This window comes from Phyllostomus discolor, chromosome 2 (assembly GCF_004126475.2).
Source record: "Phyllostomus discolor isolate MPI-MPIP mPhyDis1 chromosome 2, mPhyDis1.pri.v3, whole genome shotgun sequence".
NCBI classification, from domain to species: Eukaryota; Metazoa; Chordata; class Mammalia; order Chiroptera; family Phyllostomidae; genus Phyllostomus; species Phyllostomus discolor.
Window position 1 is genome coordinate 90,439,516 of NC_040904.2, and position 72,089 is coordinate 90,511,604.

Sequence of the window (72,089 nt, forward strand, 5' to 3'; positions counted from 1 at the left end):
TTTCAGAAATTCCTTCAGTGTCTGGGCACAAAATGAAGATATTTGCTATTCAGAAAATACTTTCTATCTAAAATTATGCTAAATGTTTTACCTTCAATATTTTATTAAGTCATGATAGATCACTTCTTTGAGGAAGAAATTACAAGCCCAATTTTATAGATGAGGGGACAAAAGCCTAAAGAGATTATATAACTGGACAAAGTCATATGGTCATAAAATAATGAAGGCAGAGTTCAAACCATGGAAATCTTGAGTCTAAAATCAGTACTCACATTCCCTATGTCATTCAACTTAATTTCACTGATTTAGTAAATGTACTCAGCTAGTTATCCAGTTATTGTAAAGTGTTCTATCCAGGTCTGTACAATATCCCCAAAAGGCAATAGTCATAACTGTGGCTGCAACCATCATTGTTCATCTTTCCAGCCTTGACCAAAACTGAAGTAATAGTGAAACACACATCCCTGCCTAAAAATGCCTACATTCCTTTACCACTAGATGTGTCATCATCATGATATCATATATCACCCCATTCTATACCAGGTGTTTATTTACTATGATCACCATTTAGTTATCTCTATGTCCCACAAAATGTAAGTTTAACAGGGCAAAGATATTTTTTCTACTTTGTTTATTGAATTCCTAGTATCAGAATAATAGTTAGTATATGACATGTTCAATACACATTTATTGAATGAAAGAATAATCAGGGATAGATGTTTATATCAGAGTTTATATGCATACATGAGTGAGTTATATGATTGAATTATAATTACAATATGTAGATAGTTCTCTTTCCAATCATTTTTCAATAAATGAATCTTCAATAAATCATTTACAAGTCATGTTGGATTGTAAAGCTATAGAAATAAGATCTGATACCTTGGCTGTTGAAGTTGATTATAGCTATCATGTCTCTCTGGCTAGATCTAAGTACACCTCTTACATCAGAGTATTTAGCAAGGCAGAAAGATTATCTTTTCTGTTGTGTATTCTACATGTGACACCTGGACCTCCCAGCAGTCTAAGATAAAGTAGCCTCACTCACTTGGAAATATCCCATTCAGATAATTTACTCTAATCAAGTAATAAGCATTCAATGTGTTTTTGTTGATTGATTCTAAATTGGAGCCAGCTTATTTTAAATTGTCTCTCTGCCTGGAAAGCTTCAGGTGAGATTCAATATACAACAGGTCTTTCAGTTTCCCAGTTTAGTCACAGCATTGCCTATGATTCCTACTATCTCTTTAAGTACACTTGAGCCAAAAACAAATGGACTCTGCTTTGAAGGCATGACCATGTTGCTTGCTGAGGCTCATAGAATAAAACCTTTTAAAACTGCTTCCATTTCAGTTTGAAAACTAACAACAACCAGTGAAAAATGACCCATTAAGTATGTCACCATCTTTGTAACTACCCTGTACCTTCCTAGAGATTAAAGTCTATAATTTTGGTGTAAATTTTACTTTCCCACCTTAAGTTAGATTATTTCTCAGCCCAGAGCTTTTTCTTCACCAAAAGCTTGATATACAACTGTAATAACCCCATTAATATTTAATGAAATTGTATAGATTGAGTTGAATTTTCTGTATCAAACATGATGCAGATGAACCTGTAGAGAAGAAGCAGGAAATGGTTACACACTTAGAGATCTCACAGGCATGTGTAAAGTTGTGATACTGTATGATTCCTGTGATTGGAGAAGTCACAGAGAGCCTGAGTTACTCTATGGTCTCTCTTTATTTTAAAAACCTTCATCAGGTACATTTGGAAAATAGACCATAATATACATCCAAAAATTTGCCACCATTCTTATCATCAAGGAATGAAAGAAATTTAATTTCAAGAAAATAATACAAGAAACTTCAATTCCATTTCTCTCGAGTATTTGCAATAAGAACACTGGCCTTAATTCTCTCAGAGGTAATGATAAAGAAGGTAGGAAAGTATCTGACCAAATCTAATAAGACCTCTTCCACCATTTTATAAACTAGGTTTTATGTTTTTATTTGCCGTAGATTTGGGCTTAAAGGCTTGACTCCTTGCAAGTTTAGAGTCTTCTCATTGCTGATGATTTCATTATTGAGCCCCTTGAAGAAAATATCTAAGATATACTACATACACTGTCTGAACCAGAAAAAAAATTCTTCATGATTTCTTTTTCAGCATCGCTTCTTTTCCACCTCCACTTCCTCGAAGGTCTTCCTGCCAACATTAAAAACAAACAAAAAATACCTGTCAGTTATGTTTATTTTAAAAGCATGGATAGCATACCTAATATAGGGCATAAATGCAGGATATAAATAGATCAACATATTTTACAGAAAAAATCTCCAACTGTCACTGTGAATTAGTAATGATAATAACAACAAAAGCCACTCATGAAAGCCCTTTATTCTGAGCTAGTTATTGTTGGCAATGATTTGACACTTATATGTAACTTTAAAAGAAAAATGGAAACTTATAAGCATTATTCTCAAATCTGTGCTAAAGTTTACTAAAAGTAATAATACAAGTTAAAATTAACTTCTAACTTTGACCAGTTAGCACAGTATAGTAGCACAAGGGTCTGAGGCAGCCAGCCACACTAAGTAAAGGCTATGCCTCTCATGCAAGAATCTTGTTTTTTAAAGATTTTATTTATTTATTTTATAGAGGGGAAGGGAGGAAGAAAGAGAGGGAAAGAAACATCAACATGTGGCTGCCTCTCTTGTGCCCTCTACTGGGGACCTGGCCCACAACCCAGACATGTGAACTAGACTGGGAATCAAACCGACAACCCATTGATTTGTAGACCAGCATTCAATCCACTGAGCCACACCAGCTAGGGCAGATGCAAGAATCTTTTTGAGTCTTGATTTCCTCACATGAAAATGCTAAACTTACCTGAAAAGGTTATTGTAAACCAAAAAAAGATCACAGATAATATGCAATAAGTCTACCTAATTTATTAATGAAATTAAATTTAAAATAAATAAAAATAAATACTTATATATTGTTAAGTTGGATAATTATAAATATAGGCAAATCATTACAGGCTGTACCATGCTTCTCACTGGATTTTTATGTAAAAGAACCAATCATCTCATTCTTCTGAGAACACATTCTTTCTCATAGTATTTCTTCTCTCATACCACATTTTCAATGAGAGAATATTGGCAAAAGCATATGGTATTTCCATGCCACCTTTTACAGTCAATGAGCAGGACTACCATTATCTGTGTTTTTTGTAACTAGTCCCTCTAGTCACTACCACAGACGATTTACAACTAAGTGACTGGAAGACTGTGAAGACAAAATAGAGAACATTAATTGCAGGCTTACCATGTGCCAGACACCATTCTAAGTGCTTATTGTTTATCTCGTGCCTTTCATTACGTATCTCATATTTATTTTAAAAATATAACCAAAGACACTGAAATAGAGAACAGGCTGATAGTGACCAGAGAGGAGAGGGGAGGAAATTTCAGGGGAAAAGGGGAAGGGTTTGCAGGAACAAGTATAAAGGACACATGGACAAAAACAAGGGGGGTGGAAACAGGAAGCAGGTGGGGAGGGCTGGGGCAGTGGGCTGGGATGGGAGTAAAAGGCAGAAAACTGTACTTGAACAATGATTAAAATAAAATTAATAATAACAATAAAGAGATAATAGTAAATAAAAGTATGTTCAGTGAAAAAATGTGAGAATAACACTACTATTTTTTTTATTACCATAGGCTAGGTGAAACATATCTCAATGTTATAGTTAAAGCATGGGAGGTGAAAAATGGGGAAAGACAGAATAGCTCTTTCTGGTTAAAGAGAACATAAGCTGAACAATTCTTGGAGATTTATTTTCTTTTTTTTAAGTCCTTTTTTTAAAGATTTTACTTATTTATTTTTAGAGAGAGAAGGGAGGGAGAAGGAGACAGAGAGAGAAACATCAATGTGCGGTTGCTGGGGGTCGTGGCCTGCAACCCAGGCATGTACCCTGACTGGGAATTGAACCTGCGACACTTTGGTTTGCAGCCCGAGCTCAATCCACTGAGCTATGCCAGCCAGGGCTAAGATTTATTTTCTAAGTCTTGTGACTGAGCACAGAAATGGCTGCCACCCATCACTAGTGCCCATCCTGGTACAGGCTGTACTACAGTATTCAGTGAATATTTGCAAGTGAAAAATACATGAAGACTGATGATTAGATTGTGAAGGAAGGTTTATAGACTTATACTTTTACCAAAACAGATGGTATCTACACACAGCAAGCAGCAATTATTTTTTTTCCTGGGAATTCAAATGTTAATGACACCAGGATCCACTCATGCAGTTTGCCTCTCTGCTTGGGCTTCATCTGGGACAGGGATTACACAGTAGGTGTTGAACGAAAGTTTTTCAGTTTTGTGGGTATTTTTAGAAGAAAACACAGAACAGCAAGGTACAAAGATAAAATGTTTTTATTCAGGTTTTCCTGAGGGTTTATAGAAAGGTCACATTCACTTGGAAGCAATGCAAGCTTCTGGAGACAATAGTTCATGTTACTATTAGGAAAAACCAAGTGAGAAAAATATATTAAGGAAAAGAAAAACTTTTGCCCATGGCAATTCTTTCAAAATCTAATGACAAATGTCAAATAATGTTGGACTAGTAGAATATGCCACATTTCGGAGTGCTAGAAAAGAAGACTAGAATTGGAAAGTGTGTCACAGAGGTAGGTTACATATTTAGTCCAAGTATTTTCACTTGTAACATATCATGTCAGTTTCTCCAGTCATTAGAGACCCCAGAGACTTCCTACTGAGTAACTAAAGCACATTTTCATATGCCCTGACTTACCCATCTATAAAGAAAGGTATGAATTCCAAGGTGCAGTTGTGAGTTCATGGTCACAATGAGCCCTGGTGATTTTGATTGTTAAAAATTAAAAAGCATGATCATTTCAGCCCTGTAAACCCTGAGGCTGTCAGTGCATAGTAATTCTTCTAAATCAAGTCAAGGGGGGATGAAAAGAAAACTGATTCCAAAGGAAGCATTGCTAGCATATCAGGAGCAGCACCCCTAGGCCAGGGGTATAATCTCAGACTGCTTCTTGTTAAGGGATTACCCATGCTGCATGAGTACCATAATTATATTTTAAAAACCACATCAGGAAAGCATGCCAGAGGTGATTTTCTGGACCTTTTAAACAGTGATGAAGGCTGAGAAGCAAGCTGCATCCATAGAAGCTTGCTTCTTGGACTTCATCAGGACTTGTCATGGAAAGGGACACTCAACTAGTGTTGACAGCCCTCTGTGTGTAGGGAATTTCTGCTGTGCAGAATCCAAGGGGCAGCAGTACTTATCTCTGCCCTAGTCCCACATCCTTACCCCCTAGTCCCTGGGCTGTGGTTTTAGGCCCCAGAGACTCAGTTTAAAACGGGCAGACTTTCTAATGTGATGTTAATACATCTTCTGTCAAGATTTGTGAAGTTTAAATATCCCCCCTAATTTATGAAAATCTAAGATCTTCAGCAGCAAAATGTGGGTATTTTGCTCAATCCTTAACCATGAATTATTAATCCAGAAGTTATTATCATTAAAAGGCTCATGTCAGTATGGTTTTCAGTCCATGAGCTGCCAGGTGAAACACACACACACACACACACTAGAATCAGTGGTTGGAATCAGAAAAAATAGAATTTTTCCTAAATTTTATGATAATTTTTAAAAATATTTACTCCCTCCCCCAAACAAAATATTTTTTAACCAGCTTGTCATTTGCTTTATAGAGTGAAAAAGGATGCTGTCTACTGTGAAAAGTAGAATTATTTAGTTGGAAGAAGTAGAAAGAACTTGTAGATTGAATAAATAATTTGGCTACTGCATAAACTGTGTATATACACACAAGAATGTTCATAACAAAATAAGAAATGCTAACAATAATTCAGCCAATTTCTGTGACATATAACATGGTTATAGGTTATCATTACATATTTCACTGCTTGTTCCATATTTCTTTTGCCCTCAGCATGGTCCTTTGGCTTGTGGGGTGACCCAAAACTTCATTCCTGAAGAGTCTGGATCATTCACAATCTTCCTGATTTGGATTATAGTTTCCAACTAACTCTATCACAGGATATGATAGTACTAAAATGCACCCTAGATTCTCCTGCGTATCAGACATACTCTCCCTTATATCATGGTGTAGCAGCAGTCCATTTTCTCTTGGCACGCAGGATTAATTATACCAGCCAGTACAGTAACTCCCTTCTTCACCTGTTGATTCAGAGTTATGAAGAGCTTAAAATGACCTGACACAGTGTTATTTCAAATTCAGTGACATCATTCTTGTGTTTCCTGGTGGAAGAATTCCTCCCTTTGAAGTTAAGACCTCTAGACCAGCAGAGCATAAGGTCAATAAGGAAAAGAAACAAAGATTTTGCTTGTGGATCAGTGAGGGCAATAGTGAACAGTACCACTCCATCTACCGCTGGATCCCTCATCCCGTGAACCTTGTCAATGGGGGAAAGGACATAATATGTTAGACACTGATTTAGAGTATATTCAGCCTCTGAGAAAACATTGTTCTAGATCTACAAGGTGTTTTCACCTAGATGGTACTGAAACTGAGTTTTAAAATAGCCATAACATCATTTACCAAGCCATGCGCTTCAGTGTGTTGGGGAACAAGATAAGGCCAACGAAGTCCAGGAGCCTGGGCCCACTGTCACACTTCATTTCCGGTAACATAGGTTCCTTGATCAAAAGCAATGCTGTGCAGAATACCATGATGGTCGATAAGGGATTTTTTAAGTGCACTGATGGTAGTTTCACAAAAGCCTTGCATTCAGGTACAGAAAATTGTTATCCAGACAGTGTGTCCATTCCACTAAGAATAAAATGGTTTTTTCTTCTGTGATAAAGAGACACAATTTAATCCACCTGCCTGAAACAGGAAGACTGGTCACTCTGGATAATATTGCCCATTTCAGGGGCTCATTGTTGGTCTCTGCTATTGACAGACTGAGTACTCCAAAGTGGGCATAGCTAGGTCAGCCTTGGTGAGACTAAGCCTATGTTGCAGGGCCCATGCAGAACTTTGTTCCAGCTACCACAGCCACTTTATTCATGAGCCAATTGGATGACGGTAGCGGTAGCTGGGGAAAGATCCTGACTCATATCTTCAGAATAGGCCATCTTATCCACTTGCTTGTTAAAGTCATTCCTGCTAAGCTCATCCTGTGTGGAACCTTCACATGGGACACATTTTTTTTTGCTGATACAGAGAGATATATCCACTTTATTCACCAGATACCTTCGTGTTACAAATTTTTTAATCCTCTAAGTCGCTTACTATCCAGCCAAACCATTCATAACAGCCCACCAAATAGTAAAGACTTCTATTCTGGCCATTTTTTCTTCCAATGAAGAAGGCACACTGCTCCATGTTCTGCCTGCTGGAAGGATTTCACCTTACCACTGTCCTTCAGGGGCGTCCCGGAAAGAAGCTGTAGTGTTACTGCTGATCACTTTTAGGTGGCACCTGCATGTTGTACAGAACCATCTATAAACTAGGCCCAAGTATTCTCTCTTTGGGACTGGTAGAAGGTAACTCCCAATGGAGCCAGAGAAGGGGGCGGAGACAGAAAAAGTAATGTAGCAGAAGCAAGTGTGATGACATTTGAGCCACTTCCTCATGTAATCTACTCATGCTTTCAGTGCTTGCTCAAGCCTAATCTTGTATGAAAAAGTAGTGCTATGTACACCAAACTTTATGTTTGGGGAACCAGACAACACCCAGTTCATCATGGAAAGTTCAAGTCATGTGATAACTTGGTGACCCATGATTAAGCATTCAGTAGCAATCAAAAGCTGTGTCTTAAAAGGAGAGTAGTTACTGATTAAGGATGGCATGGCTTTTCTCCAAAAATCTAATGGTCTGAGCTGCATTCAGGGACCTGTCCAAGGCTCCAAACAGCATCTTAATGTGCCAGTGACATTTCAAGAGCCATTAGACCTTTTGGCTTCATTGGCCCAAGTGACACAGACACCAAGCTTGCAAGACATCCTGTGGCTGATCCTTCTCTTCTGAGCCCACTCAAAACTAGCAGTTTTTAGGGTCACTCAGTAAACAGGCTAGAATAGCACACCCAAATGAGGAAAATGTGCTGTTTCCAAAATCCAAAGAGATCCACTTGGTGTTGACTATTGTTTGTGGTTGAACAAGGGGTTAGAGTGTAACAACTAATTCTTCACATTAGAAGAGATGTATCAACATATTTCACACAACTTTTAGGTGAACAAGTAACTTTTTTCAGAAAAGAACTAACATAACTAATTATATCAGTGATCTTCAGTTACCAAAAACAAACAAAAATAATGCAGTAAAAATTTTTGTTTGTTTGGTCAGTGTTTTAAATGCCAGGAAAGACTTGATGATTGACCATGAATATTTAAAATACTTGAACAAATATTTATAGAAAAACTAGTAGAAGAAAGTAAACATTTTCCTGAGAATAAAAGATCTATAAGAAATTAGTCCTAGCTGGTGTGGCTCAGTTGGTTGAAGCATCATCCTATGAACAAAAAGGTTGTGGGATTGATTCTCTGTCAGGTACACATCTAGGTTGAGGGTCCTATCCCTGGACAGGGCACACACAGGAGGCAGTCAGTAGTCAATATTTCTCTCTCACATAGATGTTTCTTTCTCTCTCTCTTTCTCCTCCTTCCTATCTCTCTAAAAGCAATGAAAAATTGCCTTGGGTGTGAATAAAAAAGGAATCTATAAGAAATTAAACAGCAATGATGACACTTGCTTTACTAATAATTGAGTTTTTATTATATTCTTGGCACTGTGCTAAGAACTATGTATTAAGATCCTTATTTTATCCCCAAAACAGCTTCAAATGTTTTACTCAGAACTTACTAAATCCAGAAGGGCAGTTTATTCCTTCATAAAAAATACATCTCATTAATTTAATGAGACCATGCACTTATGTCATGCTATCTGAATATACCACAACCTACTTTATAAAACACACAGCATGCACAATTATTTGGATAGAGTTGTATTTTTTAAAGTAATTTAACCCCCTTAAATTTTAGCAGTTTTTTTTTTAACTAACTCATCTAATTTTGGGAAACCTGTCTAAAGAAATTTTTGACATTATCTCCTGGTCTTATGGGCCCGAATCTATACAGTCACACAGGGCCCTATGAAAAAAAGGGCATCTCACTTGGTTCACGCTTTAGCTGTTTCTACCTTGAAATTATTAATAATGTTTGATCAATTATATTGCATTTTTATTTTTCATTGAGTTCCACAAATCATGTATCTGGTTCTACTTGTCTCCACCTGAAATTATCTTATTTACTCATAAACATTGACTACATATTTATTCTTTTTCTTCCCCACTAGAATGTAATCTCCATGAGAACAGAGATTTTGTCTATCTTGCATATCAAAGTAATCAGCACATGCTCAAAACATTTCTTGAATTTTGTATCTAGCCTCACTTTTCATATCTGAATAAAGCCATATGTTTGAGAATAAACAGTTCAGCCCAAGGAATTAATATTCATCTAACATAGCTTATCTTTAAGAAGAATACCAAGGAGGACATAAACATTCTCTCAAAGTCTGACCTTACATTTCCAAACTTATTAAGTAATGGTAAATATCACAGTGTGTCATGAGAGAAGAATGGCAAGTTTTCTTGTTTAACATCAGTATTTGAATTAAAATTTCTTGGTGACAAAATCCCATCTGAAATTTCATGAGCAAGAGGCTGCTATTCTGGTGACCTTTTCCTATTTTCTTTTAGATCCATTATGTCACTTTAATCCCTACTTTAGCAGATAAGAACAAGGAGAAAAAATGGTGAAACTAAACATAAAATAAATCGTATCTGTTCCATTATTACTTTTAAAATTAAATTCTGGTTCTGATACTCTACCAAAACCATCTGCACCATTTTGCCTTATTTGTTAGATGTGTTTAGGCCTTTCTTTATAAAAAGTAACTTTATATATTAATATCTTTAAAACAAAAAATATTTTTATAGTTTTTCACTTAGAGGTAATTTTTATGGTATGTCTATGTGAGGATCTCTAAGTTTATTCTGCTGTGAATTCATGAGCTTTTTGTATGTATAAATCAATGTTTTTAGGTTTTTTAACACTTTTTTCATGCTCTTTTGTTTCTCTGCTCTTCTTTTGAGATATCCACGGGTATGATAGTATATTTAATGATGTCCCACAGGTCTCTAAGATTCATTTTTCTTTATTTATTTCTTTACATTGTCTAAGTGGGCAATCTTAATTGACCCATTTTAAAGTTCACTAATTTTGTTGCTTGCTGAAATCTGCTGTCCAGCTCTTTTAATAATGAAAAGTACTCTAGTAAATTATTTTACTCCCTGAACTTTTCAAATTTAGAATTTCCATTTGGTCCTTGTATATAATTTATATATTTTATTGATATTCTATATTTAATAAGAAATCATTCTCCTACTTTCCATTAGTTTTTCAGATGTGGTTTGCTTTAGATCTTTGATTATATTTTAGATAGTTGATTTACAGTCTTTGTCTAGTAAGTTCAACATCCAAGCTTCAGCAGGGACAGTTTCCACTAATTGCTTTCTTCTTTTCTTATAGGCCATACTGTCTTGTTTCTTTATATGCCTCACAATTTTGTTAAAACTGAAATTTCAAGTAATATAATGTGGTAACTGTGGAAGTCAAATTATACTCCCATCTCCATAGTTTATTTTTTTGTCTTTTCTTTATTGCTGTTCAAGTAGTCTTCTGCCTTTTGCCCTGACCACTCCCCACTGCCACAATCCTCCCCACCTCCCTCCCCTGTTTCCACCCTCTCTTATTATTATCCATGTGTCTTTTATAATTGTTCTGGTAGGCCATTCATGCTTTTCCCCCCATTATACCCTCCCTTATCCCCTCTGGTCACTGTCAGCTTGTTCTCAATTTCAATGTCTTTGGTTATACTTCACTTGCTTATTGGTTTTGTCGATTAGGTTTCTGTTAAAGGTGATAACATATTCTATTTGTCTTTTACTGCCTGGCTTATTTCACTTAGCATAATGCTCCCCAACTCTATCTATTCTGTTGCAAAGGGTAGGAGATCCTTTTTTCTTCCTGCTGCATAGAATTCCATTGTGTAAGTGTACCATAGTTTTTTGATCCATTCATTTGCTGATGGGCATTTCGGTTACCTCCAGGACTTGGCTATTGTAAATTGTGCTACTATGAACATTGGGGTGCATAGGTTCCTTTGAATTGGTAGTTCAGGGTTCTTAGGATATAATACTAGCAGTGGAATTGCTGGGTCAAAAGTCAGTCTAATTTTTAGTTTAATGAGGAAATTCCATACTGTTTTCCATAGTGGTTGCACCAGTGTGCAATCTCACCAACAGCACACTAGGGTTCCCTTTTTTCCCACAACCTCTCCAACACTTGTTTGTTGCTTTGTTTATGATGGCCATTCTGACTGGTGTGAAGTGGTATCTCATTGTGGTTTTAATTTGCATCTCTCTGATGGCTAGCAATACTTAGAATCTTTTCATATGTCTCTGGAACCTCTGTATGTCCTCCTTGGAGAAGTGTCTGTTCAAGGCCTTTGAGCACTTTTTAGTTGGATTGCTTGTCTTCTTAGAGTGGAATCATGTGAGTTCTTTATATATTTTGGAGATCAAACCCTTGTCCAAGGGATTATGGGCAACTATGTTTTCCCATACAGCTAATTCTCTTTTCATTTCAATGCTGTTTTGTTTAGTCGTTCAGAAGCTTTTAATTTTGATAAGATCCCATTTGTTTATTCTTTCCTTTATGTCCCTTGCTCTAAGGGACATATCAGTGAAAATGTTGCTGCGTGGAATATCTGAGATTTTCCTGAGTATGTTCTCCTCTAGGACTTTAATGGTGTCATGGCTTATATTTAAGTCTTTTATCCACCCTAAATTTATTTTTGTGTATGGTGTAAGTTGGTAGTCAAATTGCATTCTTTTTGCATGTAGCTGTCCAGCTCTCCCAACACCATTTGTTGAAGAGGCTATTTTTACTCCATTTTATGTTGCTGCCCCCTTTGCCAAATATTAATTGGCCATAGAGACTTGGGTTTATTTCTGGGCTCTCTATTCCCTTCCAATGGTCCATATGTCTGTTCTTATGCCAGTATCAGGCTGTTTTGATTATAGCGGCCTTATAACATAGTTTGATATCAAGTATTGTGAGCCCTCCTACTTTACACTTCTTTCTCAAAATTGCTTCAGCTATGCAGGGTCATTTATGGTTCCATATAAACTTTTGAAGTGTTTGTTCTATGTCTGTGAAATATGCCATTGGTATTTTAATAGGTATTCCATAGAATCTATAAATTGGTTTGGGCACTGTGGACATTTTGATGATGTTAATTCTTCCAATCTATGAACATTGTATATATTTCTATTTGTTTGTGTCTTCCTTAATTTCTTTCTTTAGTGTTGTGTAGTTTTCTGAGTACAGGTCTTTTACCTCCTTGGTTAGGTTTATTCCAAGGTATATTTTTTATTGCTATACCAAATTGGATTTTCTTCCTGCTTTCTGTTTCTGATGTTTCATTGTTGGTATAAAAAATACCTTTGACTTCTGAATATTGACTTTGTATACCACTGTTTGGCCAAATTAATTTATTAGGTTGAGCAGTTTTTTGGTGGAGTCTATAGGATTTTCTATGTACACTATCATGTCATCTGCAAACATGACAGTTTTGTTTCTTCTTTTCCAATTCAAACGCCTTTTATTTCCTTTCCTTGTATGATTGCAGTGGCTAGGACTTCCAATAGTATGTTGAATAGAAGTGGTGAACATTGACAACCTTATCTTGTTCCTGATCTTCATGGGAAAGTTTTAAGTTTTGCCCATTGAGCATGATGTTGGCTGTAGGTCTTTTGTATACGGCCTTTATTTTGTTGAAGAATGCTCCCTTTCTTCCCACTTTTGTTGAGTGTTTTAATCACAAGTGGGCGCTGTAACTTATCAAATGTTTTTTCTACATTTATTGATATGATCATGTAATTTTTTTGTCTTTGCTTTTCTTTATGCGATGTATTACATTTTTTGATTTGTGAATACTGTACCATCCTTGCATCCCTGGAATGAATCCCACTTGGTCATGGTGTATGGTCTTTTTAATGTATTGCTGGGTGCAGTTTGCCAATATTTGGGGTTTTTTTTTTTTTTGAAGATTTTGGCATCTATGTTTGTCAGTGATATTGGCCTGAAGTTTTGTTTCTTTGTTGTGTCTTTAACTGGTTTTGGGATTAGGATGATGCTGTCTTCATAAAAAGAGTTTGGGAGTTTTCCATCTTTTTGGATTTTTTGAAATAATCTGTGAAGGATAGGGGTTAGTTCTTCCTTAAATGCTTTGTAGAATTCTCCTGTGAAACCATCTGGTCCAGGGCTTTTGTGTGTTGGGAATTTTTTTATTACTGCTTCAATTTCATGTTCTGTTATTGGTCTGTTCAAGCTCTCTGCTTCTTCACTGAGTTTTAGAATATTATATTTTTTAGAAATTTGTCCATTTCACTTAGATTTTCAAATTTCTTGGCATATAGTTCTTCGTAATAATTTCTTACAATCCTTTGTATTTCTGTGGTATCAGTTGTAATCTTTTCTCTTTCATTTCTGATTGTGTTTATTTGGGTCCCCTCTCTTTTTTTCTTGATGAGTCTGCTTAAAGGCTTGTCAATTTTGCTTAAAAGGCTTAAAAGTCTGCTTAAAGGCTTGTTGATTTTCTTTATCTTTTTAAAGAACAAGCTCCTGAATTTATTGATTTGTAGAATTGTGCTTTTAGTCTCTATGTCATTTAATTCTTCTCTGATCTTGGTTATTTCCTTCCTTCTCCTTGCTCTAGGCTGTCTTTGTTGTTCTTCTTTGAGCTCTTGTAGGTGTAGGGTTAGGTTGTTTGTTTGAAATGTTTCTTGTTTAGGTAGGCCTGTATCATTATGAACTTCCCTCTCAGGACTGACTTAGCTGTGTCCCATAAATTTTGGACTGTTATGTGTTCATTTTCATTTGTTTCCAGAATTTTTAAAATTTCTTCTCTAATTTCATTCTTGACCCATTCATTTTTTAATTGCATGCTATTCAATCTCCTTGATTTTGAGTGTTTTGAATTTTTTTCCCTGAAGTTGGTTGCTAGTTTCAGTCCCTTGTGGTCAGAGAAAATGTTTGATATAATTTCAATTTTCTTGAATTATTTGAGGCTTGTTTTGTGTCCTATCATGTGGTCTAACTTTGAAAATGTTCCAGATGCATTTGAAAAGAATGCGTATTTTGCTTCTTTGGGATGAAAGTCTCTCTCTCTATAGATATCAGTTAAGTCCATTTCCTCTAGGGCATTGTTCAATGCCACAATATCTTTGTTGATATTTTGTTTGAAAGATCTGTCCATTTTTGACAGTGGGGTATTAAAATTCCCTACTGTAATTGTGTTGATGTCAATATCTTTCTTGAAGTCCTCTAAGATTTTCGTTATGTATTGGGGGTGCTCCTATTTTGGGTGCATGTATATTCACAATGTTTATGTCTTCTTGGTGGATTCTTCCTTTGAGTATTATGAAGTGACCTTCTGGGTCTCTTTTTCCCGCCCTTTTTTTGAAGTCTACTTTCTCTGATATGAGTGTTGCTACCCTGGCTTTTTTTTTTCCTGTCTGTTTGCTTGGAAAATTTGTTTCAGCCCTTCACTTTTAGTCTGTGTAGGTCTTTTGTCCTGAGGTGGGTCTCTTGTAGGCAGCGTATGTGTGGGTCATGCTTCTTATCCATTCAGCTATTCTATGTCTTTTGATTGGAGCATTTAATCCATTTACATTTAAGGTTATTATTGATAGGTACTTATTCATTTCCTTTTCCATACCTGCGTTCCTCTCTGTCTCTCTCTTCTCCTTTTCCTTACATCAGTCCCTTTAGCACGTTTTGCAGACCTGGTTTGGTTCTAGACTTCTTTTGTCTGGGAAGCTCCTTATTTGGCCTTCTATCTTGATTGAGAGCCTTGCTGGGTAAAGTAGCCCTGGTTGCAGGCCTCTGGTTCTCATTACTTGGAATATTTCTTGCCATTCTCTTTTGCCTTGGAGCGTTTCCATTGGAAAGTCAGCTGTTAACCTTATTGGGGCTCCCTTGTATGTTGCTTCCTGTTTCTCCCTTGCTGCCTTTAAGATTCTGTCTTTGTGTTGGAATTTTGCCACTTTAATTATGATGTGTCTTGAAGTGGGCCTGTTTAGGTTTCTCTTGATTGGGATGCTCTGTGTTTCCTGGATTTGTATGGCTTTTCCTATCATTAAATTAGAGAAGTTCTCCATCATTACTTTTTCAAACAGGTTTTTTATCCCTTTCTCTTCTTCTTCTTCTGGTATCCTATTATACTAATATTGTTTTATTTTTTGTTGTCTTGCAGTTCCCTTACCACCTGTTCATTCTTTCTGAGTTTCTTTTCCTTTTCTTGCTCTATCTGGTTGTGTTTTTATACCTTGTTCTCCAACTCACTGATTTGATTCTCTGCTTCATCCAGCCTACTTATAATTCCTTCTAATTTGCTTTTTATTTCTGTTATTTTATTGTTCATTTCTCCCCAGTTTTTTTTACAGTTTCTATTTCCTTTTTCATGCTGATGTCATTTTCACTCAGTTCCTTGTAATTGTCTGTGAGTTCCTTGAACATCTTTATAATCATTATTTTGAACTATATATCCAATAGTTGGTCACCCCCATTTCATTTAGCTATTTTACTCGGGAGTCTTCCTTCTTTTGACTGCATGTTCTTTTTTGTCTCCCCATTTTAGGTTACTCATTTCATTTGATTCTGTGCTTCCTGATGTTTTGCTTTGCTAGCTGTCTTTGTGGAGTGAATTTTTATGGTTGGAATTCTATGAGGTTCAATGATGTGGTCTCTTTGATCTCCTTATCTGGATGCTCTGGGTTGGTCCTTTCTTCTGTTTGTGTGGCCTCTCTTGTTGTACTTGGGTTTTTACCTTTTGGAGGTTCCTTTGTTGGTGGGTTTTCTCTTCCAGCAGGTATACTGATGCTCTCAGCTCCCACCTATTCTTGTATGTGATCAGTGGCAGGGGGCAGGCAAAATGGATTAAGACAGCATAAGAGTATTTTATGGGATTTAAATTACCAGCAGGTAGAGAAGAGAAAGCAGATTCCTTGGATAAGTATAGCATGAAGTATGATACTTCCCCTGACTAGCTACTTTTTATAAAAGGTGAAAGAGAGATAAGACTCTTGTTATAGGGGAGGAGTATTGTGAGCTGAATCCAGAAAACAGAGCACCTGTGCAAGGTTAGATGATAAAATATAGTGAGATTAAACAATAGAAAGGAGGTGTAGTGTGTGAGAGAATAGAGTGAACCACAACAATAATACTGCTCAGGATTAAAGTGAAGTGGCCTAAGATCCATGGAGGGTATGTACAATTGTGTGGAACAACAATTATTGACAATTGTACTGGAACAACAATAATATGACAAGAAATATATGATTTGGATAACCAGCATAGAAAGTACCTGATCAAAAGTTATGTGTTATTAGAATATGAGTGAAGTAAAAGAAGGAAAATTAAAATACAATATAGAGAGAATAAGGAAAACCAGTCAAACAATGCAATTAAACAGAGAATTGCAAATAAAAGGAGAAAAACTAAAGGAAGAGAAATAAAAAAAAATTACTAAAATAAAAGTGGTAAAATTAATGACAAGATAATAATAATACACATAAACTACAGAATGCCAGATCTATGGGAAAGCAAAGTGATGTTTGTCTCAGTTTATCAGTTTTGCGGGTTAGCCTTGTGCTCCCCCTTTTGATCTGTCTCTGGACCCTTCATAACTCCAAGTCTTATGTCTCATTTGGGGGAAGAAAAAAAGGAAAAACAAAAGAGAGAGAATCCAAAAAGAAAAAAAATAAGCCTCCTGTTGACTTTAAACCTGTTCAGGGAGTTCTGGTCTTCCTAGATGCCACAGGGAGAGGGGGGCTGGGCTTTGCTTTTCTCCATTCCTATGGTATTGAGAGGATGGGGACCAAGCCTGGGTCACAATATTCATAGTTTCCTGGCCTCTGACCCAGGTCTTCCGTGAGCTGCCAGTATCAAATCAGCTCCTCAGCTGCTCACAGCTTGAGGCAATCTTGGGTGTGGAGCCCAAGACAAGTTGGGAGCGCAGTTCTGCTCAGCTCTGAAGTGTTTGGGTGCAAGCAGCTGAAATCACCCTCGGGGAAAGTCAGCCACTGCTGGAGAGTTCCTTACAAAGCAGCTCCCTGCAGTTCTTTACAAGCGCCTGCTGTTCACACAGCCCAACTTTCCAACCAGTCTGCAGACTATCAGAGTCAGGGTCTGACACAGCCCAACTCCTCCCAATAAGTCCAGGTGTTGCCTGGCACCCCAATTTCTCTGGTGCTGGCATCCACAGTCCCAGTGAATATATACTACCTCTGTATCTCCCACTTTGTCTCTATTCCCCCCAGCAACTTCCAGCATCCAGGAACCTCCTAGTGCCAGGCTGCCCTCCTTGCTCTGGTAGGAGAGCGAGCTGGTGATCTAACTCTCTTCCCCGTATCCTGTGGCAGGCAGGCACTGGGCTGGGAGCTGCAGCAGCCTTGGTCCTGGTGCAGATCCCAGGGACCTTACCGTTCCAGCACAATCTCCTCACCGTCTGTTTTTCAATGTCCTCTACTATGAGCTGGGATTCTGTTGGCAGTTCTCTCTGTTCCTCAGAAGCTCAGCTAGGTGTTCCAGCTGAACACAGGGAGAACTGGGCTCTGCTCCCACCTACCTTGCCACCATCTTCTGCAGATCCTGTTATTCTGTAGCAAATTTTCTGAACTAATTTTCTGAACTCTGTATTGTTTTTATGTATAGCCACTGAAATCTCTGCTTAGTTAGTTTAGTGGTCATTTAATGGTTAGTCAGAGATTTCCTTAGATGCCTGGGACTAATAAGTCTATAAGTCTTTGCTAAGGAGGTCTGTGCATGTGTTAAAGCATATCCTTGATACTCTGTCAGACTGCTTTTACTTCCTGCTTTCCCACTGCCTCTACATCAGCCAGATGAAAGGTTAGGGCCTTCTTGTATCTTTCCTAAGAATATTTAGAGCCCTGAGCATGCATACAACCCTACACATGAATGTGGCTTTCTAGATTACTGAGAATAGGTCAAAACTTTTCAAAATCCTCTATGAACAACTCATTCCCAAGCTTTTCCTTTCGGGTGGTCTATTCTTTGATCCATCTGTTTTCCATCACCTCGGCCACTCACAATGTTTAAATATTGTCAGTTTTGTTTTTTTTAAAAAAATAAAGAGGCTGTTTTAGGCTTGGAGAGCTCCATCTCTGATCAACTAGAGTCTTGTTAGTGAGATCTTCACAGAACTACCAGATGGGTAAAATAATGACAGTTTTCTGGGAATGTGTCTTTAAAGGCATTTCAACCCTCCGATTTCCCTGCACTGGTTAGCAGTAGTTGGTTTCACTCTGATTGTTTTCGAGGCTACTTGTGTAGCTGGGGAGGGGGAATGGTAATAGGGAAAGTTAAAATAACATGAAGTTCAGTTTTCTTGGACAAATGCTCTCCAGATTTCTACAAGTCCTCAACTTTCAGAGTTATGAAAAAGTGATTCCTATAGTTTCTGCCAATGTTCTCTTGCTTTTATAGAGGAAATAATTTTCTGAGATTTTTACTCTGCAATCTTTACTGATATCATTATTTTTCCCAAGAGATGTTCTTCAAATAAAAATAAATACTTCATATTTTTTTCAAGTCATTCTAAGTTAAAATACCTAAATTGCATCCTTATTTTAAGCTGACTGATGTTATGTTTTTGCCTAAAATTCAGAAACTGAATTAAAATTTTCCTCAAATTCCACTATTAGTTAGTGGCCTAGGTAAATGTAATTTATGTTTTCCTTGGTAAAGATTTTTTAAAAACACAATAATTACAAAACATTATTTCTCTGGCTGTACTCAGACTTTAAAATTTTAGACTGCTATAAAATTCTAGTAACCAGTTTCATAATATTACAGGGGATGTCTTTCCTAGACTTCTACAGCCATTCTGGTGAGTGAGAAAGCAATTGCAATGCACAGGGAAGTTTTCAGCTCCATTGTTTTTCAGCTAAGGCAGAGACTGAGTCTGATTTCTGATGTGTCTACAACATCATATTCTTCAAAAAGCAGGCACCAAGGAGATGTGCCCTTGACTGCCCAGGCAGAATTGCACTTACATTCTGTAATGTAGTTTGGCAGTCTTTAACAAGGGCAATGCATAATACTGTGAGGAAAATCTTCTACGATATAGCCCCTGTTCACACACATAAACAATCTCAACAATATCTGGCAACACAGTGATACATTTCTTATGATTGATACATTTACATTAATACATCATTATCAGCCTAATTTAATTGTTTATATTAGAGCTCACCCTTGATGTACATTCTATGGGTTTGACATATGTATTATGACAAATATCCACTATTGTAGTATCATGGAGAATAGTTTCACTGCCCTAAAAATCCTCTTTTTGCTACCTATTCATCCTTCTATTCCACCTTATTACTGAATGTTACTAATCATTTTACAGTCTCCATTGTTTTGCCTCATCCTGAATGTCAAATAATTATACTGTATGTAGCTTTTTCAGATTGGTTCCTCTTACTTAGTAATATGCATTTAATATTTTTCTATGTCTTTTTATGGTTTCATAGCACATTTTGCTTTAGGTTGAATACTACTCCATTTTTTGAATGTGTAACAATGTATTTACCTACTCACTCACTGAAGGACATCTTGGTTGTTTCCAAGTTTGGGCAATTATGAATAAAACTGTTATAAATATTTACGTGCAGATCTAGTGTACATATAATTTTTTAAATTCATATGGGTAAATTCCAAGGAGCATGATTGCTGGATCATATAGTAAGGGTATGTTTAGTTTTGCAAGAAACTGGTAAACTGTCTTCCAAAGTGACTATTACATGTTGCATTCCCATAAGCAATAAATGTGAGTTCTTTCTGCTCTACATCTCTACAGCACTTGGTATGGTCAGTGTTCTAGATTTTTTCAATTACCATGAATGTGCAATGGTATATCATTGTTTTAATTTTCAATCTCCTAATTACATCTTCTTTAAAAAGATTTTATTTATTTATTTTTAGAGAGAGAAGAGAGGGAGAAGGAGAGAAACATAGATGTGAGACAGAAACATCTATCAGTTGTCTTTTGCACACCCACAATCAGGGACCAGGCCTGACACCTAGGCATGTAGCCTGATTGGAATTAAACTGGCAACATTTTTGTTTATGGCGTGACACAACCCACTGAGTCACACCAGTCAGGGTAGACATCTTTTATAGGCTAACATGTTATTTGTATATCTTCTTCCCTTTTTTAATCCTCACCTCAGGACTTTTTTTTCATTGTCTTTAGAGAGAAAGAGGAAGCTAGATGGAAAGACATTGATACATCAGAGAAACATCAATTGATTGTCTCTTGTACACGCCCAGACTAAAGATAAAACTCACAACCTAGGTACATGCCCCAACCAGGAAGCGAACCCACAGCCTTTCAGTTATGAGATGATGTTCCAACCAACTGAACCACACCAGTCAGAGCTACTTGTATATCTTCTTTGATAAAATTTCTATTCAGGTCTTCTGGCCATTTAAAAATCAGCTTGTTCATATTCTTATTGTTCAGTTTCAAGAGTTCTTTGTATGTTTTGGATAAGTCCTTTTCAAATGTATCTTTAGCAAGTAGTTTCCTCCAGTCTATGGCTTGCCTTTTTCATTCTCTTCATATTGTCTTTCTTTTAGCAGGATTTTTTAATTTTATTGAAAGTCAGCTTATCAATTATTTCTTCCGTGGATCATGCCTTTGGTGTTTATATCTAAAATGTTATTGTTATATCTAAGGTCATCTAGGTTTTCTGCTATCCTATCTTCTAGGAATTTTATACTTTTGTGCTTTGCATTTAGGTCTATAAACAATTCTGAATTAATTTTATAAATGATATGAGGTCTGTGTCTAGATTATTATTTTATTTTATTTACTTTTAAAGAGAGGGGAAGGGAGGGAGAAAAAGAGGGAGAAAAACATCAATTTGTGGTTGCTTCTCTTGCGTTCCCTACTGGCTCACAATCTGGGCATGTGCCCTGACTGGGAATCAAATCCAGGACCCTTTGGTTCTCAGGCCGGTGCTCAATCCGCTGAGCCATACCAGCTGGGGCTAATTTATTTATTTATTTATTTATTTATGTATTTTGCCTATGGATGTTCAGTTTCTTCAGCATCATTTGTTGTAAAGAAAATCTTTGCTCCACTGTATTGCTTTTGCTCCTTTATCAAAAACAGTTGACTATGGTAATATGGACAAATTTCTGGTGTCTGTAGTCTGTTTCATTGATTTCACTGTGTTGGATTTATAGATCCTTCTTGGAATAACAGACACTTTTACAATATTGAGTATTTTATTTTTGAACATACATATGTCTACATTTATTTAATTCTTTGATTTCTTTCATCAAATTTTTATAGTTTTCCTCATATAGATTTGTACATATTTTGTTAGACTTATACCTAAATGTTTCAATTTTAAGAATGCTAATGAAACTGGATTTTTTAAAAGATTCAAATTCTACTCACTCATTGCTGACATGCAGGAAATTAATTAACTTTCATATATTAGCCTTGTAAATTTTCTATAATTGCTTATTAGTTCCAAGAATTTTTTGATTGATTCTTTCAGATTTACTGCATAGACAATTTTGTCATCTGCAAAGAAAAAGTTTTCTTTGTTTCCTCCCAATTTATATGTCTTTTATTGTCTTATTAAATCAGTAAGGACTTCCTGTATAATGTTGAAAAGTAACAGTTAGAGGGAACATCCTTGCCTTGTTCCTGATCTTAGTGGGAAAGCTTTCAGGCTCTCACTATTAAATATAATGTGAGCTATGTTTTCTTGGATTTTCTTTATCAAGTTATGGAAATTCCCTTTTTCCTAGTTTACTAATATTTTTACCATAAATGGATATTGAAATTTGTCAATGTTTTGTTCTGTATTTATTAATATAGTCATGTAAATTATGTAATTTTTCTTTTTTTAGCTTGTTGACATTATTGATTACATTAATTGATTTTCTAATGTTTAACCAGCCTTGCATATATAGGTTCAGTCTCACCTAGTAATAGTATATTATTCTTTCTATGCATTATTCAATTTTATTTGTTAATATTTTGTTGAGGATTTTTGCATCTATGTTCATAAAAGATGTTGATTTGTAGTTTTCATGTTTTTTTCCTAGTTTTAATTTTAGGTAATGCTAATCTCACATAATGATGAATTTGCATAGTAAACCTATCTGGACCTGGCGCTTTCTGTTTTAAAAGATTATCAATTATTTATTCAATTTTTAAAATAGATACAGGTCAATTCATATTGAACTATTCTGTTAATTTTGACAGAGTATGTCTTTCAAGGAATTGGTACATTCATCTAGGTTATTAAATGTTTAGATGTAGAGTTGTTTGTATTTTTTCTTGATTACCCTTTTAATGTTCATAGGATTTATAGTGATATATTTTCTTTCATTTCTGATATCAGTGATTTTATATTTTCTTTTTTTTCCCCTTAGTTAGCCTGGCTAGAAGATTATCAATTTAATTGAACTTGTTGAAGGAACAGTTTTTGTTTTGTTGACTTTCTCTATTAATTTTGTTTTCAGTTTCATTAATTTGATTTCTAAATTTATTTACTTATTTTTATTTAATGCTATGAGTTTTCCTTTAAACCCTGCTTTTACTGCATTACTTAATTCAAAATATTTAAAAATTTCTTTTGAGATTTCTTCTTTGATCCATGTATTATTTAGATAATGTTTAATTTCTATTCTTTTAAATTTGTTAGGATATGTTTTATGACCTGGCATGATATCTATTTTGGTAAATGTTTCATATGAGTTTGAGTATTGTTGGATGAAATAGTTTATAGATATCAGTTGTTCCCAGTTGCTCGATGGTGCTATTGAGTTCAAATCTGTCCTTATTTTTGCCTGCAGCATCTGTCCTTTTCTGATAAAGGAATGTTAGACTCCAAATATAGTAGAGGATTCTGTATTTCTCTTTGGAGTTCTACCAGTTTTTGCCATGTGTATTTTGACTCCCTGTCATTTGCGCAAACACATTAAGAATTATGATTTCTTGGGGTATGATCCCATTTATCATTATGCAATGCTCTTTTTATCCCTGATAATAATTTTTTCCTCTGAAGTCCACCTATCTGAAATTAATATAGCTACCTCTGCATTGTTTTGGTTAGTGAGAGTATAGTATAAATTTCTTCATCTTTTTAATTTTAATCTGCATGTAACTTTATATTTAAAGTAGATTTTTATATACAACATATAGTTAGAAATTGTCTTTTGACCCACTTTGAAAATTGCTGTCATTTAGTTGGTTTGTTTAGATAACTGACATTTAAGGTATTTATTGATACAGTTAGATTAATATCTATTATGTTTTTTCATTTTATTTGTTGTTCTTGTTCTTTGCTCCAATTTTAGTCTTTAGCACTTTTCTATTTGTGATTTTTACTGTGTTTTTATATATTTTACTGTTTTCTTCTCTCTGAGCATGTTAATGCTCAGTTTTCAATTTTACTTTTGAAAACTTTGTTATTGGTTGCTCTAAAGTTTGCAATGTGCATTTAAAATTAATCCAAGTTCACTTTCAAATAACACTATACCACTCATCGGTAGTGCAAGTATCTTACAGAAATAAAATATTCTCAAGTTCTCTCTGTCATTCCTAAAATATTGTAATTCATCTAATTTTTCCATAAAATATATTGTTGCTATTATTACATGGCCCAAAATGTTATCAAATAAGAAAAGTAAAAAAAATTACTCCACTTTCACTTACTCATTCTCCATGGTTGTTAATTTATACAGATCTACATTCCTAATCTATATCATCTTCTTTCTCTCTGAAGAGTTTCTTTAAAGATTTTTTTGCAAGGCAGGTTTATTAGCAACAAGTTCTCTCAAGTTTTGTTTGTTTGAGAAAGTCTTTAGTTCTCTTTTACTTTTGAAATATAATTTGCCATGCTATAGAATTCTAGGTTGTTTTTTTTTCTCAGTACTTTAAAAGATTTTACTCCATTCTGTTCTTGCTTGCATGGTTTTTGAGAAGTCAGATGTAATCCTTTGCTCCTCTATAAGAAATGTGATTTTTACTCTTGTTTGTGTCAAGACTTTTCTTTGCCTTAAATTTTTTTACAGTTTGAATTAGACATGCCTAGATTTAGTTGTTATTTGCACTTATTCTGCTTTTTGTCTGAGCTTCCTGGATCTGTAGTTTACTGTCTGAAAATTTTGGGGAAATTATCAATAATTATTCCTTCAAATGTTGCTTTCATTCCTTTCTCTTTTTTCTCATTCTGGTATGTTAAGAATATTTTATTTTATTTTTTTAAGATTTTTTTAAATTTTATTTATTTATTTTTAGAGAGGGAAGGGAGGGAGAGAGAGAGAGAAACATCAATGTGCGGTTGCTGGGGGCCATGGCCTGCAACCCAGGCATGTGTCCTGACTGAGAATCGAACCTGCGATGCTTTGCTTCACAGCCCATGCTCAATCCACTGAGCTATGCCAGCCAGGGATGTTAAGAATATTTTGTATCTTTTGTACTTGCCCCATAGTTCTTGTATATTCCATTATGTTTGGGAGGTGGGGGATTTGGCTTCTCTTTCTCTTTGTTTTTCAATTTTGGAAATTTCTGTCATCTTCTAGCTCAGAAATATTTTCTTCTGTTGTTTCACATCCACTAAAGAGTCTATCAAAGGCATTCTTCATTTCTGTTTTACAGTATTTTTAGTCTCTAGTATTTCTTTTTGATATTTCTTAGAATTTTTATTTTTGCTTATGTTACCCATCTAGTTTGTGCATGTTGTCTGTTTTACACATTAAAGGTCTGAGCATATTAACCATAGATTAATTTTTTAAAACCTCTGGTCTAATAATTCTAATTATTTTTGCCATATAAGGCTCTGGTTCTAGTTTTAAACAATTTTTATTTTAATTTACCCTGTAATTTCTTATTGCGGGTACACATAATGTAGTGGAGAAGAACTGTGGTAAATGGGCCTTTAGTAATGTAATAGTAAGGTGTGGGAGAAGGGGAAGTGCTCTATAGTTCTATGTTTAGGTCTCAGTCTTCTGGTGAGTCTGGGTCCCAGAATTGTGAACTTCACTTGTGCTTTTCCCCCTTCCCTTGAGACAGGACATCTAGAAGGTGCAAAAGTTGTGTATTTCTCATTCCCCACTTGAACTGAAGTCGCTGAATTAGTTATTTTCCTTCCCCCCAGTAGGTTAGGCTCTAATAAAACCCCAGGAAGTTTGCCTCTGGTAAAATAGTTTTTTTCTGGGCTAGATCTTTTATGGAGAACAGAATATTCTGGCATAACTCAAAAAAGATTTTTTTGTCTCCCTCTATTGGGTACTCTAGAGGATTTCCTTTGTTCTTCAGTGAGAAGACTTAGTAGAACTCTTGGAGGTAACATTCACAAGTGTGTGCCTTCCTTCACATACCTGTGCACTGAAAGCCTTCCACTTTCAGAGTTGTCCACACTGAATCTCCAGCAATTCATCAATGATAGTTGAGGTTTTGCCATTCTAACACTGATTTCATGGATGTTTCTGCTTCTGGGATTTTGCTTTGGTAAGTTGTATATTTTCTCTGTGTTCACCTCTCTATTGTTCCAAGTTTGGGGACAGCAATTAGCCACGTGATCCCACTTTTCTGATAGATCTAATAATAGTTGTTCATTTTATTAATTCAGTTTTTTACTTGTTGTGATAGGGTAGCAACTTCTAACCTCTTTTCAGTTTGGCATAAACAGGAAACTTGAAGACTTCCAGATGGTTTTAATAGAATATATTTTCAATTTATGAATTTTCTCTTTTGTTTTTATCTTTCATTCATAGACAGTATTTTATTTTCTATCCCATGTTTTCTTTTATAATCACTATCTTACTATTATATAAAAGAAAAGTATGCTTTTCAGTCATTCCATGTTTTATTATGACTACTCGAAGGTATACAAATCTCTAGATACTGCATGAATTAATCATTCAAATTATTATTGACAATCAAACATTTTTAAATCAAGGCTCTATGGGGTTTCATGTCTTTTAAAATCTTATAAATTCATATTTATGTTAGGGTGGAAGAGTGTTAATAGAAACTATGTATTGTGGTCTATGTTGGGATGTTATAAATTAAGATAAACTATAGAGTAGGCAGCATGAGTAATTTTTATTTCACAACATTGGATTGCTAGTAAAGAATTAAGAAATTACTTGAGTCCCTCCTTTCAGCTGTGTCTGAAGATCCAGGGTAGACTTAAAGTCCACATTAGGATAGAACCATCTATTTTAAAAAAATACTATTGGCAATGGTATATTCAGATTTATACTGGTATATTTAAAATGGTATATTTAAATATATTATTTAAAAATTTGCAAAACTTTTATATTTATTATATTAAAAAAACATACCTCCAAGTGAAAGAGTATAATGTACTAAACAGTCATTTGTCAACACTTTGATCACATTTTTTGTTTATTTTTAAGAAATCTAATTACTGGGTAATAAATCTTTATACTAGCTACATGGTTTATGATTATTTGCTGTCTAAAAAATTGCAGGAACACTTACTTTATGTATAGATGGTAGATTACTAAAATTTACATTTAATGCTAAGTCACATGTAAATTTTAACATATACTATAAAAGGAGTTTTAAAAATAAAGGGACACTTTAAATAAAAACACCTTCGAATTTTAATTCATTCATTTATATTAATAAGTGTTTATATATGTACATAGAAATATTTGAATTAATGTGATATTAAACTGTTTTAATATGGCAATAATTAGTTATTAATCTACATGTAAGTAAAATATTAAGAAATATAATTTCAGGTTGGAGCTGCTGCCCCCGCAGGTGGTTCCTGTCCCTTTCCAGGGACCAAGTACACGCTGAGAACGTGGGATCCTTGGGTCAGGGCACTGGTGTCAAGGCCCCGGGAGTCTCCAGGTCCAAGGGCAGAGGCCACCCACGGCCAGAGGTACAGCTGGGCAGACGCCCCCAAGGGGTCCCGTGGCAGCTGTGGGCCAGCAGCAGTTGTTCCCAACATGCTTCTCCAGAGAAGGATTTGAAACCTTGGCCACAAAAACCACCCCCATTTCCTCAGCCGCCCCAGCAACAGGCGGTGGCCCGCTTTTCATCGGCCAGGCCCCGTGCTGGCACGTTTTGATTGACCACTGTGCCTCCCAGCCCCACTCCCGCACTTGCTGCGGACTCGATTTTGTCAGTAGAGGAGGAAGGAGGAAGTTGTTGAGACGGGGAGGTGGTGGCAGCTAGGTCCTCCATGCTTGTTGGCTTTGTTCTTTCCCTGCCTCGCCTTGTCTCTCCCCGTAAGGGGGTAAGGGGAAGGGGCTTCCTTGCTGAGCAGGAGCCGCAGCAACAGCCCGAGCTTGAAGTTGCTAGGGCTTCCCTCTGAAACTTGGGTGCTGAGGAGACTCAGATGTTGGCCTCGGCTCATAAACTGGACTCAGCAGATTGGCCCATGAAAACTTTTGAGACAAAGGAAAGGATCTGTCAGAAAGCAACATCTTTTCTCCTGGCCTTGGCAACAAGGAAGAGGACAGAGAGTGGGAATCCTGCAATCTGAAAAGGAGACCTAAAGGTGGCAAAGAAGCTGAAGATGGGTGGTAGAGAGAGGTATAACATCCCAGCGCCTAAATCTAGAAATAGTAACCCACAACAACTTAATAGAAGACCAAGGATCAAAATTCCCAGATGAAGATTGTTCGTAAGAAAAAAGAAAGAGGACATACTTACAACACATTAGCAGCTACATGGGGGGAAGAAAAAAATTTCCCTAATAATCAAAATTGGAACTCTGGCTTATGAAGTCCCAGCTTACTTTTTAAGTCTCAATTTAACCAGAACTATGCTGGAGCCAAATTCAGTGAGCTGTCACCAAGCGTACTTCCTAACCCACCAAGCCACTGGGTTCCTGTCTCCTTTAACCCTTCTGACAAAGAAATAATGGCATTTCAACAACCTTACCTGAAGTCCAGGTATAAAGTAAGATAAAGTACTAATGTTTAAATTTAGTAATAAGGGTAATTGTCAATTGTTTCATACCAAATTCACTAGGGTATTAATGTCTGTAAAACTGCTAATTAATATAGAAGACAATTAGACTTCATCTGATTTTGTGTTGTGCTCCGTGATATGTAATGGTAGTATCAGTGCCACTTAAAATAACTAAATTACTGATAACTCTACTTTTTATCAAGTGTTCTCAATTGAGTAACTCCTAGGTGAAACCACTGGAGTTTAAATTTGGGAGATGGTAAAGGAATCAACTTTTTTCTGTTGCTTTTTGGATAAAATGCTGATTTAAGACTAGCAAGTCAGATTTACTTGTTGAAAGCTAGTGAATCTGATTATAAGCATCTTGTTAAGACAGGAAATGAGAATTAGTTGAGTATTGAAAGTTTTGTGTCCTAGAAACACCTAAACCAGTAATATGCCAACAATCTGATGTACTGCTGGAAAAAAATGTGAATTTTCCTTTGGGAATACTTGCAGTTTAGTAATCTGATTGGTGGTGAATGTGGAAGGGGCACTAGGAGCAATTTGGAATGAACAGTGTTTCTCATGTGCAGTGGATAGGTGACAGCAAAAAAAAGTGCCAAAACCATTTTTATAGAATAAATTGGTGGTCAGAGTAGCTTTCAAAATGCATTTTTGTTAAATCACTACACAAGCTATTCTGTGATATGGCCTCAAATCATTCCTGCAAAGCTTGCTTAAAATAGGGAGCTAAATAATGTGAAAATTTTGAGTACATAAGAAAGAGCCATGTAAATATATGTAATAGACTTGTAGCACATGTAAAATTTTGGCATTTATCCTAAAAAAATAGTGTTTTGGTATTAAAAAAATATATAATTTCAATAATATTTTATATATATACTTATATTTTAATATAGAATTTAATATATATGTGATTAAAATCTGGGCTATATGATGCTGTTTTGATAAGTTCTATACTAATGATAGTTGTAACATAGCTCAATCCAAAAATAATAATAATAAAAATATAATTACCAGAACTTCTAAAGGTTAAGGTTAATTGATATGTGACATTATTACTTAGAGACAACATTCTTTTGGAAGTGGAATGGAAATATGAATTCAAGAAGGGAAAGGACACTAACGTTTCTGTCTGATTAAGAAAAGCCAGTTCGTGTATTTTTAACCAAATCAAGGGTGATATGAACTGACTATGTATTTAGATGAGTAGCTTAATTTAGAAGAGTAATATGAAAGTTTTATTTTTAAAACTTTAATAATTACATTGTATTGACTACTGTGACATTCAGAACAATATAATTTTTATTAAATCATTTTTATTGTTATTCTATTATAGTTGTCCCAATTTCCCCCTTTTCCCACCTCTACCCATCCCACCCTTGCTCCCACAGTCAGTCCCACACTATTGTTCATGTAGGAGCTGTGGGGGTCAGGGCAGGGGAGATGGTGGGGAGAAATGGGGATGACTGTTGTTGAACAACAACAAAAAAATTTCAGGTGAAAGTTTGTTAAAGTCAGAATATATATGTACAAAGGAGTTATATAATTGAAAAAAATTCTTCTGAAAGTACAGAACCAAATTACATTAGATAAATTACAAAGGATTATTGCCTCAAATTCTCTAAGGTAAATTTACTGAAACTGTACCAAACTTTCCCCTCCCCTATTTGTCTGGGGTTTTTTTTCCAATTTCATTTGGAGTCAGTAGTATTTGGTCAATAATAATCATCAGCTTTCTTTATGTATGTCATTAGTTCATTTACTACCCAAGATGACCTGATTAATGTAATATGAAATGTAGACTGACTACTGGAGAGTTTTGAATAGCAAGAAGCTAGTTGTCATGGGCTTGTCTAAGGTAAGTTGAGGCAGATGCATTTCATTATTTAGTCCTTCTAGGGGGCTGAAGAGTAGTCAAAGAGACTGTTTTATATATCAAGCACATTTACTGATGACAATTATCAAGAATAAGATGCATTTTTATTGATAAGTATGTATAATTTTATATCAATAGCAATATTTGCAATATTATTAACTATCAGCATGAATTCTGAGTTTAACACTTTAATATATTATGTCATTTAATACTCACAAAAACCCATGAATCAGCTAATACATTTTACATCAGTCTATTTCACAACAGGGAAAATGTGTCAGAGTTATTGAGTAATGTGTATAATTTTATACCTCCAGGAAAGGGTAGAACTAGATTTGAATGCTGGAAGTTGCATGATGCCAAAGTCCTCCTATATTGCCTACTGGGGAAGTCTTACATAATGTTAGACCTTGGGCAATATATCTTAGATTACTTCTGATGTAGGAGCAAAAGTTTTATCTAGACAGCATGTAAATGTATGTTTGTTGCTGTAACAAAAGTGGTGTCTTGGAGGAGACAAAACAGAAATTACAGCTGTCAGAAAATTTATGATAAACAATAAACACAACCTAAAGATCGTTTTCTTCCCCATGCCACAATAAAGGATAATTTTGAGTACCATGCAAAGGAAAATGCTAACAAAACATGTTTTGGATAGAAACTATCTGGTTAGAAAACTTGATTTATGGCACATATTAAATAAGTGCTAAAGCAGTTCTTACTACTTGATATCAGAAACTAATGCTCAAAAATATCTACTGAATTTCATGGATCTCTTGAATGAAACCTATAGACTCATATTGTCAGGTAGATAGCTTGCTTTGGTAATGTAGTCTTTTCACAGAAAAATAGATCAAAAAGCTGCTGTATTGGTTTGACATAAAATCATCTCCATACATCCTCCCTTAAGGGCCAGGAGGCAAGATACTCTTTTGAGAATATGATAGCTCTTAATTAAGGATAGAAAGCCTTTGCATGGAATAATAGAATGGGAGAGGTGAAAGGGATCTTTCAATGTCTCCATTTTGAATGCCTTTATTTACACATTGGAAAATTTAGGTCTAGTGATTTCAAATGTTATGTACAAATGTATACATCTTACATGTAAGTTACTTTCACACTTATCTAACATGTAAGTTACTTTCTCTATTAAATTATTTTTACTGAACCATACATGATTGTTGTTGGGAACTGCCCTGACTGGTATCAGAAGCTGAAACCCCCGCCTACGCTAAGGCTAAGGGAACGCCCTTGGAACCGTAAGCCAGCAAGGAGACAAGGGCTTATCTTCCTGGCAGGAATGCTGCTTCTGCTGCTTTATTCATAACTGAACCCCCAAAAGCTTGGTCGGTTAGCCAAAGACGGGTAAGATTCCCCACGGGGGGAACGACCTAAGCCAGGCACGATCACTTTGGGAGGCCCCCCAAAAGGAGGACTTGGGGGGCTGCAGCAAAAGAGGGTGACGGACCCTCGCTCCTCGGCTTTGACATAGCCTGAGTTCTCATCGTCTGGGAGAAAATCTCCTTATTGCTTTAGTTCCTGTGCTAAGCCTGAAACAATGACAGGGTGGTGCAGCTCTGTGCTGAAAAGGGCAGATTCCCTGGGTGATCAGGCCTAAGAAAGAACATGTAAATTACTGTGAAACCTTCTTTGTTTAGAATGCTCTCAGTTGAATGAGAGGGGTCCAAGGAGGAAGTTTGTTCCTCAAAGTCTTACAGCTCTTTGACCCCCACTCAATAGACCAGCAGAGTTCCTTGTTTTCTATAGTTCCTTACTTCCCCCTGATAAGTACTGTACTTTACCTGAATTATTATGCAAAATGAGCCCAATAAAAGCAGGTATGGACGGTAAATCAGGGCCCTCCCCACTGGGGGGGGGGTGGCCATTTCGTCCCTACTTCCCCACAGAAACTAGTTTGTCTCTGTGCATGTTTGTGTTTGTTTCTCGCATGTTTTTCGGCGAGCCATCCACAGCGTTCCATGGTCACTGCTGGCCGGTGACCCACGCGCAACAGATTGTGGGAGAGCAGAGTACTTTTTTTGAAGTTATAACTTTTAATGAACTCTTCATCTTAGGTTGAGGTTGATATAGTCCACCACTTTTTACACACATGGGAGAGCAGGAAGCTGGAGCAGTCTCCATCCCTGCAAATCGTATCTGCATTTAACCCTGTGGTTTTGAAATTGTTTGATTAGACCAAAGAGTACTACATTATCAGCCTTATGTACACATACATCTGTCTTAACAGCCTTTGACTTTCTTTAGGAAGCAGGAAGCACTATAAGCTAGCAGAGATTATAAATGAATCACTGAAGGGGCCAGACAGGTAATGATTGTGAGTAAAGCAGGCTAGGTAAGGAACATAAGGAGTGTAGACAACTGGAGAACTTACACCTCCTAAACCAGTAGCAGTTACTCAGCTCCAGCTAGCTTTTGCTATATTGAAAGATAGCCTCAGTGTTATCTGTTCTTTCCATGTTTCCTAAAGAGCCAATCCAAATTTCACCATGAACTCTCCCACTGTTTAAATAATGGATAATTTTGTTAAACTGTGTAAACCAAGCACAATATATGTTAGATGTAACAAATATATCTATTAGATGCAATGTAGACCACAGGCCACTGATACATGAGTTAACAGATTTAAACATGCTAGATTCCAAGTCAAGAATCCGTTTTTCCATCAGTGAGTTCCAGAGCTGGTACCCAAGGTACATAGCTCACTGGAACTACTTGTAATCCTGCCATGTTTGTTTACCCTAAAAATGTGTTAGATTTCTGATTAACACTCTAATCTGTTGGGACTGGGACAGTGTCTTGAACTCCAGATCCTCTGGCAGACCTTCTGCAGGCATCTTCTGAGAATGACCATCTTCACACATAGCCAAAGGCACTTATTGAAAACATGCACCAAGTTAAACTCATCACTTAGAACAAAAAAGTCACTTACTTTTTTTCTGACTAGTTTTTCTCACTAAAAATTCATGCTACCTTTCAGCATCCTCCAGGTTAGACTCCTTTGAAAGTGAAATTCTTATGGATCAAGCCCCCATGCCTAAACCATATGTTAGGCAGAATATTTTGAATTACTGGTTGCATTTATTGGGAGCAGGCCTAGTCCAGATTCACAACAGCCTCAGTATTTTGTACCCTTAGCATCACAATAGTCTCTGGCTTATACCCTAATTCTACTAGTATGGGAATTTTAGAAATAGGTTGGACAAATTTAGGTATTATGCCAAGACTTCACAAGCACCAAGTAAGTGGGAATTTACATTTTTTGTTCATATTTTATGCACTTGGTGCTTTATTCAATACTTAGTTTTAATTCTCACAATAGTTTTGTGAACTATGTTTCAGCAGCTTAGCTTTACAGAAGAACTTAAAACCCAGTAATGATAAATTAAAAACTATCAAAGCCCAAACCAGAAATCAAATCTTAAATTTCATCTCATTAATTTTATACTATTGATTTCATCATTTTGACAGTTTTTCATATTATTATTTTGACTGAAGAAATTATTTTTATCACAGAATTCTAATTCTAAGATAGTCCTCATCTATGAGGTAAGAGGATAAAATAGAATGTAACTCACTAGTCCATTTTGAGGATTAATAAAGTGAGGTTAACACTATAAAGTGCTTAGAATATGCCTGACATAATTATACACACTCAATAAGCATTTGCTGACTACATACATTTATCTGCCATATGTGTTTCTTCATCTGTAATATACATCTTTATGTTGTAATGTACTTTTCTAGTGGATTTTTTCCTCATGTTGATATTTAAGAGCTTTTAAATTTTATGGATATTTACCATTTGTTTTATATGCCTTGCAAATATATTCCTCAAACTTGTCATCTGGTTTACAGTGTTGTTTATGGTGTTGTATTACTGTGACAGATTTGTTTTATTTTTAATGCTGATTGGTCTATCAATCAATTGCTTTATTAACAACATATACTTTTGCTGTAAGCATTGAAAAGCTTTCCCTTGATGAAACCAAATGGATGTTTATTCTTCATTATTTTTCAGAAAATTTGTTTTGTATATTTAAAAATTTAGTACATTTGGAATTTGTTACTTGTGTGTAGCATGATTTATTCATTCAGGTATTTAAACATTGGTCCTGGCTGCTGCCATATGGGGGTGACTCAGCACTGGAATCCCAGTAGTTGCTCTTTCAGTACTCTCATCAAAGCCTCTGTCCCCAGTCTCTCCTCAAGAGTCTCTGGTCCTCTCTGCCCTGACTCTGCTAGGGGTCTACTGTCTGTGGCTGACTCCTTAGGTTGTTAGTGTGGTCACTCTGCACTCAGCAGTCAGGCTCAAGCACCAAAAGCCAGGTCATAGTCCCTTTGGGAATCAGGGCCACTATTTCCCCTGAGGCTGCTGCTGCTGAGAGTGGAGTAGTCTGCCAGAACATGGTGGTTACTGCCCTAAGGGGGATGACTCAGCACTGGAATTCCAGTGTCTACTCTCTCAGTTCTCTCCCCAAAGCTTCTATCCCATCTCGTCTCTCCTTAGGCCTCTGTAGTCCACTCTGCCCCTGTCTTTGCTGGAGCCCAGGATAAGTAGCTATAAATGTATAGGAAAATATATTTTCCAGTGATACTTCAGACAAGGGTCTTATCTCCAAAATATATAAAAAATTCACACTACTCCAGTCCAGAAAGACAAAAAAATAATTAAAAAATAGACAAAGGGCCTGAACAGACACTTTAGCAAGCTGGACAGACAGAGGGTCAAGAGACATATAAAGGGATGCTCAGCATCACTAGCCATCAGAGAGATGCAAATTAAAACCACAATGAGATACCATTTCACGCCAGTCAGAATGGCCATCATAACCAAATCAACAAACAACAAGTGTTGGAGAGGACGTGGAGAAAAGGGAACCCTAGTACACTGTTGGTGGGAATGAGGACTGGTGCAGCCACTGTAGAAAACAATATGGAATTTTCTCAGAACACTAAAAAGGAAACTGTTTTTTGACCCAGCAATCCCACTGCTGGGATTATACTCTTAAGAATCCTGAAACACCAATCCAAAAGAACCTATGCACCCCAATGTCCATGGCACCACAAGTGCTAGAAGAAACCTAAGTGTTCATCAGTAAATAAAAAACTATGGTACATTTACACATAGAATACTATGGAGCAGAAAGAAAGAAGGAGCTCCTTCCCTTCATGACAGCATGGATGGAACTGGACAGTATTATGCTAAGTGAAATAAGCCAGGCAGTGAAAGACAAATATTATATTATCTCACCTATAAGTGGAACCTAATCAACAAAACAAACAAGCAAGCAAAATATAACCAGAGAGATTGAAATAAAGAACAAACTGACAGTAACCAGAGGGGCAGGAGTAGAGGGAAAAAGAAGGGAAACATGTATAAAGGAGATGTGGACAAAGACACACACAACACAGTAGGGAGAGGATTGAAGGTGGGAGGTGAGGTTGGGTAGGGTGGAGGAGAGTAGTGGGGGGAAATGGGGAAACTACATTTGAACAATGATAAAAAATTTAAAAATAATGTATGGATTCTTAAGCAGTAAATGGCCTTACAGTCTAATGGGAAACACAAACAAGTGGAGAGATAATTAAATGAGGTGTGATAAGTGCTATGACAAAGAAATGCAGGATTAGGTGGAAAGCCACTAGAAGGGCATCAAACACCAGCTTTGAAAGCTGGAATGTGTTTTTATAAGAATTGATGCCTAAGATGAAACTAAGAGTAAGGAGAACAGAAGAAGACTTTTAGCAGGAAAAAAGAGTATGTAGAAAGCCTCAAAGTAAAGAAGAACACCTTGCTTTAAAGGAAGTTCAATATAATTAGATCTTAGAGGGAAAAGGGGTGGGGAACAAAGAGGGATGATATTGGAAATGTAGGCAGGCACCAGATAATAGAGGACTTTGTAAGCCAAAGGGTTTTGAATCCTATCCTAAAAACAGCAGATTAACCCTAGTGTTAATAGTTTTAAGCACTATTAACATGATATGATTTACATTTTTAAAAATATCATGCTAGCTTCAGTGTAGAGAAAGGCTTAAAGAGGGAATGGTTGGGTCAATGGGGCACTCTTGTTATCCAGAAAAGATGGAGGTCGGAGGTCGGTGGTAACTTTACTGAGAAGTGAAATTACACAACATGTAACCAGGCTAGAACAATAAAGAACCTATGCACCCCTATGTTCATAACAGCGTTATTTCCAAGTGCTGGAAACAGCTTAAGCACCCATCAGTAAATGAGTGGATCAAAAAACTGGTGTATTTACACAATGTAGTAGTATGTAGCAGAAAGAAAGAACTCCTACCTTTTGTGACAGTGTGGATGGTACTGAAGAATATTATGCTAAGTGAAATAAGCCAGGGAGTTAAAGACAAATGCCATATGACCTCACCTATAAGAGAAACCTACTGAGCAAAACAAACAAATGAGCAAAATAGAACCAGAGGCAGGGAAACAAGGAACAAACTGACAGTGACCAGAGGGAAGGGGGGAAGGAGAGGAGAGAGGAAGATAAGGGTGAAAAGAAGGGGAAGGGACTAATCAAGGAATATGTATGAATGACCCATGGACATGGACAACAGTGTGGGGATTGACTGTGGGAGCAGCAGTGGGGGCTGGGCAAAGAAGAATAAAGGGGAAAAATTGGGACAACTGTAATAGAACAATAATAAAATATTTCATTTTAAAAAAGGAAGTTTACAGGAGGCCAAGGAAATGAAGATAATGAGCAAGGAAATAACAAATTCAGAGTTTGTGTGTGTGTGCAACAGGAACAGAAAGAGATGGAAGTAGAGAAAGAAGTAATATGGTGGAAACTGAGATAAATGTGGTTTAAATTTTATTTGTTTTATTAACAAGGGGTCAGCATGACAAAAGTTAAATATTGGTAGAACGGAGCCAATGGATAAGACATTGGACACACAACACGGTAGGGCATGGTTAATAAGGTGACTGCAAGGATGATGTAAAATCAAAAAATTATATGACCAGAGTGCCAGTAAAGGAATTAGCTTCAGAAAGGGACCAGACACATAATCTATTGTAACAAAGAGGAGAACAATGGGATCAGTAGGTAAAGATGCAGGTGGATTTGTAAATTTGAAGGCAGGACTTCACATTTAATTGTATCTGATTCCTCTGTAAAATAAAACTTGAGATCATCTCAGTTTATTTCGATCACTAGCTGCTAAAAAGACAAAAAGGGAAAAAGTTAAATGTGAAAACATAAAATGATTGTAAAGAATTAAGTGTCATTTTCCTTTGGAAGACAATGAATCTGAAGTATAATATAGGAATTATATTTATCTTCCCCAAAACAACCAATGGCAGCTACTAGTGTTTTATTGCATTCTTCAGATTGAATGGAAATGCATGTGTTTGAGCATCCAATAATGTTTAAGCCATCCTTTATATACAAGAACATAAACATTAAGAAGTAGGTTTTGGTCTTGGCATAGAATGACTGAATAAATAAATAAGGACATAAATTAATTTGTGATGGATCAATTGTCAAGGCAGGAAGAGGAAATCTCAGGCCATTTTTTCAAGTATTTGCCAGAACGTTATAAAAGAAAATGTAGAATCGTCCCATACACCAAAAGGTTGAGTTCAAGCCCTGGTCAAGGCACATACCTAGGTTGCAGGTTCTATTCCCAGTTGGGGAGTGTATGGGAGGCAACCAATCATTGTTTCTCTCTCACATTAATACTTCTCTTTTCTCTCCCCTCTCTCTGAAATCAATAAATATATTTTTGGGTAATGATTTAAAACAATTGATGTTATTGATGTTGATAGTGACCAGAGGGGAGAGGGGAGGGAATTTCAGGGGGAAAGGGGAAGGGTTTACAAGAACAAGTATAAAAGACACATGGACAAAAACTAGGGGGAGTGGAAATAGGAGAGAGGTGGGAGGGCTGGTGGGGATGGACTGGAATGGGAGTAAAAGACAGAAAACTGTACTTGAACAACAATTAAAATAAAAAAATAAAATTTAAAAATATGAAAAAATTGATGTTATTGACTCAAATGCACAAGTAAGATAATTCATTACATTATGCATAGAAACATGGGGCTCTAGCTAGTGTGACTCAGTTGGCTGAAGTGTTGTTCCATATACCAAAAGGTTAGGGGTTTCATTCTTAGTCAAGGCACATACCTAGGTTGTGGGTTTGATCCCTGGTCAGGGTGTTTATGGGAGGTAATAAACAGATGTTTTTCTCTCACACCAATGTTTCTCTCTCTCCCTCTGCTTCTTTCTCTAAAATCAATAAACATATTTTAAAAATTAAAAAAGAAACATGAGAATATTCAATGACATTTTTTCATGACAAATCAAAAATAAATACTTTTATAGCACTGAACATTGCTATAGCAGTGTCATATCAGTGCTGAACATTTCTCTATAAACATTGATTTCGATATATAACATAAACATATTTCAAAATATCAAAATTTAATTGGCAGAAGTTATGCTGTCAGTACTATTCATAAATGATAAAGTTTTGGGAAATAAAAGCAGATAAGGTCAAGTAACTGCCAGTAGAATATTTGTATCTCTCTCATAAGCTTTTTAAAGTTAGAGGAATGACTTCTAACATGTTTTTACCTCAAAATATATGCCTAATTTATATGTATACATTTTACTCTAAAGTGTAATGCATTTTTCTAATCTCTTTTCATTTATCCATCCTATATTCTTGAGTCAGAAAAATAGGAAAAAGTGAAAGTAAATTCACTTAAGTGCTCACACCCAAGAACCACAAGAAACTTTTCAAGGAGTAAAATAAAATTTATTAAAAGAAAAGATAGTATAAAGAGAAATCATATTCTATGGTATTAATATATTTGAGCCATGGATCTCAGGAAAGTAGCTTAAAGTATCCTTAATTTTGTCAGTTAAAAATTGAGGGGTTTGGTCTACATGATTTTGACCATTCTTTTGAGCTCATTTCACTTAAGTCAGTTAGGGTCTGTATCTCATGGTTGCAACCAAGAATTCTGAATGATGTAACCTTCCATCTACTTGCTTTCTCCTCCTGTTCAAGATTCTGATTTTTATTAACTTTTCTTTATGTCCCTTTTTATGAGCTGTTTCAAAATCATTGAGTAAGAGGTGCAATGTGACTAAAATATACTACAGTAGAATGGATCTAGCAAACCTTCCTTATTTGTCTGAAGACGATCTTCTACAAACTTCTCTTGCTTCAAGGACTTGTATTTGTTCAACTCAGTTTCTACATGGTATTTTCTGTTTCATAGTCATCATAATCTAAAGTACTCCCACACACATCATTGCACATCATGACTTCTCACAGTTATTTGTTTCAGAATTACTAAAAATAAATTAGATTTTCACTTACAGAGCTCATACCCAAATGGTACTAAAGTACCTAAATGTATTCTGCTCTGTATCATTTCATTCACTTCCACAATTCTGAATTACATTTTCTTACAGAACTTCAGTTAATACATCTTTGGGACCAATCATTTATATGCAACTTATTCCACAGCATTTTTCAGGCTCAGCTTTAGGAACGCATTCATACCCACAGTACTTACTGAGGTCAAGTCTTATAAAATATAAGACAGCCAGGTGTGTGTGGCATTGAATTACACAGAAAAGTATAAAAGCAAGCAATAGGAAGATCATTTAGCTCTTCTTTTTTTTATTTTTTTCTTTTTTTAAAATAAAAACAATGAAAGGACAGCAGATTTACCTGGCTCTTATTTATTCAACAAATTTGTTGAAATACTTCTATTATACATCCTCCCTTGAAGCCACTGATTATATGTCATTGAATAATATTTTTCAATCCACTGTCCTTTCAATGATTTTAATTAAAAAAAAGAAAAGAAAAAAACTGAGCTAAATGGCCTTCCTACTGCTTGTTTTTAAACTCTTCATTGTGTCATTCATTAGTAAAAATAGTCTCATAAACAAATTGTGTTGGAAAACCTGGACAGCTACATGCAAAAAACATGAAACACAACTACTAATTTATACCATATACAAAAATAAACTCAAGATGGATAAAAGACTTAAATGTAAATTTTGATATCATGAAAATTCTCGAGGAGAACATAGGCAGGAAAATTTCAGACATGTCCCCTAGAGCAAGGGACATAAAGGAACAAATAAACAAATGGAAATTCATCAAAATTAAACCTTCTGCAGAGCTGAAGAAAATATGAGCAAAATGAAAAGGAAACCAACTGTATAGGAAAATATATTTGTCAATGATACCTTAGACAAGGGTTTGATCATCAGAATATATAAAGAACTCACATGACTCCATTCCAGGAAGACAAAAAAATAATTAAAAATGGGCAAAGGACCTGAACAGACATTTCTCCAAGGAGGACATACAGAGGATCCAGAGACACATGAAAAGATGCTCAGCATCACTAGCCATCAGAGAGATGCAAATTAAAACCACAATGAGATACCATTTCAAGCTGGTCATTATGGCCATCATAACCAAATCAACAAACAACAAATGTTAGAGAGAACATGGAGAAAAGGGAACTCTAGTGCACTGTTGGTGAGAATGCAGATTAGTACAGCCACTGGAAAACAATATGGAATTTCCTCAGAAAACTAAAAATGGAACTGGCAATCCCAATGCTGGGATTATACTGTAAGAATCCTGAAACACCAATTCAAAAGAACCTATGCATCCCAATGTTCAAAGCAGTGCAATTTACAATTATCAAGTGTTGGAAACAGCCTAAGTGCCCATCAGTAAATGAATGGATCAAAAAACAGTGGTACATTTACACAATGGAATACTATGCAGCAGAAAAAAAAGAAGGAGCTCCTACCCTTTGTGACAGAATGGATGGAACTAAGAGCAATATGCTAACTGAAATAAGCCAGGCAGTGAAAGACAAATACCATATGATCTTACCTATATGTGGAACTTAATCAACAAAACAAACAAGCAAGCAAAATACAACCAGAGACATTGAAATAAAGAACAAACTGACAGTAACCAGTGGGGAGGTGGGAGGGAGATAACGGGGGAAAGAAGGGGAAGGGTTGTCAAAAAAAATGTATAAAGGACACATGGACAAAACCAAAAGGGGTAGGATTGAGGGTAGAGGTGGGGATGGGTTGGACAAGGAGTTGGTGGTGGAAAAATGGAGACAACTGTACTTGAACAACAGTAAATAAAGAAAAAATATTTAAATGATTAAACAAACTTCTGTCATGGAATATGCATATGTTACATATTATAAATATTATATAATTTATAATATGTATTTATAATATATAAATGATTGCATATTTATGTTTATTTATGGATATACCCATAAATGCAATTAAATATGCAATTATCTATTGGTAAAATGCTGAATAGAGACACAGAATGGTATTAGAGCTTATGTACATGTGGCACAGGGAAGGCTAGTGTGATTTAAGGAAGGCTGTCTTGAAGTAACATTTAAGATAAGAATTCAGGGATGAATGAGGATACATAAAACAAGGTAAATATAAAACAGTGTTCCAGGTAAATGAAGAGGCATAGGCAAAAGTTCTTATTATAGGAAAGATCAGAGAATGTTTGAGGACTGCATGAAATTCAATGCAGATGGTGTGCAGAGAACAGTAGGTGTGGTGTGAGTAAAAAATAGTTAATGGTGCTAATATATAATACAAAGCCTCATAAGGCCGTGTTAAGTGATCAGCCCTTATTGCAGAATGACAAAGAACTATGAAAGATTTTCACACAAGAAATGACTTGAAACATTTTCTTAAAAAATGCTTTGTGGAAAGCAATAGAGTATGAAAATAATAGATTGGGGAAAACCAGTTTGGAGGCCATTTCGGTAATCTCTGCAAGAATGTTGGTTGTAGAGAACCTGAGAGAACTGGAACCATTGAAAAAAAAATTAAGAGACAGGAGAAGACTGGATACAGAAGAAAAGAGGGTGATTGGAAGCAAGCATGAAACTCAGAATTTCACTTTGATTAATTATATGTCAGCGATACTATTTATTGTAAGAAACTGTGAAGAAGGACCAGGTTAGGGATGAGAGATAATTTACACTAGACCACACTAATTTTGAGGCATTCAAATTAAACAGCTGTTCAGAGTAGCCAGTGTGGGGATAAGAGGAAAGAACTAACTACAGAAATAAATTTGAGAAAGGCCATGTAGCAGTCACAATTTGAGTCATGGGCATGGACAACATTACTAAGTAGGGTGCATTGAGTCTGAAGAGAAAAGCCAAGGGGAAGTCTTTAAAGGGTATAACATTTGAAGTTCAATAGAAAAAGGTGAGTCACAAAAAGATGCTGATAAAGAATAGAAAGGAAGCCCTGGCTGGCATAGCTCAGTGGATTGAGCATGGGCTGTGAACCAAAGCATCTCAGGTTCGATTCCCAGTCAGGGCACATGACTGGGTTGCAGGCCATGGCCCCCAGCAACCGCACATTGATGTCTCTCTCTCTCTCTCTCTTTCTCCTTCCCTTCCCTCTCTAAAAATAAATAAATAAAATCTTTAAAAAAGAGAGAATATATTTCTTTAAAAAAAAGAGTAGAAAGGAAAGTAAATTAAAAAAATACAGGGTTAATCAAATTCGAAGGAAGAGAGTACTTCCCACAAAAAGAAATAATAATGTACAAAATTTCTGAGATTCCATATAAGAAGAATGGTATGTTGGAAGATTGAAGGAGGTTGGAGGAAGGGCAAAGAGACTAGGTAGGGGTCCAAAATCAGGCCCTGTGTATTACCTTCAATTAGGACTGAAAATCTATGAATGGAAATTAAGAGGTGGAAAAAAATTTGATAAGAAGAAGGATATGGCTAGGTAATAGATTATTATATTATCTATATAACATATATTACATATGAGGTAAATTATAAAATGCATACTGTAAACCATATATTATTTATCTATCTACATAATAGACAGATGTAATGCATACATACAAGGTCCATCTGGAAAAAAAGTCTTGTTATTATTAATATAATGAGAATGGTTTGCATGACACAGATGTAACCTGGTAGCCAAGGAGAGTGGACTGGAATGCATATGTGTGAACAATGATGACTTCACTGTACTAGTCATTGGGATGGTAGACATCATTAAGTGAGTATGTGTAATGTGTTGCTGTCACATTCAAAATTACTGAATAAGTAGAGCAATGAATATGCATCAAATTTTACATTAAGCTTGAGCATTCCTCCATGGAATCTATTCAGATGATTAAGAAGGCCTCAGATATGAGTAACTGGTGATTGGCAGCTTCATCATGACAACACACCTGCTCATGCATCACCTCTTGTGCAGTTTTTTTTGGTGAAACATCAAATCAGCCAGGTGACTCAGCTCCTCTATAGCCCAGATTTTGGGCTCTGTGACTTCTGGCTTTTCCCAAGATTAAAATCACCTTTGAAAGAGAAGAGATTTCAGACTGTTGATGAGATTCAGGAAAATGTGATGGGGGAGCTGATGGTGACTGAGGGAACTGTGGGAGGTCCCAAGGTGCCTACTTTTGAAGGGGACCGAGTTGTCAATGTCCTATGTACAATGCTTCTTGTATCTTATATCTTCTTCCATAAATGTCTCTATTTTTCAGACTGCATGGCTAAATACCTTCTGGAGAGATACACACACATACACACACATGGTAGAGAGCAAAAAAAAAGATTAGAAAGGATGTTAGGAAGATGATTAAATTTGAGGGAATATAATGCATTGCATCCTACTGTCAACACCTATGTCACTCTACAGTCATGGAAATTTCTATTTTTCTTTAAGCTTAATCCATCTTTACACTTGTTGCTAGAAAAATTGGAGTTATCACAAATTTGATGATATGAGTGAAACATGGAAAGCCTTAGAATAAAAGTTCATCTTAAATTTGGCATTAGACATTGTTAACTTATCTACTACATAGATAATAAAGGCTTAGAATACAAATACGATAACTTCACATATGTTATCATCTAAATGAACACTTAGGTTCTTTGGTGAAATGAGCTATCTAGAGAGCTGTAGCTGAGTCTTCTTCCATAAGTATTTTTTAAATGGAAAAATGATTTTATATATAAATGGTTTGATGAATGAGTATAGAGGGCTTCTGGTGCTTTTGCAAAATATTTGCTGTAAACTATTTCTTCCCAAGGATCCACATGACATGCAAATTAAATATTTTCATCTCCTTGGTTATTAACTTTAGTGACTCTTCTTAACAGCCTTAAGTAGTTTATAACATGGTAGAAGTCAAGACAGCTATACATTTATACTGGTCACATTTTGAAAACATAGTACATGTAGCACAGATTTTTTGGTCTAAAAGTTATGACCATTTACTGTTAGCAGGTCATCAAATTGGGCAAACATCAATGTTTGTTACTAGCACATTTCAAAAAGTAGCATTACAATGCTACCTCTAAGACTGTTCCTTTTCATGCTTTGTTTCATATAAATTTAACATGGGCCTCAAAGCAATGCTGGCAAACCGATGAGATTCTACTATTCTGCAGAATTGACTCAGAGGAAATGAATCATTTTTGAACTATGAAGAATATTTTCAGTTCTTATCCAAGAAAGGAAACAAAGCTAGGATGCTTAAGAAATAGTGAAAATAAAAGGTTATAACTTTTATGCTTATAAAGCCAGATTTTATTACTTTTGGACAACAAATTCTTTCCTTTTGTACTCCTACAGTTTCGTGGAACCAGTATGGGAGTATTTTAGAGAAGCATATCTGACTAATTCTGATCTCAGGTTGTTTGAGTTCAGTTGAGGCATCTGCCAAGTAAACTGGTCCCAGTCCTGTGCCTTAAAGCCAGAGCTTGAGTCAATTTTCCTTCAGGAGCCAGCCAGGGTTTGAATAACTGGAGAGGTGAGTCTGAGCCTAATTTCTTTCTTGCTTTTTTTAATACTATTACTTCATTTATTTTAGTGGCCACATTTTCCACATTTTTTTAATTCCTGAAATTGAGTCCCAACTTATACAGATGGGATGGAATATACAATACACTGTGCATAAAATAACAGTACATCTTACATTAAGTGACACCTTATTTTAAGGCAATATTATTTTTGGTTTATTAGAAATTCTTTTAAATTTGTCCACTTGGGCAGGAAAAATTCTTGAACTGCAGCATGAAAGTCTACCAAAAGTCTACTTTTTCATCTCTAATGAAGAATTATTTGCATCGGAGCCAAATAGCATTCTACTCTGACATATCTGCTAGCTGATTTGAAAAATTTATATTAGATCCTGCCCTTGTTCTCAGATTAACAGAAGGTAATTCTAAGTGACTATTTATTTGAAAACATTGTTTTGAATATTTCCTATTAATATCGGATTTGGTGACTTTTCTGGAGGTGAGAAACACAAAGTATGCTATCTCCTAATATGGTTGGGGGTTCTTTGTAAGTGGGGGCTCAGAATTGGGAGAAATCTATTTTAAATAAGAAAACATACTTTTCCAAGAAATAGATTGTTACTCATTTTCATGGCTCTAAGGAATAAATTCACTGCCAAAATGCCACAGTATTAAAGGTAATGACTCTGGCCATTTAAATTCAGTTCTATATCTAGAACTGAATCTATATCTGAATTTATTTTTATTTTTTAAAGTTGTTTATTGTTATTCTATTACAGTTGTCCCAATTTTCCCCGCTTTGCCCTCCTCTGCCCATCCTGCCTCCCACTCCCACAGTCAATCCCACATCATTGTCCATGTCTATGGATCATTCATACAAGAAAGAAGGGGAACAGACTAGTAAGAGAACATATAAGCCTGATTTCTTATGAGGGCCAAATATTGATCTATAAGTCAAAAATACAAGAAGAGCAAAACAGCTAACCTACTAAACTTAGGGAGCAATTAAAATTGGAAGAGTTGACCAATTAAAATTGGGGTACATTCAAAAACAAGTCAGAGTGTACTTAGACAAAGTACCTAAAGTTTATCTCTAGTCATTCAATTTATTCAAAATCATTGTGGAGCACCTGCTATATGCCAGGTATTTGGGATACCTTGGTGAAAAAACAAACAAACAATAATCTCTGGTTTCTTAGAACCTAACTTCTAAGTTTAGGGCAGGAGTAGATAATGCCCTGTGGACGTAATAAGTAAGTAAATTATATAATTACAAGAAAGTGATAATGTAGTGAAAAAATCTAAACTAACATAGGATAATGTGGATTAGACATATGAGGAGGGAAACAATTGCAATTTTTAATTGTTCAGAGAAAACTTCATTAAGAAAATGACATTTAAACAAAGATTTGAAGAAGGTAAGCAATTAGCTTGTGACTATGTGAGGAAATATTATCCCAGGCAGAAGGAGAGGCCAGCACATGGCCTATGGTGGAAGTATGATTTAACCACAAGAGGCTTGATGAGCTTTTGGGTTGAATTGACTTCAGGGTGATTTCTGAGTGGGTAAATTTATAGGGATTTTTATTCTACTTTATTTTTCATCCATGTATTCTAATTTTTCTAAATAAATATCTGTAATAAAAAAGGGTATATGAGCATTATTAAAGCTTTCTGACTCCTCTAATTTCTGAGTGCCTGCCCAAAATGCTTAACTTCAGTCATCTGTGTTATATCCATTAGCCCCCTAGAACTTTTGCAGTATCTGTCCCTTTGTATGGCTCAGATGCAATCATTCCTGGTAGACAACTGGGCATCTGCTTTCATTCAATCGAAGGCCTAATAAAACTTCACCAAACATCATTTCTGAGAGTAGAGTAGATCCAGATGGACCCATTCCATTTAGCATGTATGATAGACAGAATAAGAGGCCCCAAACAAGCCCACATTCTTATCTCCAGGCTCTCTGAAAGTGTTACCTCACAAAAGAAGAGAGGCTTTGCAGATGTGATCAAGTTAAGGTTCTTGAGATGGGAAAGATTATCCTGAATTATCCAGGTGGGCCCAATGTAACCACAGGCATCCTACTAAGAGGGTTGTAGAGAGTCAGAATTAAAAAAAAACACAGATATTTGAAAAGCACATTAAAGCACCTTGCTGGTTTTGAACATAAAGGTAGAAGACACGAACCAAAAAATGCAGGCAGGCTCTAGAAGTTAAAAAAGTCAAGGTAATAGATTCCTCTTAAGAGCCTCCAGAATGAACTTTGATTTTAGAACTTCTGGCTGCCACATCTGTACAAGAACAAATTAATTTTCAGCCACTAAGTTTGTAGTAATTTGTTACAATAGCAATAGGACATTAATATAGTATGTCAGCAATCTGGATTTAGTTGCCCTGGGGACCCCCAATGCTAGAATTTTTGCATGTCCCCAAAATCAGAAAGGCTTCTGAGCTTTGCAGATTTGAATGGAAGAGGGATACCCAAGTTTTCTCCATGCCTCTTTGGTCTTTCTGTAAAGCTGCATCATAGTGTTTAGAGACTATTGCCCAAATTTGTCAGAAGCCCTCAGTAGCTCATGCCAAATACTACAAGGAAATAAGGAAACCCACAGTGCCCAGACCCTCAATGTAACTTAAAAAATTTGATTACCTATAGATTGTCCTTGGCTTCTAAGATGTCAAAGAGTTATTTGCATCATTGCTTGTTCCCTCCATTTACTGCGTTGTTCTTCTATTGCCTTGACAAAGCCAGTGTTTTTAATATGCACTGGTAGGTTTGAAAAGACTTTTATATTTCTAAGGCATATTTATGGAATTTGAGTAATATTTTGAAAACAATATTCTAGTTCATACACTCACAATAGGATGAATCCTTATCTACTGGGAAAAAATAGCAGAGTGAATGCAACAAAATGTATTCTGATCTTAGTCCTTTTGAAGATTGTGTAGCCTTGAATGAGTCAATTTGCCTTGCTATGCCACTCTCTAGCCTCTTAAGAATGTAATAATATACAAGGTTATTAAGAGAATAAATGTTCTGATATGCCTATAAGAAGAGCTCAGAGGTAGAATTTCATAAATATTTAAAACTTAAAATGTTGAGGCTGGAAAGCAGCATTGAGATTATCCAAGACTCACTCTATGGGTGATGAAACTTTGGACAATGAAATACAGTATTTTATAAAATGTCACATAGCTAGAGAGGAACAGGCATAGTTTCACATAGCAGGTGGAGCTTAGTTCTTCAAATGCCATCCCGTGCTACATTCATTTTAACATATTAATTTTTCAAAATAGTACAAAGTTCTCAAAAGAATAAGCAGGTTCTTTAAGTTTTTATTGCAACTCTATTTTCCAATATCTCATCAACACTTAGTCAACAATAAATTGCCACTTTACTAAGACTAAAAGAGTGTAGTCCCTAATCCTTGTGACTGTATTTGTAGAGAGGGCCTTCAAAGAAGTGATTAAATTAAAATGAGGTGATTAGGGTGGGTCCCTAATGACTGGAGTTCTTATAAGAAGAGAAAGAGGCACCATGGGTACGCAAGAAAGAGACACCACAAATACACATGCACTAAGGAAAAACCATGATCAAATAGTGTAAGAAGGTTGTTATCTTCAAGCCAAGGAGACAGACCTCAGGAGAACTAACAAAACTGCCTAGATCTTGAATTTCAGCTTCCAGAACTATAGGAAAATTCATTTCTGTTGTTAAAACACTGGCTTTGCAGTATTTTGTTATGGAAGCCCTAGCAAACTAATACAAGGAAACAATAAGAAAAAGAGATGAAAAGACAGTATCAAAATGTGAACACTGTAATATTTGAAATAGCACACATCATAATTTGATAATTAAAATATTATGTTCACATTCTACACTTGATCTTAGCCAAAAGGCCAAGAAGCGATATGTTCACATTCTTAAAAGAATATATTTGCTTGTGATTTTTAAAATTTTATACACAAGAAAAATTGGCTTCTTTTATAAATGAAACATGTTCACAATCTTGGTGTTTATGAAGCAAGTATCTGCAGGATATGCAAGAAGGACTAATGACCTTCAAAAGCCTTTCCAAAAACTTCAGGTACTTTAGAGTGTTGTGCGCTTTTTTTCTTGTTTTTTTTTTTTTTTCTTTTGTAAAGAAGAGAAAGACTGTCCATACATACTTTTAAAATGAAATTAATATCCAGGAACATTATTCAAGGGTTGTGTATCAACCTGATTCACTCTCTTCTTCAAAGCCACAGCACTATTCTTTCTGTAGTTCCCATTTTAAGACTATCTACAAAATAGACAAAAATCAACATTTTGTCATCTAGACAAATGATTAACAGGTTACCAAATTTTTAATAGAACATGTCATAAGGCATTTAATGTCATGCTATTGTGATTATAATAATAAAGAAACAGAAAAAAAATGAAATGAGTATCTGGGTGGCCCAAGGACTTTGATCAACATTGAACGCTTAGAATTTCCTATGTTCCAATGCAAGTTTACAATGACATTACTTGAGGCAAAATTAAAACTAACTGTGAGAAATAAGCTAACAATTTTCAAATTTTTAATATGACCAGAGCCTGCAACAGGTGGTATTGCTTTTTTTTGTAATTTAATTCTCAGAACAAGCATTATGAAAGGGTCAATACTCTTATTTATAAATGGAGAAACAAAGGGGTTAACAAATTTGGACCCTCATCTGTTGGACTCTAAAGTTTGTTATTTATGCCATTTTCAAAGATGATCTATGTTATTATAAGCTCAGGAGAACTGCATTAAACAGCAGTTACAATTAATCTGTTCAACAAATTTGTTTACCACTCAACATTGTGGTAGAAAGGTGACAGTTCTAAATTTCTTCTTTTTTAAATAATCATTTTATTGTTTATTTTGTTTTATCATTCAAGTACAGTTGTCTGCATTTCCCCCTAAACCACTTCCCCCTACCCAGCCATCCCCACCTCCCTCCCCTGATTCCACCCTCTTTGTTTTGTCCATGTGTCCTTTATAGTTGTTTCTGAAAATCCTTTCTCCTTTCCCCCGAATTATTCACTTTTAGAGTGTGAGGAAATGCTCTATCAGTGCCCCCTACCTCCTGAATTCTGTGAGTTTTTGGCGTTTTTTTCAGGAAAAACAGTGTGCAGTTGTGGTATCCTCATACTTTAAACAGAATATAGCTCCTCTTTGATTTGCTTACTTATGGGCTTCCTGGTGAAAAAAAAAAACAAGTATTTCACTAATTTTAAGAAAAGCAGATTTGAAACTTAGTGATTTCTAAAAGACCCTTCATTTGTAATATGAATAAATAGGTGTGTTATAACATACGGTTGCTGAAGACAAATATGGAAGGTTCTGAAAGGCAGTAGATGACTAAGTATCAGATAAATCTGAACAATGGCAGGGAAAGCAGCCTCCTTGTTCCACAGGAGCCCTGTCTGGCACAGCAGAGGTGCCTCTGCCTGTTCTGGAGACATGAGAGCTTCTCTAGCTGCGCTGCTAGCAAAGCACACACCCTGGACATTCCTTGCTCTGAAGATCATTAGAGCCCAGTGTTCTGATATTTAAAACTTAATAAATGTAGACATCAAGTATGATTTTTGCATAATTTAAATCTTCATCTTATTAAAAATAAAATTTTAAGTAGAGAAGGGAAAGGAAAGATCCACTCAACCACCTACAAGATAATGAGAGAAACAAAATGAACAATCTTTATGAAAAAACAGAGCATTGTTAAATAATCTTCTCATGTAACAATCTTTATGATAATTTTTCTCATGTAACAATCTTTATGAAAAAACAGAGCACTGTTAAATAATCTTCACTTTCTATTTTGTGAGTTGTTTGGATTTGAGGGGCTGATGAATAACACCTCGCAAAGGTGAGATGGGCATAGGAAGCAGACGGATGGGGATAAACTATCAGTTTGTGACTGATAAAGTTTTTAAAATGTGTATATTTAGGCTCATTAGTCAAATGGCCTTACCAAGACTTAACACCTAAATTATACGTTCATTTTCAGTTAGTGGCAACTAGGAACAACCATCTTCCCCACTGTCTCACACCATAAAATTGTTTGATCCTGCAAAATTTACTTCTTCTTGGTTTTGAGCAGAAAAGGTACATATGTTCTCTTCAGGCAAACACATCCTTTCCCAGACTCACCTATCATGAGCATCATTCCTTCTTTAGGAGAAAACAGAGAAAAGGCATTCATTGACGAAAACTGGTTAACCTCAGCAGGTCAAGTCATGTTGTCTACTTAGTTCTTCAGTGCCTCTCCCATTGTGCATGCTTTCTCATCAGCATTATGTGTAACACAAAATATTTAACAGTTTATGTCTACTCCCACATATCTGCCCATACCCCTCTGCCCAATACTTCATCATCAATTTTCCAGTCCATTTCCTTTCAGGCCCCCGAATAGCTAACTAGGCCATTGATCCCTGTGCAGAAATACACACATAATGCCAACTCCACTGAACCTTCATTTATTGAGAAACTTTCCTGGCTTTTTTCTTTTTCAAGATCATCACTGAATATTACCCTAATGCAACCACTACCCAATTTCAGTTTATAGTCACAGCATGAGCCAATGCTTTTTTAAACCAAAGGTGGGACTTTTTCCTCCTTCCGCCGATTATGTGAGACCCTCTCTTAATATAGCTATGGGAGAGGTAGACTTTCCATGGTGATAGGTCATCTGGAGGTCTGTGCTATTTCTGTGGTTTACCTGTGCCCCCTAGACCTGTGTGAGTATAATAGCAGATGTACCATTTCCAGCTTATGATGGATTCTCATTATGACAAGGCAAGAGAAGTTCAAAATGGGCTTTTTCATAGGCATTCCAGATGCACAATTACTTAGTACCCCATGATCAACTGTTCCATTTCTATCAGGACCCAACACTGGTTCTCAAATATGTAATTCTGTAATAAATGGCACACTGTTGAGCCTGAAATTCAGGGGCCTAGGTTGAAACTCTTTCATCGGAGACTGCTGTAAACTCCACACGACGTATCTTCCTACCACTGACACTTCGAACAGCAAAACTTTACCAGATCATGAGGCCTCAGTGACAGGGCTGCTTGCACTAACTACAGCATGGGCCTGCCTCAGAGCCCCTTTCAGTCTGCTTTTACTCAAATCAGGAGCATTTTGTGCCAGGTGGTATATGGGTCCAGTCACAATTTTTAGGTGTACATTGTGTTACCTTCTGAAGCCAAAGAGGCCAACTGGGCTTCATTCTTTGGAGACACAGATGCATAATTCAGAGATTTAAAGTGTGCTTTGAAGGGGAACTCCTACCACACCCTGATCACTGGACTCTTAGAACCTTGGCTATGTGTCTATCTGTGTGCTACCTGTGTGCTATCTGTGTGTCTATCTGTGTGCTACCTTTAGGAGCACATGTGTCAAACTAACCCCTAGGCTAGTAGTAGCCACCTCTTGCTCATCCTGCCTCATCTGCATGCTGTTGTTCATGTACTGCATGAATGTGATTTTCTGTGGGATGTTTAGGTAGTCCAGAAATCTTTGAACAATATTATAATAGAAGGCAGGAGCATAACATAGCCCTAAGAACAAACTCTTAATGAATATCGTTGTCTGTTCCATGTGAACACAAACTATTTCGCATCCTCTTTTCTGTTCAGAATAAAAAAGAATCCATCTGCCAAATCAATAGCAGCAAAGTGTATTTCCAAGACCCCAATAAACTGTACCAGCAATAATACTGCAACCAACACAACAGGATTGAATGAACTTGACAGTACACAGTCATTCTCAAGGATATGTTCATTTTCTGCAGAGGTCTGAGTGGCAAAGGAAATTGAAGTATGATATGATAAAGGTCACCACTCTTTCATCCTTTAGGTCCTTAATGGAGGCACTAATTTCCACCAAGAACATAGAGTTGTAGTACTGCTTTTGATTTCCTATCCTTGGTAGGGAACAGTTTCAGAAGCTTCCGTGTGGTCTTCTCCAATATGTTAGCTTTTACTCACAGGTCAAACACCTAATGTGGGAATTACTTCAACTAGCAAGCATGTCAATTTGATTATACACCTGGGACCTGACAATGATCGTGGGATGGATTCACAGACCCAGTGGACCACTAAGATACTCACTTTCGCTAGAACTCCATTTATTATCTCATTCCTGGTTACCTCCACTCTTTCAAGGAAAGCATGATGACATTTTGTATCTGGGAGTATCAATGTCAAATCAGTGCTTTGTCCAATGGTCCTTGAAATGTCTGGATAGTCCACTTTCTCCAGTGCACATCACGTGAGTAAAATTCTATACGCCCCTTTGGTTGAACATTAATGGAATCAGTAGAGAATATATTTCCCATGGTATTGTAGGGTCCTTCCCCTTTGGGGCCCAGCCATCTCTCCAGTCAGTAGATTTCAGATATTAATATTGGCTCAGAATGTGGACCTGAACAAGGGGTCACAGCTTTTATTAGGGCAATTGCCCTCAGTCTCCTGCATCTCCTTTCTTGCTTTCTTCTGACTGTTGATGTTAAATAGCAACCTCATAAAAAATAAATGAAAAAGGAAGAGATGAAAAGCAATCATAAAAAGAAAAGAAAAGAAAAAAATAAAATAAATAATAAAAAATAGATAAAAAGCAATGCTGAAAAAAAAAAGCAGCCTCAGTGGCGACTTAATGGCAGGTACCTGGGGACATGTTCTTTTAACTGTCTCCATGTCTCTGGCAGGTCAATTTCCCTTGGCCTCCCTCTGACTTTTCTATTTCCTATGATAATGCGGTCCCTAGCGTCTGTCAATTAAGCTCAGTCATTTGACCTCTCTTGCTTTGGGGCCAGATCCCCATGGAAATTAACAAGCTAACTCTCTAATCACCTACTGTCAGCCCAGTCTGAAGAAGAAAGGCACAAAAGAACAACTGAGTGACGCTGGCGCCTTCTCATGAGCACATTCTTTGCGGCATTGGTGAATGGTGTGTTCTGTTGGGCCTTCCTGTGAAACAACTTGTGGTAGGTTTTCTGGTTTCACTTAATATATTCAAGCCAGCATGACCACTTTCTTTAATCCTTTTATTCCTTTCTCTTCTGTATGCCAGGGACACTCAGGCTTTCTATTTCTCACAGCATGAGCCATGCTTTCTCCAGGCTTTTAAGAGCCACACTAGTAGTATATCATCCAATGCCCTAGGGTTCCTGTTAGGTTATTAAATCCTATATCCCTAAAGTATGTCCCTCAAATCAATGAATCCTTACTTGTCCAGTTTTAGGTTCAAGACTCTTAATCTAGTCCCACAAAGTCAAATTCCAGAGATATCACCAGAGCTGCTGGAGGAACATGCCAGCTAATGTTGTAGCTGTTTCAGGGTACAATCTCTTCTCCACTATTAGGTTCTGTGTGTTCTCACTTATGCTGGGATTTAGCTCTACATAATAGCCTGGCAATAAGAAAAACAAATGAAACACTCCTATAGCAGAAACCTGATGTATTAAAAAGGACAGAAAGATCACTACATGTTTTCTCATATTCTAGCTTGTATTATGAGTGGTGGGCACCCTGCAAGTTTTAAGGGCTCTTGGGAGCCTGTGGAACCCCCTAAAAGTCAGCACATATACCCAGATGTATCTATGTGTGCCTTGGCATGATAATTCTACTTAGCTAAGCATTAACTAAAGCTCTGTTACACAACTATCATATTCTGAGATTCTCAGCTGTATCCTGCTCTTTTACTAAAGGAGATAAGGAACTGTTTATCACCCTGAAAAGTACTTACCCTTGGATTTTTGTTGACACTTTTCAGTATTTCATTATCCTACTGCCTGGCCACAGTACAACTTAATAATCAACAGCCAATTTCAGTGTCCTTGCAGACACTGCTCCTTTCTGAAGGGTATCAGACCTATTCACATTAAAATATTAAAATATATTTTTAACATATGGAATATTTTGAACTAAAGGCCACCAAGAATCAGTGGGTACAGGAAAACACTTAAAAACAGTTCTAGTTTTCCGTTGGTAAAGGAAATTTATATATATAAAGGAAATTTTGTATATAAATATATCTCCTTTCTCCCATACCTGGAAGAGGAGGACTCTTAACAAATCTTATTAATGGCAAAGGTACCCACATAAAGTAATAAACTTTACTAAACAATGCTGTTTACCACACCTTTCCTGGTCATTTTTTTTAAAACTTGCCTCACCTGCCCAGAAGCCCAAAATTCTTTTTCCTTCTTTCAGCTTAAGATGGTCTATAGGCTGACCATCTCTTTGTGTTACTCAGTGTGTGGCTCCAAGTATATGAATATGCACATGTCAAGCAATTTCTTGCTTTTATCTTCTTAATTTGTCTTTTTTAAAAAATATTTTATTTATTTATTTTTAGAGAGGGAAGGGAGAGAGAGAGAGAGAGAGAGAGAGAGACATCAATGTGCGGTTGCTGGGGGTTATGGCCTGCAACCCAGGAATGTACCCTGGCTGGGAATCGAACCTGGGACACTTTGGTTCCCAGCCCGCGCTCAATCCACTGAGCTACGCCAGCCAGGGCTCTTAATTTGTCTTTTGCTGATCTATAGACATTACCCCCCAAGTCTCTAAGATGGGTAGAGAAAGACACCCCATATCTTTTGAAGACCTGAGTCCACTGGCAAAAATAGTCTCTACTGGGACATTTTTTTTTTAATCACAATGGGTGAAATCTTCAGAAATTGGATCATCCCCTTGGGTTAGGGGCTATGTCCCACTTTGCACTCAAAATGTAGTCCTCCTAGCTTTGCACAACTTTATCTACATTTTGATTGCCTATTATCTCCTGTATGTCAAGACATGATTTCTACAAAATTATATTAAAATTATTTTGTTACCCGAATTCTCACATGCATGAGATATTTTCTGGTAAGCTTTAGGAGCTTTAGGCAGTGCTTCCCCTTTCTAAAAAGATACTCATACCCTTGCTTTCCTTCCTTGTTGCCTTCATATGCCAATTTGAACTGAAAATGGTTAGTCTACATGGCCTAAATAGCCCAATAATTAATACTGGTTCACATTAGCTGTCATTAACATTGATTTGCATTAGCTGTCTATACAATACCAACCTGACTCTATTCAATTGAACTCATTGAGCATTTTTTTTCCAAGTGAGTGGTGAACATTTAATAGTTTGTCCCTTTCACACTGCTAAATTTAGAAAAACTCTAAATTCTAGCCCAATGGAAGTTTGACTCTATAAGCGTCCACTATACTATATGACCATTACCTTCTACCCAGAGATTTAAAAAGGAAATCAGTCAGCAAAACTGACCAACAGGTACAAGTGATGCAGCTTCATTTAAAATTGTCAAGTCCACTTTTCTATTTCATATAACCTGTTGCATGTTCTTATAGCCTTTTTACTATGAGGTCAGAATCAAGTGCCTAAACTAGTAAATGGTCTTGTAGCTGACAAGTTCAGCGCAATAAGTATTTTTGACTTCTTATTATGTGCTAGACAGTATGGAAAAATGCAATGATTCATAAATTACATTGCTTATTCTAAAAACGACTTGGTAATTTTGAGACAAATAAATAATTGCATAATAAAACAAACAAATCCCTATTAATTTGAACAAATTGTATTGACAATAAAATAAAGTAAGGTGATACAAGGTAGAGTAGCAACTTTAGAAAGGAGGTTAGGATATCTGCACTGAGACTTAATAAATGAGAAAAATAGTCAAAAAAATCGCCAAGGAAAGATCTTGAAGAAGGGCATTCAAAACAGAATGATTGGGAAGTATAAGCTCCCTGAGACAGAAATAAGCTTGCTATCTTTAAGGAATAGAATTAAGTCCAAAGTTGCTAGAGTATAGTAAGTTAAGGGGATTTTAGGGTGAGGCAAAATCAGAAGGCACTCAGAGGCAAACCACGAGATATCTATTCACTAGAAAGTCTGCAGATGTTTTAAGCAAGGGAGTTATAGCCTATGATTTGTACATTTTACATTCTATGATTCTGTTATATGATATATATGTATGTATCTATGTAGTATTATAAATGTATGTATTATATACATAACTAATTATAAAAATAAATAATTAATTTGTTAATTGTTTAACTATTAACAGTTATTTAAAATTATGTAACTACTAATAATTACTAAAAATTAAAGATTCTTTATTTGTGACTTCAGAGACACAATCCAGCATTATGAATTGTTTTTTTGTTTGGGTTTCCCCTAGTATAGTAGTTTTGTGACTCTACTCATTTATCCCTTACTTTTATAAGGCCTTGAATATAGGATGTAGGTAGGTCTCCATCTCACAAGGCTTGAACATCAAAAGTGAGTGGAGAGTGATGTTCTAATATGATTTATAGCTATACTAGAGACAGGTGGCATTCACCAAATTCTCCACATGCTGTCCTACACTTCCTAGTTTACTGCAAATTTTCTTTTGCAGTAAATTTGAGGTTATGCAACTGATTCTGGCCAATGAATGATACACAAGAATTATGAGTATTATTTCTAGGTTAGGACAGTTAAGATCCAATGTGTCTTCTCTGTGTGCTCTCTCTTTCCCCTGCCCCCTCTCTCTAGGAGGTCTTATATTGAGATGGCTGTGTTGCAGCTGGGCAAATCCTATTTTCTAAATCAAAACACTCCTACCAACATGTATAACATTTTGTAAGAAGGAGAAATAAACTTTTTTGCTGGGCCACAAAGATTTCTAAAGACTCTTAAAAACGTATATGTGTTTAAATCTTCACCCAAGGATATGTTTATTAACTTTAGAGAGAAAGGAAGGGGGGAGAGAGAGAGATCAATTGGTTGCCTCTTGTGTGTGCCCAGACCAGGGATTGAACCCACAACCTTTTTAATGTATGGGATGATGTTCTAATCTACTGAGCCAACCCAGCAGGGCTCTAAAAGATTATTTTAAAATTGCAGTTGCTTAGTATTAATTACTTTGACTAATAAAGTAGCTGATCTATTCCTCCAATGAGCAGGGGAAAATGAGCCCAAAGAAGGTATTTTGCACCTCAGCTGGAAATGCAAACTACAGGTTACTCTTCTCACTTCTCTAGCACTCACTATATAAGAATGTAATAATCCTTTAAATTTGCTTAATAATTTAGAATTTGTAAAGAATATTGATAAATATAATATTTATATTTATCATCTACTGTGATATTCATCAGAATAGCAAACAGAATCATATTGCATTTTAATCAATAAGGAAACTGATTGAGGTTAAATATCCTTCTCAATGCACCTAGATACCAAAAGAGAGAAAAGTCCTTATTTCACTATTAGTGTATGTATGAGTGTATGTATATAACACAAGATATATATATATATGTGTGTATATATATATATATATATATATATAATCTTAGCAAAAAAAGACAATAAAATCTTGATTTCTTTTTCTCCTAATTTGATTTCAAAATCTCTCTCTTAGAGTGCAATGAATAGTATTAATCATCTATATTGTTCAATCCACAAAATGGATGGAGCTTAGGAAGCTGAGGTATTTTCCTACAGAGAACAAGGGTCTGAGAGTCAGAAAACAAATGGATGCATCTTGGCTGTGAACATGCTAGTTCTATGTCTTTGAGCCACTCAGCTATTGTTCGTGGGTCTCAACTTCCTTATATATAAAATAAAGGTGCCAGAATTAATAAATCCTAATGACCCTTATGGTTTAAAATTTTATAATATTATGTTGAAACCATTAAATAATATCTCAGCAGTAGAAAAGTTTTACTCCCCACTTGAAGAGCCATCAAAGATTATTATTATACTTAATGTGGTTTTAAAGATTCATTGTTATAATTTAAAGAATTGGATTAGAAGACTCAAGATATGGTTTTATTTTAAGTCACAGTGTCTTTTAGTAAAACCACTTGAACCATTTCACTATTTGAGCTCAATTTTAAAAGTTATTTTCAAGGGCCATGAGGTAAAATGCAGTATAAAAACCCAGATTTATTCTTTCTTCATTATCAACTTCCTTCCTCACACTGTGAAAGTAAATTAGTTTCTATATTCCTCAGTTTTTTGTAAAACTGACCAAAGAATATTGGCCTACTGTAAGAAATCATTATAGGAGTTCTGAGAAAAAAATATTAAAGTACACGTTCACATTCTCTTGGCTTAGAGCTATTTGAATAATAACAATTACTGCATGGGTTTCATTGAAAATCTCTTAAATGCTAAACACTTTCTTTCATTTGGAAGATATGAAAAAATTAATTTTTCTGACTTATTCTATTTTCTACTTACTGTACAATGATCAAATGATGGAATCATTTCATAAAATAAGTGAGTTTTCATCAGCACTTTCCCTAGAAAATAATTGTGAAGTAGATAAAATTCATCTTCTTTTTTCTCAAATTCTCTACCTTGACTCTTAGTCTTCTTCCATCCACTGTTAATATTTAATCAATCTTGTTCCCTCCCAATGCTGTTTAGTGTTTTCTTTCAATTTTATTGTGTATTAGCTTCAGGTGTGCAGCCTAGTGTTTAGATAACCATATACTTTACATTGTGTTCCCTTTGATATTTCTAGTATCACAAATGTTACAACAATATTATTGATTATATTCCTTGTTCTGTAATTTATATTCCTGTGACTATTTTATAACTACCAATTTGTGCTTTTTAGGCCCTTCACTTCTTTTACCCAGTCTTCCAACCCTCCACCATCTAGCAATCTTCATATTACTCTTTGTGTCTATGAGTCTATTTCAATTTTGCCTGTTTGTTTATTTTGTTTTTTATATTCCACATATAAGTAAAATCATATAGTATTTATGTTTCTCCAACTGATTTCACTGGGCATAATACTCTTTAGATCCATTCATGCTGTCACAAATGGTAAGATTTCATTCCTTTTTATGGCCAAGTAATATTTCATTGCATATATGTATATATAAAATATATGTATATACTTTATCCACTTGTCTATTGATGAGGACTTAGGTTACTTCCATAGCTTGGTTATTGTAAATAATGCTGCAATAAACACAGGGGTGCATATATTCTTTTGTATTAGTGCTTTGTTTCCCTTCAGATAAATTCCCAGATGTGGGATTACTAGATCATAAGACAGATCTTTTTTAAATTTTTTGAGTAAACTTTATACTGTGTTCTCCATAGTAGTAAAACCAATCTGTATTCCCACCAACAGTGCATGCGGGGTCTCTTTTCTTCAATCCTGGACAACATTGTTATTTGTGCATTTATTGATGACATTCATTCTGACAGGTGTGAGGCAATTATCTCATTGTAATTTTAATTTGCATATCTCTGATGATTAGTGACATTGAACATCTTTTCTCATGTCTATTGGCCACTTGCATGCTTTTTTTAGATGCTTCTGAAGAAGTATCTATTCAAGTTCTTTTCCCATTTTTTAATTGGATGGTTTGTTTTTTGGCATTGTTTCATAATTTCCTTATAAATTTTGGATATAATGGATTAAAAAACTGTGGTACACTTACACAATGGAATACTATGCAGTAGAAAGAAAGAAGGAACTCCTATCCTTTATAATAGCATGGATGGAACTAGAGAGTATTATGCTAAGTGAAATAAACCAGGTGGTGAAAGACAAATACCATATGATCTCACCTATAAGTGGAACCTAAACAAGAAAAAGACAAGCAAGCAAAATAGAACCAGAGGCAGTGAAATTAAGAACAAACTCACAGTGACCAGGGGGGAGGGGAAAGGGATAACAGGGGAAAGAAGGAGAAGGATCAAGTCAAGGAACAGGCATAAAGACTCCATGAATGAAGACAGTGGGGATGGGGATTGAATGTGGAAGGTGAGGGGTTGGGTAGGGTAGGGGAGAGTAATGGGGGAAAACTATAATTGAACAACAATAAAAAAATGAAAACAAGAGTTCACCTAATATTATAAAGCAAATCTTGATATGAACAAAAAGGAAGATATTGTCAATAATGCATTCACAGTGATTTTTAACATCCTATTGACATGAATGAAGAGATCTTTCAGACAAAAATATCAACAAGGAAACAGCAGTCTTAAATGATACACTAGGTCAGATAAATTTAATTTGTATTTTCAGAGCATTTCACTTAAAAGCAGAAGAGTACACATTCTTTTCAGGGTACATGGAACATTTTCTAGGATATACCACATTTTAAGACAGAAAACAAGTCTCAATAAATTTAAGAAACCTAAAATTATATCAAACATCTTCTCTGACCACCATGTGATAAAACCAAAATTCAATTATAAGGAAAAAAACTGAAAAACACAGAAACACATGGAGGCTAAATAACATGTCACTAAATAATGAGTTGGTCAACATTGAAATCAAGAAAAAAATCAAAAGTTACCTTGAAATAAATGACAATTAGAATACAACAACCCAAAATCTATGGAACACAGGAAAAGCAGTCCTAAGAGAGAAATCATAGCAATACAGGCCTAATCTCGAGAAGCAAGAAAAATCTCAAATAAATAATTTAACCTTACAGGTAAAGGATCTGGAATAAGAAAAACAAGCAAAGCCCAAAGGGAGTTGAAGGAGGGTAATAATAAAGATTATAGCAGAAATAAATTATATAGAGACTAAAAAGCAATACCAAAGATCAATGAAACCAGGAGCTGGTTCTTTGAAAAGATACACAATGTTGACAAACCTTTAACCCAGGGGTGTCAAACTCATTTTCACCAGGGGCCATATCAGCCTCATGGTTGCCTTCAAAGGGCCAAAACAATATATATATTACATATAGAGAATAATATATAATACATTAATAATATATTATAATATAGTAATTTTATATAATATAATAAATAGTATATTACACATTGATAACATATTGATAATATATATTATAACATATTATAATATGTAATAATAATAATATAAAGAATAATAAGAGAGAAAGAGAGAAACTGTGTATGAGGAAGATTAAACAATTTACCAAATGTTGCAAGGTCAGTAAGTAGCAGAACTAGTATTCATATCCAGGTCTGTCTGAAAAATTCACACTTTTCCTCTCAGTCACATTGTATCTTCCTGTTTCTGAAATGATGTTTTGAAAAGAGCTGTAAGCCCTGAGGCTGGCTCTGTTTAAAGCTCTAGAGAAGCACACTTTTAACTTTTATTTTTTGTCAAGTAACACTGTTTAAATTTTAAAACATCTCTCACAGTTTGAATCATATTTTTCCATTCAATCTGGGTCTCATGTAAATGAAAATGCTCTAAAAGAAAAGAGAGAGAGAAAGAAAAGCAGAGTTTATAACACCTACAACACAGGATGATTTCTTTAAGTGCCATTTAAAATCCAGACCTATTTTTTTCCTGCTCATTTAATGTAACTTTACAAAATATAAACCCCAGTGAAAATAATACAGATGTGTTTCCTCTTTTGGAAAGCCTTTCTTCTAAAAACCAAAATGAAAGCTTTATTTTTCTTTTACTTTATAGAGATTCTGAGCTATCTTAGTATTTTTAGCTTTAGAGTTTCAGCAGCACAAGAAGTTAGACTCAATAATATGGAACTAGGTAAGCCAACTGACTAGATTCACTACACTTCCACAATTTACTGCTTTAGAATATTTTTTTTCTTGAGCTTGGGCCTCTGGGAAGTCTGCAAGAGGATCAGAAAATTTAGCAGTGAGTTTGAGAGCATACATTAAAATACAAATAATTTCCCTTGCCCTGGCCTATGTGGCTCAGTTGGTTGGAACACTGTCCTGAAACCAAAGGGTTGTAGATTTGATTCCTGGTCCCAGGACATACCTAGGTTGAAGGTCTGATCCCCAGTCCAGGTGCGTGAGGGAGGCAACCAATCAATATTTCTCTTTCACATCTATGTTTCTCTCTCTTCTCTCCTCTCTCCCTTCATCTCTCTCTAAAAGCATTGAAAAAAGCCCTGGCTGGTATAGCTCAGTGGATTGAGTGGAAGCTGTGAAGCAAAGGTCACTGTTTCAGTTCCTAGTCAGGGCATATGCCTGGGTTGTGGACCAGGTTCTCAATGGGGGCCACATGAGAAGCAACCACACATTCATGTTTCTCTTCCTCTCTCTTTTCCCTTCTCTCTAAAAATAAACAAATAAAATCTTTAAAAAATAAAAGCAATGAAAAAATTGTCCTCAGGTGAGGATTTAAAATAAAGTAAAAGAGAACTTCCCAATTCTTTCTACCAAGATAGTACTAAACAAAAATAAAGCAATTTCATTTATGAATATAGAGCAAAACACAAAATAAAATGTTAGTAGCAGGACCCAGCATGACATTTAAAGTAACAATATATCATGACCAAATAGAGCTTTTTTCCTTGAATATAAAGATAGTTTAACATTTAAAATTTAAAATTCTATTCACAATTTTTCATGCTAACAAGTGTGAGTTTGTTAACATTACTAAATTCAATGCCATCTCATTAGGTCTTAAACAATTTAGAAAACAATTGAAAATACATTTGTAAAACATTTTTTAACTTAGTAACAACAAAACAATCCTAAAGGATATCTAGAATTAGGAATTTCTAACAGTTAATAAAAAGTTAAAATTTTAAAATTATAAAATTTTTTATTCTTTCAGATATTAATAAATAAATTTACAGTGCATAAAATATTTGTGATATTGTTGAAGAAACAAATATTTCAATGTAATAGAATAAATATTCTATAAATATTTATAAGAATATACCGAGATAATGAAGTAATATACTGAATAACCACTAGTTATTCAGTATATCACCACATTATAACCACTATTAAAATAGTGGCTTTCAGTATATTATCTCATGTAGAATATTGGATTACATAAGTTGGATTGTTATAAATCTCCAGAAAAAATTAACTTATTAAATATAAATATAAACCCATGTAACTCCTAGAAAAAATTTAGCCAATTATTTCTACAGTATTGTAGAAGAAAATGATTACTAAAAGATCTCTGGAAAGTTATAAATTATCAAAGAAACAATAGCTAAAGTAAATTACACTAAGAGTAAAAATCTCTAATAAGCAATCTGAGCTCCCTAAAATGTCCATCATACATACATTTTAGATGAAAGTCATTTAACAGAGAAGTGTGTATATTAATAGTATTTCACTTGTATATGTGGACATGTCTTAATATTGATAAATTTGTGTGGCTACACATGTCAATAAAAAGTGATTGGATGTCTATTTGACAAAATGGTAGTAGTTATTATCTTGGGCAGTAAAATTATGAGTAGTTTTTATTTCCTTTTTATAGAATCTAAGTCTTATACAATGATTATATATATAATTATTGAGAAGAAATGCCACTTGGTTACTTAAGAAATAGGTTTATAATTTATAGTTTTGGTTGACTTACATACAAAAACAAAGTTAAAATCTATCTTTTAAAACACATTAGAAAAAAGAGCTGAAGATGGAGGCATAGGTAAACATGGCTCACATACTCTCACAACCACATCAAAATTACAACTAAATTATAGAACAACCATCATTCAGAATGATCAGAAATCAAATTTAATGGAAGTCTGACAACTATGGAATTAAAGAAACCACATTCATCTAGACTGGTAGGAGAAATGGAGAGGCAGAACAGACTGGTCCCACAACCACATGTGGTGGATAAAAATTCAGGATGGATGTCTTGAGAGTGAGGAGTCCCAGCCCCATACTAGGTTCACCAGCCCAGGGTTCCAGTGACATGAAGATAAGTCCCCATAAATTCTGGCTGCAGAAAATAGCAGGGACTCCGTTGGTAGAAGAAACACTACAGTCCCAAGCAGTACATCTTCAAGAATTCACACATGGACTCACCTACTCAGACTCATTCCCTCTGAGCTCCAGCACCAGGGTAGCAATCGAAAGACACCAGTGGCATAAAGGAAGGAAGTACCGGGTATGGCATCAAGGTGAGAACTGAGGAACAGCTTTCTCTGAGACAAAAAGGCCATTGTCCCTTACCTGAACCCTCCCCCAACAGAGCCTACAGGCAGGTGCCATATCTGACTTTCCTTCAACCTGGCTAACACTGTTTGTGGAACTCTGGAGATCCCCTAAGACTTTGACCCACCCAACTTATGGGCCATCCAAACTGTTAACAGAGACTATTCCATAAGAATGGCTGAACTTGGCTCATGCTTCACAACTTCCCAAGTCCTCTCAAACAAGTAACAGTCAACCTCAGAGAGCCCCCAGCCCCCATACTTCTTACCAAGTGGCCCTCGACACAGCACTAGCAGCAGCCAGCCTACATTCACAGTTTGACTTCACCTGGGAATCTCCAAGCTCAGCACAAGCAGTAACTATCTCAGATTACTTTATAGCCCTAACAGGGTGACCCAGGGCAAAACACAGGTTGAGGCTGACCTTGGCCAGTACCACCTGGGAAACCCCAGACCTTGTGCACTCAGTGGATATCTACAGACCACACCAGAGCACCACCAACCTGCTCCTGCACGGCTGATCCTCCATGGTCAGTCATCACAACCAGCACTTACTGCTGACTGGCCTGGGTAAATCCATTGACCAACGGGAAAAGCCCATTGATCTGCCAGCAACAGCCAAGTCTCAACTACAAGAGGAGGGTGTGCTCAGCCCACCCAAAGGGTGTACCTCAAGTACCCAGCTTAGGTGACAGGGGAGCCTGTGTCACTGGAACCTAAAGAATACCTACTACATTAAGCCATGTTACCAAGACAGGGAGCCATAGCAGCTGAAACATAGAAACAAACACAGGGAGGCTGTCAGAATGAAGAGACAAAGAAATATGACTCAAATGAAAAAACAGATAAGAACTCCAGAAATAGAATGAAACAAAATGGAGGTAAGCAATCTGTCAGATGCAGAGTTCAAAACACTGGTTATAAGGATACTCAGGAAACTTAGTGAGGACCTAAACAGCATAAGAAAGATCCAGTCAGAAACAAAGGATCCACTGACTGAAATAGAGTCAAATCAATAATTTGGAACATAAGTAAGCCAAAAAACAACCAATCAAATCAACAAGAAGAAAAAAGAATCCTCCCCTGAAAAAAATGAGGGTAGTGTAAGCAGCCTGTGGGATAACTTCAATCATTCCAACATTTGCATCATAGGGGTGCCAGAAGGAGAAGAGAAAGAGAAAGAAATTAGAAATCTATTTGAAAAAATAATGAAAGAAAACCTCCCTAATTTAATGAAGGGAATATGCATACAAGCACAAAGAGTCACTGATAACATGGATACAAAAAGGCCCCCTCCAAAACACAACATAATTAAAACGCCAAAATTAAAGGTAAAGAGAGAATCTTAAAAGCAGCAAGAGAAAAGCAGTTAAAAGGAGTTTCCATAAGCCTATCACCTAATTTTTCAAAAGAAACTTTGCAGGTTAAAAGGGATTGGGAAGAAATATTCAAAGTCATGAAAATCAGGGACCTACAGCCAGGATTGCTTTACTCAGCAAAGATATCATTTAGTATCGAAAGGCGGAGAAAGAGCTTCCCAGGAAAGAAAAATCTAAAGGAGTCCATCATTGCCAAACTATTATTATATGAAGTATTAAAAGGACTTGTTTAAGAAAAAGGAGATCAAAAATATGAACAATAAAATGGCAATAAATCTGTATTTATCAACAATTGAATCTAAAAAAAAAGCCAAGTAAACAAGAACAGAGTCAGAATCTTGGATACGGAGGTGGTTTTGATGGTTGTCAAACGGTAGAGTGTGGGGGAATGGGTCAAGAGATAAGAGGATTAAGAAATACAAATAGGGACTTTCAGCAAAGATGGAGGTGTAGGTAGACACACTGTGCCTCCTCACACAAACAAAATAAAGACAATAAAAATTTAGAAACAAACAAACAAAAAAACAACCAGTACTGACAAAAACTGAACTGTATGGAAGTCTGACAACCGAGGAGTTAAAGTAGACATATTCATCCAGACCAGTAGGAGGGGTGGAGTCAGGTGGCCGAGCAAAGAGGGTGCATGGTAGGGTGGCTGGCAGATCCAGTGAGGCAGTGGATTGTGGAGGGGCATGGTGCACAAGGTGGCTGGTGGATCCGGTGGTCCCACATTCCTGCACAGATAAACCAGGTGAAACTGGGAAGCCAGACAGACCACAAAACCCAGGGTCCCAGCAACAGGAAATAAAGCCTCAAAACACCAATTGAAAACTCCTGTGGGGGTTGAGGTGCTGGGAGAAACTCCCAGCCTCACAGGAGAGTTTGTTGGAGAGACCCACAGGATCCTAGAAGGCACACAAACCCACCCACATGGGAATCAGCACCAGAAGGGCCCAGTTTCCTTGGGGGAAGCAGGTGAAGTGACTGAAATGTGAAACAGAGTGGAGCAAGAGCCATTGTTCCCTCTTGGACCCCTTCCCCACCTACAGCATCACAACCCAGAAACTGGGTTTCCCTGCCATGGTGAATACCTAAGGCTCTGCTCCTCACTACATAACAGGTGCGGCAAGACAAAAAAAAAAATGGCCCAACATAAGAACAGCTCAAAGCTCCACAAAAAATACAACTAAGTGATGAAGAAACAGCCAACCTATCAGATGCACAATTCAAAGCACTGGTGGTCAGGATGCTCACAGAATTGGTTGAATCTGGTCACAAATTAGATGAAAAAATGAAGGCTATGCTAAGTGAAATAAAGGAAAATGTACAGGTCACCAGTACTTTTGGGAAGGAAACTGGTACTTAAATCAATGGAGTGGACCAAAAGAAGGAAGAAAGAAACAACCAAACAGAAAAGAATGAAGCAACAAGAATTCAAAACAATGAGGAGAGGCTTAGGAACCTCCAGGACTTCTTTAAACATTCCAACATCCGAATTATAGGGGTACCAGAAGGAGGAGAGGAAGAGCAACAAGTGAAAAATTTATTTGAACAAATAATAAAGGAGAACTTCCCCAATCTGGCAAAGGAAATAGACTTCCAGGAAGCTCAGAGGGTCCCGAAGAAGTTGCACCCAAGGAGGAACACACCAAGGCACATCATAATTGCATTAGCCAATATTAAAATGAAGGAGAGAATCCTAGAAGCAGCAAGAGATGAGGAGATAGTTACCTACAAAGGAGTTCCCATCAGACTGTCAGCTGATTTCTCAAAAGAGACCTTACAGGCAAGGACCTACATCCAAGATTGCTCTATCCAGCAAAGCTTTCATTTAGAATGGAAGGGCAGATAAAGTGCCTCTCAGTATGGTCAAGTTAAAGGAGTTTACCATCACCAAGCCCTTATTATATGAAATGTGAAAAGGACTTATCTAAGAAAAAGAAGATAAAAAACATATGCAGAAAAATCACAGCAAACTCACAATTATTAACAACCATGCCTATAACAAAAACAAAAATGAATTAAGCAAACAACTAGAACAGGAACAGAACCACAGAAATGGAGATCACCTAGAGGGTTAGCAACAGGGGAGTGGGAGGAGGAGAGGGGGAAAAGGCACAGAGAATAAGTGACATAGATGATAGGTAGAAAATAGGGGGTAAGAATAGTATGGGAAATGTAGATGCTAAGGAACTTATAAGTATGACACATGGACATGAACTAAATGGGGGAATATGGGTGGGAGAGGATGTGCAGGGTGGAAGGGAGTGAAGGAGTGAAAATGGGACATCTGTAATAGCATAATCAATGAAATATATTAAAAAGTAAAAAATAAAAAAAAAAATACAAACAGATAGTTACAGAATAGCCAGGGGATGTGAGGTACAGCATAGGAAATGGAGTAGCCAAAGTATACACATGACCCATGGACATTAGCAATGATGTGGGGATTGCCTGAGGGAGTGGGGTTATTGGGGGGGTGGGGGGATAAAGGAGGAAAACTTGGTAAAACTATAATAGTATCATTAACAAAGTAAATTTAAAAAAATAAAAGAAAAAATAGTTAAGTATTGCTATAAGATATCTAGAAGACTGGCTATACTAATGAAAACTTCTAATCAAAATAACTTTCTATACAACTGTACCTGAACAACAATAAAAAAAAATAACTTTCTATAGTTAGATTTGTAGCCAAAGACACCACTATCCAAAATCTAAATCTTTTCTCTGTGACTTCAGGAGAAATTGTCCAATCTGTTTTAATTTTTAAAACAATTTCCAGCTTCTGTATGTACCTCTCTTATTCAGGCAATAAATGCAAATATGCTTCTATTCCAGAATTGCATTTCAAAGTACAGAAATGCATTTAAACATTATGCAACCTGAAGACTATTATAATTGGAAAGAACAGAACCAATAATGCTTATGTTAAGCCATAGCTTGTTAGTATTATTTTACATTAAAATATACAAACCTCATATCTTATATTAATAGTAATGTAAAATTATTCCATAATAATAAAAAACATTTAAGATAGTTCTCTGTGAAGCCATTTTTAATATTTTCAATTATAGTTTACATTCAATATTATTTTGTATGATTTTCAGGCATACAGCATCATATAAATAATCATATGCTTTATAAAGTGTTCCCCCTAATATTTCAAGTACCCACCTGGCACCATAAGTAGTTATTACACTATTATTTATTATATCCCTGTGACTATTTTGTAACTACCAATTTGTACTTCCTAGTCCCTTTGCCTTTTTCACCCAGTTCCCATTATTACCACTTCCACCTACCACCCAATTCAGATTATTTTATTTCTCTGAGTTTTTCCTATTACATTTAGTTTAACCCTTACTTTTGTTTATTATGTCATATCCTACATTTCTCTATTAAATTTTAAGCTGCTTCTAAGAGCATTATATATACATCTTTGACATATTGATAATTTCTATTTCATAACATACTATACAAATGTTTATTGAATTGACTTGAGTAATAAAAATTATTTAGATGATCTATCTATCCATCTAAATATCTGCTACAATCAATATTGGGCTACGGTCATTTCCAGAGAAAACTAAAATGTAAAAAGTATGTTAGCATATGTAGGTCTAATATAAAGAATTAATTTATTAATGATATTTTAATTTTAAATATTTTAATTTATTTTAATAAACAGTATTTCTTTTAAATAATGACAGTTTTAAATAATACTCACAAAGCCAGTGTCATTATTTAAAATGTTTAGTATAACTGGAACCCAGCTGACAAATGTAAGGTTATGAAATTCATACAAACTTTTGTAGATTTTTCCCATAATTAACTCGTTAAATATTAGTTAAACATAACAAGTTCCAGGTACAACAGTAAGCCCTGTTAACTTAAAGAATAATTCTACATAATTCCTAACCTTGGGAAGACTATAACTTTTGGGGCAAGACGCAACATTCATCAAAGATCACTGAGCAATGTGTAGGTGCTTAAAATTCACTTGTGATGCTATGGGCTACTTAGGAAAGGTGTGAATCAGGCCTTGATGGCTCCTTGGGGTGGAGTGGTGTAGGCAGGTGAAAGTGGACATACACAGTTTGCAAACTATAAGTACTATTATGCATATATAGTCCAATGTTATCAATATATGTTTTTACTAAAGAGATCTGCCTCTATAAAAAGAAAATTAAATCATCTGAAAAGAAATGATTAAATTTGCTAAGATTCACATTGCTCTTTCACTGAATGGAACTGGTAGAACACTACCTAGCAACTAATTTTAAGGGAATGAAAAGAACAGAAAAAATTACTGGTACCTTTGAGAATGGTTATTCATAAATGTATTCTTACAATATGGTATGAATGACCTCAACCAAGATTCATCTTTAGCCAAAAATCTACCAGTAAGTTGCAGAAGGCCGATGTTTATCTGTCAGTTGATAAGTTTTAAACCTAACTTGTTCATGTAAAAGTAAGGTTAGCATTGCTATATTGCTAATTGTTGAAATGTGTCTTAAAAATACATTTCTGTCAATTACTCATGCAACTTGGAACATAAAAATTATTTGTTCCATACTACAATTTCACTAACTGCAAATAAGCATAGTCAATAGTCAATTATTGACGTAATTTGGAAAATAAAAATTATTTGTTTTCTATTGACAATTTTACTAACTGCAAACAAGCATAACATATGTTTTCCTCTAGCATAGGTTTAACTTTTTAATTTGCCATCTTGTACTAGCCTTGTTGTGTAATAACAAACCTTTTCAGCACACTTTTATCTCTTAAAACTACCTTGAAATATTTGATTTTTACAGTGTGTTGTGAGCTCATGTACCCAAATGGTACTGATATGATTACTTTAAAACCATAAGCAAGTCTAAATATAGTCATAGAAATTGTGAGGCAGTACTTATTATATGTACAGTGTTCAATAAATATATTTATATTAGTATTTTATGTTGAACATCAAAACAACAACTCAAATATCAAATTTATCATAAACAACCCCTCAATTTTTGAGATGTTCAACAAAAAAGTATATACTGCTAGTTGGGAATCAGTAATTGGGAATATAAAGAAATAGACAATAAACACTATTTATACCTGGAAATAGCACTCAAGCAAATTTTGATGTGGATGTCCAAAATGTAAACAGATGCCAACCTACATGTATTAGTTTATTTGCCTGGAGAGTAAAGGAGATAGTGGAAGGACATAAAAAGTATATAAAAAGTCATAAACTAGAAGCTTTATTTTTCATTATAAATTCTGTACATGTAGTGAATTGTGTGGATTTGAAAACTCCATACCTTTCAGACCAGTATAGAAGACATTCACAGAATCAATAGTTAGAATGTATAATTGATTTGGAATTTAAAGCAGTTCTGGCTTACTTTACAGTTAGAGATAGTCTGGGTTTTAGGCACATGAGAAAAGCACAATTCTGTGACTCTAAGCACTACTGGATAAAGTAATAGAAAGCTGATAATTAGGTGATCAGCAGAATTATGGGCTCTTGGCCATAAGCAGTTTAAGCAGATGTGATATGTATTGAAATGGTGGCATTACCTGAGTGAACATAGTGACAGAGCAAGCATCAAAGAAAATTATCCTACTGGCTCACCTTGCCTCATCATAGTGAGGCATCAAATGAAATATTTGATATTTTAGGTCATTACTATTGGTACTAAATGCTTTTATTAAATCTCTATGGTGAATCCAAATTCATCTTAAAATTCACTTGTGAAATTTTCTTTTTAAATACCCAAAAGTTTTTTTCTACAATTATTCTGTGTCTTCTGTTAATTTAGACATAAAAATAGGCAATAGAATAATATAATAAATATTTCATACCTACCACATGCCTGAAGAATAAATTATCGATACATTTG

At 35.7% G+C, this 72,089-nt stretch overlaps 2 pseudogenes; one reads left to right on the forward strand and one right to left on the reverse strand.

Moving 5' to 3' along the window:
- The first annotated feature begins 27,640 nt into the window (after positions 1-27,640).
- On the forward strand, positions 27,641-28,821 carry LOC114488739 (annotated as a pseudogene).
- Positions 28,822-48,702: 19,881 nt separating this feature from the next.
- On the reverse strand, positions 48,703-48,822 carry LOC114491285 (annotated as a pseudogene).
- Between the last annotated feature and the right edge of the window lie 23,267 nt (positions 48,823-72,089).